Raw genomic sequence first — 72,089 nt, forward strand, 5'->3', positions numbered from 1 at the left:
ATTTGATACTACTGGAAACATTTGTCTGTGTGTAAGCAGTGCAGTTCTCCAGCCTGTAGTTGGGATCAGACTGCAGGACAGAGAAATTTCTGTGCAGATGGATCTGCTAGTTAGAGAGGCAGAATCCTAAACTCAGGACTCGTAACTATTCTGCCAGTTCCAGAAGCAGACCCTTGAGGGTTCTCCACTCACATTCCACCATCCACAACAGGAAACCTTGTACTGTAGTAATATTAATACTTCATATAAGTGTTCATATGTTTTAAAGCATTTCTGTTCACCTATATATTCCCCTGGCAACTTTAAAGCGAGTATACCATAGGCATTTATGTAACATATCATACCCACATTGTTGTCCTTGAACAAGGATCATAGCTTTGAAATGGTGTGCTTCTGTTCCATTTTACACAGTCTGACTGGAATTTCCTTTCTAAGCAAACACTCCAAAGCATGTTTTATTACACTTCTTTTAAAACATTTCAAATTTAAATGACAACAAAAAGAAAACATTTATTGCTCTAATACATAATAGCAAGTGGATATTATTATTTTTGTAAAGTATTTTAAAAACCTTGAGAACTAAAATATTGTTTGATGATTACAGAGACTTTAGTATGTGATTATACAGTGTTTTAATCTATATTCATTTTATACACAAAGTTCATGAAACACTAAGCAGCAAACTCTGCTATGTATATGTGTATTAGGTGCAATTATCAGCCTTATCCAGAAGATGCTGAGTACCCTCAACACATTGACTCCAGTCAGTGTTAGAAGACGGTCAGCAGCTTCTAGGATGGGGCCCAAATGATGCACTATGTATGTGATAGCAATGACAATATTTTAATGGATATTTTCGTATGGAATCACTAACAAAATATATTTTAATGGTCATTGATAAGCACCAGCTCACAACACTGCATGTGGCTGCATCACTTACACATTACATTTCCTGACACACTGCATGTACAATACATCTAGAATTCTCAGCACAGAGAGAACTGAGAGAGTTTTTACGTAACACTTACAAATTACCACAGGGAAAATGTAGGTTTTAGTAGCATTTTCAACAGTGAAGTTGCAACATTATTTTAGTGACTATGTTCCTTATGCAAAGGAAAAATAAAAAGTAGTCAGTGACATACTTCCTGAAAATTTAATACTGGCTTTCAGGTGTTAACAATCTAAAGTGCTTTCACGTTTCATACATTTTTAAAAATTTTCATTTTATACAAAAAATCAAAATATTTATAAATTTATTCTATACACTCGTGAATGTACAATTTAGTCTATTCCTGTTTCCTCACCCAAAAAATTGGCATTGCCATCTCCCAAATCTCTCTTTTGAAACCAAGTCTGTGAGTTTGTTCCTTGAATATAAGTATCCAGAAAATAGCAAATTCCAGGGATATCACTGGGAAAATTTGGTGGAAGCTCTTCTCTTGAGCGAGGTGTGAACACAAAACCTGGATATTCCTTTAACAACCTGGAACAAAAATGAATCATCTTGATTAATAATGAATCAGTCACTAATTGTTACTACAAGTGCAGACATTTAATAATTCTTCATGTGTGGCAGGGCAGAATGTAGCAGGGCAGAATCTAATCTAATATTTGTATGTTACTTAATGAAAATTAAAAAAAAGTACTGTTTATTTGGTAACCTTGATAACCTATCAATTTCTGCACCAGCACAAATAGGAGTATTGCCTCTCTTTTTTTGTCTTGTCAATGTTTTGCCTGTAGGTGCTATGTTTGTTGTAAATATTTTCAAAAATTATTTAGTACTGAAAGCTAGCTCAGATTTGCACATGAAACTGACACCATAATTAATGTTTCAGCTAATGAAATACTGAAAAGCTTATTAACTAAACTATTGAGATCCTCTTACCAATTCTAATAATTTTGCTTTTTCACATGTGTCCACTTAACCCAGTGGTCTTCTATATCTGAAACACAGATTGCTGAGCTGTAGGGATAAATACTGATGACTGGTATCTAAGCTTCCAAATAATTATTGCAATGTACAGGAGTTGTGCAAGGTGCCATAATGTTATCAATTTGAGTTTAGAATTGGTGTACAAACCAAAAAGAAAAAAAACACTAAACAAAAAGGAGGTTAACACGTCATTCACTCAGGGAGAAAACCAAACATACCACATACCACAATAGTTTACCCTTGAACCAAATTGCCTATTTTCTAGGCACTCAGAGAATTAATTCTCTTTTTTTTTCAACAGTATACTAATTTCAGATATTCTCTTGAGATGAATGCCCAGCCATGCAGAAACCTACTTATGCCACAAGTTATAGGCAAGTCTTGTGTGGATGAAGTGTCTAATGGTTTTATGAAAAGACTGTAGTCAGTACCATTCAAAATTATTTTCAATATGAATATGGAAAAAAAAATCACAGTTGGCCAGCACTGTTCTTTTGACATACATAAGCACTGGCGATGCTAATGCTATCTCTGTATTTGTTTAGAGTGAATAATCAAAAAGGTTACTTACTGTGTGCCCTGATACCTGTGATACCTGTGCTACTTTTATCTAAATCACCTATATGAGATAATCTAAAGCTTGGCACCCTCTAAGTCACATAGCACATGCTGCAGGGGATGTCAGGATCTGTCTGACATTGGACACAGAACCTTGCCACAAGGCATTATCAGATACATGGCAGTGGGTACAAGCTGAGTAGGAACAACTGACTGTCCAGGCTACAGTGAGGGGAGCAGAGCTTCCTTAAAAGGAAAAAAATAATTTATATCCATATTTCTGGTTATTCTACTCAGCCAGCCATATAACTTTCTACTAGTAGATTCACTCTCTACAGTTCATCCTTATAAAACTTTTGGCCACTCTGGAAGAAGCAATAGTGTCTATCAGCTCAGTGGCATAAAATTCAGACCTGGACCTGGAGTTCAGATGTAGACTGTTGTTACCATCATATTCAAAACAGTTTCCTCTTATTTTGTCTGGCACCTATAAGACACTACTACTTGTCCATGAACATGTTGCAATGTGATTTTTAAGTACAGTTAAACAGATAATACAAAGAGGGTATTAGGTTTGGAGGACAAAGGAAAGATGCTGTATTTCATCATGGGAGAGCCTGCTAGCTGTCTGCATAATCATGTAGTACACATTACTAAAAATGTCTGATCTGAGTGGATAAATAGTACAGCCCAAGTTTCATACTAAAAGGTTTAAACTGAGTTGGGAACAAGACCTGTATAAACTAAACAGTGGTGTGGTTGATTCATTGCAACCTATTCATTCATCTTCTCTAACCAAAAGAGAATGAAGATGTGTAGGGTGGTGTTTAAGAATTCTTCAGTTAGTTTGTTATTTTCAAGGGCACCTGCAGCCAGTTTGGCATCCAGTTCACCTTGAAAGCCACATAGCTTAAAGAGGAGCCAACTATATGAGAGAAGAAAAAAAGCTGCAGGGTAAGAAGCAAAATTGGGCCAGACAGTCCATTTATTTTGAATGTAACAGCTGAAAAATAAATACCAGGTGTTCTGTTTCACCCTTTTTCTTGTTGCTGCTGATTGTATTCTGACTAAAAATAACCATGGTGCATTCACGAGCAGTCAGATAAAAAGAGAAAAAGGAAGATAACCAGCAGTACTTCAGAGGGGGGAAAAAAAAAAGAACAGGTAGATAATGAACTATTACAGTAACTACTTCAGGTGGACATTTTACAGATATGAAGCACTGTACCTGTAAGTTGTTGGGCTGACATTTATTTTTCTAGGTATACTGCAAGATTCAAACTTATTGGCAAGAGTTACATTATTTCCAAAAAGGCAATAACGAGGCATTTTAACCCCAACAACTCCAGCAAAGACAGATCCAGAATGAAGGCCAATACGCATCTTTAAATAAAAGACAGACAACAGCATTATTAGGTAAAATAAAATGGTTAAAATCAGTTTTATAAATTCATCCTCTATTTAAAAAAAAACCAACAATGAGCTACGAATACAAATTGAGTTAGTACAGTCTCCTTAAAATGTCTGTATTTTCATCATCACTGCTCGTGGAGAGGAACCTAGCTGAAGTTTACCTTGCTTTGCATTTATAGTAAGTAATCCTTCATCTGATATGACTGTGATAATGCTGGTCTCTGTGGCAGTAAAAAAATTGAAAAACGTCAGCAGGAGTTACTGTGACACTTGGATACTTTCCTGGGAGGAATTACATGACACAATGTTGTTAGACTGGTGACAGTTAATGAATAGTACTTGCTTTGCTGTTAAGGTCAGAAGACAAGTCTTAGGGAATAGCAAAGACAACATGTATATGCTATAGTTCCAACTGAACTCTGTTGACAAGGTCACACATAAAGTAAATCCCAATCCTAGAGTAAGAATTTTGATAATTAATCAAATTATACAACAGTTGAAACATTTTGATATCTCTTCTTTGTAACTCATACTCAGATTTTTGAGTTTTGCTTAGCTGGTGATGCTTTCTGTGTTCCTTTTTTTTTTCTTTTTCTTATGTGCATTATACATATATAGGCATGTTTTCTTCAGAATAGCATTCTGACACAATAATGGCATGATGTTGGGAAGCTTGTGTATCTACTATGTGTGCTACTCTTTACATATCAAGAGAATATCATATCATTATGAAGAAGTCACAATTTCTAATTTTGAGTGGAAAAGCACAAAAGCCTGCAACAAAAGCAAAATCCACCCACGCAGCCAAGATAGCTGAAATACGTGTATCGATATACAAGTCTGATTTAAAGTAAGCGGTTTGCTGTCACGCCTTTTGCTTTGGCAGTTAATATATAAAATGACAGTACCCTGTGTGACATTTTTGTTGCTTTGCAAAACAGCCAATGATTTCATGAAGCATTTTGTTAAAATAGATGCATGGTTTCATTAAAAATAGAAAGATACACTTTTCTTCTGAGAAGTTTCTAGTAGGTACTTCTACAATTTTTTTCTCCCTATTTTAAAATTACTTTTAAAAATGTAATAGCATTCCTCATTCAAAATTATAGAGGTAGCATTTGCGTGGAAATTATAAACATGTTATAACATTGTCAAGATGTTTCCAGATTTTTTAAGCATAATTTAATTTGATATTGTGAAATACAAAAAGAACAACATTTATTTATAATATAATGCTGCTGTTCTCAGTGATAAATGTGGAGCATGCAATTCTGTTAATAACCATTTTCTTTAAATATTCCTTAACCTAAAATCAAAGAAGCCTGAAGTTTTCTAAAGGCACAAATGAAGAGATAAATGTTAAAAATGAGCAAATGAAAGACATAATGAACTGAGACACCTGTATTAAAAATAACAGGACCCCATCCCAGAACATTTGAACTTAGTACAAAGTCCACATTTGTCATGCACACAGGCCTTTCTTTTTTTCTCAGTGAGAGGTAAACCTACATTAAAAGTTCAGTACGTGTGTAAGTCCTCATTGAAAGGAAGCCATAAATATAACTACCACTGAATCTAACATTTGCTTTGACAGCATTAACACCATTATCTTATGGTAGTGGTTCAGTATCTGACTGTAAAACAAGAACAGCAACAGAATCCTTTAAATATGCGTGGATTACTGCAATCAGAACATGTCTTTGATGATTCATACTTATACCTGTTACCTCGAAAGACTTAGATGTTCTCATTGGGTCTAATTTTGAGAAAGGATTAGTCTCCTCATTGGGAAACAGTAACAGAATACTCCATGCCACTGAGAAATGTATTGCTACTGAGACAAAAACTGCAGCATGTCAGTGTGCACCTATTGATTTCATTGCATTTAAGTCTTTTGGGTTGATTTTCAGATCTCTGTTTCATCTTTACCTCTCCACAAAACTCTCATTCACAGAACTAAAAACACCAGCTTCTCCAGCCATACACACTCGATTCCCCAACGTGTCTGAGTTAAAGCAATGATGTGAAATTTCCTTGAGACAAAAACCCCAAAAGCAACTAAACAAACAAAAATGCCCACTTTAACCATATAAAATACAATAAAATATATGACCTTGATAGGCTCTCCATGGGGAGACACCACCTCATCTGACAGCTCCATCATCTTCAGGGCCATCAATGCTATTTGAACAGCATGTGTTTCACTTTCTTTGTGTAAACCTCCAGCGACACAGTAGGCATCTCCAATAGTCTCAACCTAAAACAGGCATATTCGTTCCTTACTGTTAGACTGTTTGACACATAAAAGAATAGTCTGTGGCTTCAGTAAGAATTGTAGCTACATATTGACTGAGTCTTATTTGTCCTGCTAAATTATTTACGTCCTGGGCAAATCCTGCAGTGTCATTCAAAAGGAAAAATTGCACAACTTGTATTTACTGCTGGGCGTGATGCTAAAATACTTTTCCTTGCTCACCTGCTGTCAGGCACCCATAGCTACATTAAACACTGATTTACTCCAGATTCACAGCACTGTCATTGAAATTGGTTTTTAAAATTAACTCTTAAGTTTTGATGGGTTTCTCTCTTGGCTGCATGAATGGCTGAGTCTGTTGATTTTTTTTTGTTTGTTTTGTGATTTATCTTAGTATGTGTTTCTTATAATGAAGGTTTAGGGCAAAATAATTTTTGGACTTCTATTATCCTCTGTCCCGTTTAGTCTTCATTTCCTTTCCTGCCCCAGAACCCCACAGAAATGCAATAAATTGTGTACCTTGTATACATCTAGCTCTCCACATTGGTAATCAAAGCGAGTATAAAGCTCATTAAGCATGGTGATAACCTGCATAGGTGAGCATTGGGAACAGATGGCAGTGAATCCAACAATGTCAGAGAAAAGCATTGTGACATTATTAAATTTCTTGGCTTGCACAACTTGTCCCTGCCACAGCTGCTGAGCAACTTCTCCAGGAAAAATTGAAAACAGAAGATCTACGGTCTTCTTCTTTTCTTCTTCAAGTGCTTGATGGGCCTGCTCAAGGGTTGCTTTTAGCTTTCCTAACCTCTTCTTCAGTCCATCCTGAGCTCTGGCCTGCTCTCCTATCAGAACAACATCTCTCAATGCATTGTGAATGGGAATATCTGAGAGGTACAATCCACGTCCTGTAAAATCTTCTAGTCTATCCACACAAGGAGATCCCAAGAATAGGATGGCACTGGATTCAAAAATATAGATCATTTGGCCTTTAAGATCCATTACCTGAAACAGTTAAAGAAATAAGAATTCATACAAAACATGCATGGCAAAGGTTTAGAAGCAAGAAGTTTTAGGGGGAATACATTTTGCTGAAACGTGGGAAAATCAGACTGGTCCATAGTCCTTACCTTTTCATTTAGTTGCTTAAGAGAAAACAGGGGGTGCTAAATCATAGAGCCACCAAATAAGTTCATTTTGCTTCAGCCTTCTGGTACAAAAGTTAGACCACAACTTAAAAGGTAAACACCTAATTATGTTTGAGTATCAGTATCAGTTTTAGCTTAGGAAGGAAAGAAAAACAAAAACAATTTTGTGCATTTTCATCTATTGATAAAATGTTACTGACTATAGTGGCCTATGAATTTCTGCTAATAACTAGTGTTTAGTTCATGCACCACTTTCTTTGTAAGATAAAACAAGAAAATCTGCTTCAATTTTATCGTAGGATGTTCAGTACTCACTGCAATTTAAAATTAAAGGCATAAATGGCAGAACTATCCCATTTTAATGATCTAAAAAAGCAAAAAATTTTGTGTGAAGTGTTTTTATGTCCATTCTGTATTCAGTTGTGTAATGTGCAATGTGCTGCAGAGCTCCATTTAACATTGCTTTGAAAGACCATTTTTTGAAAAACCTGTTACTTGCTAATAGACATTTGCATATGTAAGTACATGCAAAAGCAAAGCAGAGTCTACTACCCCTTGTAATCATTAAACTGTTGCCTAGTGCAGAAACGGATCTGAGATGAAGTAGCTAATCAGTGCTACATTTTTTCCCACTTTATTAATAACAGGGTGAAACCTTTATTACCGTTCTTCATTTAAGTTCTTGGAGTGTTGAGCCTGAACTGGTAATTCATCCTGGAGTGCCTCAGGTGTATATAAACTGGAATTCAGCTGGGGCTAGTGATGAATAAAGCAGTCATTGAATATTCAATGTTTTTTATTGTCCCAGGTCATTTGCCACAGACCCAGCTTCAGCAAAGATAGTAAGTAATCCCATAGGCTGAAACTAAGTGGGAGCTTTGGCGACTGCATCTGATGAAAACATCAGAATATCAATGATACCAAAATACCAAAGATACCAAAGGCTGAATGAGCACAGGAAATGTCTACTTCTTTCCCCAAATCCTCCAGCTGTTGTTTCCAGATGACTGAGGGGCACTTTCGTAAAGCTTTCCCTGCCACTGTCTTTGTGTTGGAGATGCCCTTATTCCCAGCAGCATGGCATGCCATTGGCTTTATCTCAATTTACTGAGTTTATCTCAATATTTCAAACTTTTTTTTTTAATAAAATCAAGTTAACAGACAGATTTTACTTGTGTAAAAGTCCTAAAGCAGACTTTTGACTGAATACTGGCTTCAGAATCTGAATTACATCAGAGTGCTGTCAATAAATCATTATTATTCAGTTGTATTAGATGTTGCAAGGTAGACAATGCAAAGTGCACCATGTTTTGTGGCTGTTTTAACTCTATCTGAAGTAAACAAATTCCTCACAGAAGTAATGGTTATAAAAAGTCTCTTACCATGGATGATTTCATATCAGTATTATCCCATCTTCTGACTCGTACAGTAAACTGCATATTTAGCATTGTCATTATTCCACTAAAAGTGCAGCTTACTTTGGGGGTAAGAATTTCAAAATACTCTTCAAAATTGGACTTAGCTTGAAATTCTCTCCTGGTCAAAAGTCTTCTTATCCCATTTCCAATTTGAAGAACTGACATATCCTTGTCAAACATAAAATGAAATGGGAAAGTCTTACAGAACACAGAGGCAGGAATCACAAGTGAAGACTGTGGTTTACATGGAGATAAGGAAGGTTTTGCACTTTTGACTTTTATAGAGTACAGCAAATAAGGCTGATTAGCAAACTCAGTGCAGTCATTATGGAAACAAGGAGGCATGAGCATCACTTCCACCTCAGTTTCATACAAAATGTGAGCTGCTGCTTTAATAATACCAGACAGAATAAGACTTGTGATTTTCTTAGGAAAGAAATAATACACATTTAAGAAGTCCTGATCTTTCTCCAGGCATAATATGGAGGCATCTTCAAGTCTGTCCTTTTTTCCTCCTTCTTGGCTGTGGCCACTTTGCTTCAGCAGAGTAGTGAAACTGTTCAAGAAGTCCTTAAGGGTTCCTCCAATAACCCCTAATATGTGCTCATCCTCTTCATAGCATATTTTGAATAGCTCTTCACCAAGAGACTCCTGTAGAGACTCCACGGGAACACCTGCATGGAACCACGTTTTAGTTAGAACTGCACTCATCACGCTGAATCTCAGGCTAACCTCCACTTTTTTTCATGCTAGACCAAATCAAATTAGCAATATTCTTCCCTGATGCAGCACTGACACCTGAGGGCCCTCTCATTTAGTAGTCCTACTGTAACCAAAGACATACTTGTGTTGCCTGGAAAACATAGAGACAACAGGTTGTAGTTTGGAAAGATCCAAGACTCGGTGTTCTTTGTAGAGATGTAGACAGAATGAATGCACATTTTGGCACAGGATTTAACCCAATCCCCTTAGCCTGATATAAAGAAATAAAATAAGAATTAAAAAACTTAAAATAAGAATAAAAAGTAAGAATAAAATAGGATCTGTGCACACATGCAGATACAGGTAATATGCATGATCCAATAAACTAAATGATCCTAGGAGTATTCCAGGACATGAAGGCCAACTGGCACAAAACAGCTCACATCTTTGCTAGTAAATTTGTTTTAACAGGATAGCTGCATGCAGACTGACTGTTGGGAATGTTCCAACTCCCCAACTGTTACTGGGAATAATTTGGAAAAGTGTTATCTGTCACAGGCCAACTGTGTGCCAGGACCAGCTTAACAGTTTAAGTGTATAGAAGACCACGTTTCAGTTCCTGAAAATGTTAATTTACTAGTACAGATGTAGCCAGAGAGTTCTGTATTACAAATTACAGCAGTTCTCTTCCGACAGACTACAGTCCTTCAGAAGATTAAAAGGATCAGTTTTTCATGAGTATAAAACTGTAACTTAATGTATGTTACAACTCCCTCTACATGTTGGATTTTAGCGGTGGATGATTCTATGACAGCTCAGGCTTGAGAAACTCATCTCTTTATCTCAAATTTTGACACTCGGAACTGTTAGTTGCAGAGATCACAGTTTAGGCTCTGTGTTGTCAGCATCACTGCAGCCCTTACATGGAGGAAATTATTTCTTAGTCACAAGACTAAATTATATATACATATATTATTTTAGATATATAACTTACATATAACCTATATATTTTTATATATATTTATCTATTATTAAACAAGATTACATTACCTGCTGCATTAGCGTGATCACTGATTACTTTTTCAAAATCTTCTCTATCCCCAGTTTTTCTGTAAAGATCATAAAAATATAAATAAACCCCCTGAAAAATCAAGATAAACATGGTAAAAATAGTAAGTAACAGAAGCTACGTGCCCTGTCTTTAATGTGTACAGACCAAGTTTTGCTGATCAAAGAGGCAGGTTTTCGTTAATTCAAAATAGGGTCATGGTAGGATCTTAGATTATCCTGTGCATCTGTGATAAATTAAAGTTTTAGTGGTCTGAGCTCAGATTACGGATTGAGGCCAAATGCTATAGACTGCATTGATTAAAAACTCTTAGGCTGCACCCGTCCAGGTTTTTGTTTGGTTCAGGTTTTTTGCTTGAAGCCATAACTATATTTCATGACGTATTGTAAAATATTATTGGAATTTATATTCAAGCATTTATTGGAATTACATTACATTAAATTCAAAAGAGGTGAGAAGGTATTTCTGTTTTGAGAGGAAATACCAATAAACAACTATTAACTTCAAAATTACTTGTTCATTGGTAGTAATCCAGATTCTGACACAAGACTGCAGCCCTCTCAGTTCTCTGAGGTCAATAAACGTCAACCTGAATGTCAAACCCAAAATGATGAGAAGGACATGTATCTTAGATTAACCTCCATATAAGCAATAAGCTTTTGATACATGCTTTCTGAATTTTTCCACTTGAAATATCTTAGATATATTTATATGCAAAAGTAATACAGACATCTAGATCTGTTTAACATTTGCATTATTAAATCATTCAGAATAGTGTAACAATTTTTTGTTTCAAACTAATTCTCCAGGAAGCAACACATAATTAAAGATAGGGAAAATATTCCTATCAATAAGCGAGTCAGCAATTGCAGTGCACATCTGACCAGCTGTCTTTGGTTCAGTCAATGCATGTAAAGTGCTTTGAAAATATCAAGTATAATTTAAAAGATACATTGTAATTATCTATTCTTATCAAGGTGAGCAACAGTGTAGTTTCCAACATTATTTTTCTCTTACTTTCGAAAGGAGATTTAAACTGAGGGGCTTATTTTTTTCAGATGTATTCAATACATTGAACCCTCAATGTATAATAAGACACTAAAAAATTCTCACTCCCTACAAGGTTCAAATGAGTAACATTGGATTAGTACTAAGGAGTGCTGAAAATCAGGCTGAGTTCCTCAGAAACAGAAACCAGAAGCCAAGTGAGTCCAGTGAAGGCATGTATGTATCTGTAGCATATGATTGTTCACTGTATCAGAAGCCACATTTTTTTTGTGTAATACTAATTGTTTGCATTTAAAATTCTTTAGAAACAGTGGGCTAGATCCATATACAACCATATCTACCTTTCCATCTATGCCTGAGTACTCTCTGAGTTCCTACAAAACACTTGCTCATTTTAAACAAAGTCCTTGCCTGCCTGTTTCCCTGCACAAATTGCTAAATTTGTCCATTAAGTCAACTTTGTGAGTGATTTAAATATTTGTGAATATTTTAAAATAAACTAAATCATTATTAACTTACATTACATGAAATGTTACACACCAGTTTGACAAGATAATTGAAAACAGATTCCAGAAGTCCGATTCCCAGTCACCACCCCAGTCCGTATGAACTGTCTGCAAAACATTTTTGCTGTGAAGTTAGTTGCAAACCCATTACACATACATACCTGGTTTCTTTTATTCTGTGTTTTGCAAGTGTTCTCTGAAGTGCAAGATTTAGCCTTTCAAACTGGGGAAGAAAAAAAGGTATGATGTTGATTAAAATGTCATTGCTGAAAATTTAATCGTAAGAATAACATTTTTATACAGAGAAGAATTATTCTCTGTCCTTGGGACTAATATCTTTTTTCAAGATGGTATAGTTGTTAGAAACAGCATCTAATTTCTGTGTTTGGGGCTTAGTTTATGTTGATGTCTTCAGCTCCGGTACCACTATAAGTAAGCCCTTTAGCTGATATGTGCCAGTGGTTGTGCATTTTAAATATAGTGATGTGCTTTACCTCCAAGTTGTCAGATGGCAATAAAGACAGTGCTGCTAAGACATGAGTATAACTAACCCAACTTTCTATTACTACACATCCCCCCCCAAAAAAAAAAAACCACCCTACCACGGATGCAAAATGTAGAAAGAAGTCTTTTCAGCTTAAAACACATTCTCCTAACAGAAAAAGAAAGACAGTTATATTCTGCATCATGCCCACAGCAAAACATTAAACTAGTAACTTTTCTTGGAATATTAACAGTTAAAATTTTCTTCAGGGCAATTTTCAGAAGTGTCAAGATTGAAACTGCAGAAGGTAACAGAATTTCAAATGCAGCTATAAAAGATCAAGATAGCATTCTGTGCTTCAGATTACCTCCTTTTCTGTTTTCAAGACTATAGCATTTCAAGACCAAGTTAGAACCATTTATTTTATAATTGTAGAAAAACAAGAATTTTGGCTATGTATGCTGCAAACCCAAATATCCTCCAGATGAAAATCTAGTCACTGTAGATAACCTTTGTAGAAGGATTCCATAATAAAAGACCCTTTAGAGTATCATGAAGATTTACCTTAATTTACCTCGATCTCATGGTTCCATATCGTTTCTGTAGTTCCTAATTGGAGCAGCTACAACACTTTCCAAACATGCATATTTCAAATTGTTGGGGCCAGTAAAGCTGTTTTATGTATCTGATCATTCAAAACCCAAACTTCCCATAAAGACAGGGTCATAGAATAGTATAACACCGCCATGATAGAATTTGGCTGTGAGGCTTGCTGTGGTCTGGCTTTTCTTTGGTTCTCATTTCCTGAAGAAACTAGCGTTTTCTACTGCATTTTTTACTTTTTGTATTTTCAAAAGGAAAGTTTGCACATGCAAAGAAAATAGCATGTGAAAGAAAGGCAATATATTCTGGAGAATTTTTCCAAGCAAAAATCTAAATTGAACGACTGTTCTACCATGTATATGAACCCAATGTAAATTACATCTGTGTATAAACTGATACAGTAAGTGGAATGCCATCCAATTCATTACTTATCTCTGAGCAATGTTCTCTATATTTCTGTAAATATTGAAAGAAACAAATAAAACAATCGCACGCACTACATTATATATCAAATTTAATCAACAGTTATTGTGGATTCACTATGTCCTGGGCTTCCATGCACAACTCACTGTTTTCATGAAAAGTTAATGATTCAATTGGGGTCATGATGTGGCCCCCTGTTTTGGAGTTTCCAATTGGAAAGAAGATGATGTTAGTTGCTGATAGTTAAGTAAGGCACTATAAAGTCTCCAAGCAATGAAAAATATATTTTTAAATGAGCAAAACCCTTCTACGGAGAACCAGGATTGGGAGGATGCTTAGGTCTTGACCCCAAATCAGCATGAGAACAGACGAGTATACTTGGACAAAGTTCCAGTGAATATGACTTGAATAACTGTAAATAGCAGTGACAATAACCTTGAACGTCAGTAGCTCCTGGGATACATGGTCATAATATCCTTGACTTTACCAGGCTTTTGTCCCATATGATGAACTAGCCTATCGTGATTATATAATAGGCAGCTGCATACATTTATACCACTCTTTAAAGAAAAAAAATACCAATTATTTCATTAAAAATCCCACCAACAACTATGTACTAGAAAAGCAATACTGCAAACATGACTCCATAGAAAGGGTGCTTTGCCAGTTCATTCTTGAGTTAAAAGTCCTTTCCTTTATATGTTTACAGATCAGTTTAAAGGAATTAATTTCTTCTGTGTAAGCGCAGCAGAGGTAAAAAGGGGTCTATCAAAAATAGATAATGCAGAGTTTTAACAAAAGGGTAATAGATGAAGAGTTGCAAAAAAAGATCTGCAAATAGATTTAACAAAACTCCAGCTCATTTAGTAAGGTTCACTGAATGTCAAGTAATAGAATTGTAATCAATTGCATATACAGAGTTGGCCATTTGCCATTTGTAGTCCCAATATATAGCAGTCAGTTTCTTCACACTTTCCACAGAATTTGAGGCAAGCCCAAGTGTTGAATGTTATGGAGCTGCATTTTTCATGTTTTTACAGAGACAAACCATGGTATTCATCTTCACTCAAGCAAACCACTGTGTACGCACTGTACCTGTTTTCAGTCGAGTTGAGCAGAGACATAAGAATACCCTTGTGGTAAACACAGACAGTAATGTTTTTAAAAATAGTATGGCAGGAGGTTAGCATCATAACAGGTGAAAACAGCTATTTTAATTTTTTTGTGATAATGACTAATGTATGTAGCAGTATGGATTCAGTTAGGTGAATTGATGAGGTGACCACATAATTTACATAATTAGGTAACAAGGCAAAGTTTCTGTAACAGTATCTCTATGTTAAAAAATTGCTACAGAAATACATGGATTTAAAGGGAACAATTAAAATGGTCAGTGGAAGGCTGCAAATACAAGGCAAAAATACAGGGAAATACAGTGGAAGGGATGGTGTGAAACTGTACAAAATTGATTGTGGCAAAATTGCATCCAGAAGGAATGGAAGAGGATGAAATGAGGATTTAAACTATGCAGAACTGCATAAGAACACAAACTTTGAAGTCAAAACAACTTTTAAAAGGCTTACATCTAAAGGCTTGCATAAAATGCTTTGTTAATATTTATAATTAAATGCTATTAAATTATTATTATTATGCAGTATCTATTTACCTCAGGAAATATTAGTTTGCAGATGCTTTCAGTTAATGTATGCAGGTACACTCTACTTCTGCTCGTTTTCCTTTGTGGAAGGTTTCCTTGAGCATCTTTTTCATGGACTTCTTTGCAGATGGGTAAAGCTGCTCTAGAGCTGTTTTCCGTGCAGTCCTTGTCATGTTCCTCAGTAATGTGACTTTGAGTCAGTAAGGAGAAAGGACATTCCCCTGTGATCTTCAAGTCTTTCAGTTTTGTACAGAACATACTGTACAAAGTCTCTCTCTTGAGATTAAGAGTATTTGTCTTTGTGTTTAATAGTTCTCTTCTGCTTACTAACAAGAGCAGAAGATGCCAGAATAGTAGATAAGGCAACCACTGTGGAAGATTATTGGTAGCTATAGGTCACCACAGGAACAAATGTGTGCCCCTACAAAACAAGAAGAAAAAAAATTAAACACATTTATTTTCTCTTTTAAATTCCTGTGATGTGACAGTTTTATCATATGTGCATTAAAAGAATGGCTTTTCTAGGACCTTGCTCAGGAAACCACTTAAACTCGTGTGCCATTTTAAGCATGTAATCCCTACTGATTTCAGTGCTTCAGGTAATTAAAGTTGCATGCATGGTTAAGTTCTTGGCTGAATTGGAGCTCTAGTGATTAAGGCAGAGGAGTTGTTTTATCTGATATATCTTTGGCCACATTGATAGATAAGATTTCTGAAAGAGTAGAGAGCAGAATTCTGATGAGAAAACCTTTTTAATTCTTCATAAGCAGCTATTAAAAACTATCTGATACGGCACAATGAAACTGTTTTGTTAGGGATACTTAGATCTCAATTTACTTGATGCCCAGGATATCCTTTTTGTAATAGAGAAATGTATGACTAAACTTAGTACTTGTACTTCTGGAACAGCAAACCATCCGAGACCAAAGGTTAGTGCCTTGTGTAAAAGCCGCTGACTGGTGACAACTAACATCATGGGAATTTGACCACATAATTGATGTAGTTGCTTGGAAACAAGTGATTTTTATGCTTTTGAAGGTGATACGTTTCACACAACACATTAAAAAAAGGGCTGAACTTTTTACTTTAATAATTGTTCTCTGCTTGTTACATTTGTTTCGGTAAGGCTTAATCTGAAAAAGGCTCTTCCCTTAAGGGCTTCATTTTCTATTGACTGTATCTCATTGAATCATATCCTCTCATCCTCATATAATACTCTAACAAGGTAATCCTTGAGAGTTTTGTCAACTCTGGAAGCAGCTGAAGTATTACATTTGTCTCTCTGGAGATAGAGTACAATAACTATTTCTTTAGAGGCACTATGGCTTTAATAAGTCTGTGCATCACACTGCTTATTTCTGCCCCTGAGACACCCAAAGGGCTTTTAGTGTCACACAGCAACTGTACCAGGGTTAAAAATAATTAATTCCCTGATACAGGTTATCAGCTGCTTCTTTTGAAACAGCTGGAATGAATGGCACAGCAGAGGAGTGCTGCAGACCCAGCACAAGTGGCATGGGTAAGAGGAGAAACAGGCAGAAGCTACTTTGGCTGGACCTGCTGCTGAAAAAAAATATTTGGCAGAAAAGGCCCTTTTAAAGTATGCTGTAATACTGATGGTGTCAGGCCAGCTTCTAGGCGACATCTATCAAAATTATTAAAGTATTCTTTTAAGACTCAATAAACACAATGCTAGGAACAAGAGGCTGAAGAATGTTTGCATAACATTCTATATTTCTGATTTCAGTTTTTACATAGAAACTAATTTGTTTCTACTGCATGGATATCAGTAAAGCTTTATTTTTAATTGCTGAATACTGTTGTGTAGCAAATGAGGCAGCGAAAAATTTCAAGCAAGAACCACACTCTCAATACAGAAATATACATATACTTTTCTTTATAATGTAAGCTTTGTTACATATATGTAAAAGCGTTTATTCAGGAGCCATTATATAGCTTTGTATTACTTTACTTGAAAAGAAAAGCAGAAAGGAACCAACTTTTCTGTAGTTACACTGATCTGTGTACTGAAATAAACTTAAGAAAAACAGTAACATAAATATATAGGTGCACCATTGTCAAAGGATAAAAAAATTTATGGCTTTGATGGATCATAAATACACACTCACATGCTTTGCTGAATTTGGGCCTTAAATTTCCAGACAAATCTTGAATTTATAAAATAACAATACTATAACTTTTTAAATCAAGTGTACCAGCATTTTGGAAGAAAAAATTTTCTGAAATATATTTTTGTGAAAAAATGTATAATAAAATATTTAAAACATCTCCCAGTGAATGTAGTAACAGCATTTATATATGCTGCTATTTAAAAAAAAAAAAAGTTTCTCTCTCTGTGACGAATGTGAGACTGAATTAATGGTTAAATTAGATACCAACAAATATTAACTGCATTTGCACTAAACTAAGAACAAATGAAGTGAATGACCTTCAGCAATTACCAATAGTTTTGATAGGGGTGTTTTTTTTTCCTGCTGGTGAAACTGTTTCTCTGTTTCTAGAAGACAATAATCTGGAATTATTTGGGGGTTCACTTCCATGCTAGCATATTGTATTTTAATTAAATTACATTTGATGTGGTAGGAAAAATATCCAGGCAGCTCAGCATCAGCTCTGGGAAGGAAGTGGTGCCATTATTTTACACCTGGAAAACCTGAAGTCTCCAGAAGCTGCCAAGTGGGAAGGAGAGGTCCCAGAAGATGGTCATGGTCGCAAGGACTTATTCAGGGGCAAAACAGGCACTGATGTGAAGGTCCCTGAGTCGACAAAGCTGCTGGGCATGCAGCTACTATGTCTGCAGCTTCTTTTTGCGATGCAGCCTGCCATCCTTTGTGCTGCAGGACACCCACATTCAGCCTCTTCCTGCCCTGGTGGGGACTGGAATCTGTGCCCTTGCTCTGAACATGACCTTGGGCCCCTAGCAATTGCTATTTATGACAAAATCATTATTGATTTGCAAGAAAGTGGAGATCCATCATGTTTCTAGTAATGATACTGTTGTACAAAACCAGTATCATTAATGAACAGATCTTTAAATTCCAAATAATGATGACACAGTTCCTAAAGAAAGCTTCCTGCAGAACTATTTTCTGAGTATCCTGAAGTTCTTGTTTTCCCAGAAACAAATGGGATGGTCCTTTGATAACATATATACCAGTTCAAAACCAGTATCAACTTAATAGGCGTAACAATTTTCAAGCAGTGACCAATTCAAGACTGACCTCTGCAATGACAAGACCCCTTAAATCACATCTTTAAAGAAACAAAGTGGAAAACCTCATTCCATGACACTTCAGAGGATTCAAATACTGAAAAAAACATGCATATTCTAGGTCATCCTTTATTAAAACATCAAGTTTGCATCTGGTATCCTAAGTGCATCTTGCACTTAATATAACTAAAATTCAGAAAACAAGCCTATTGTGTTATAGGAAAACCTGTCTCACTCAAACAGTAATTAGACAGTGGTTTTAAAGGTCTGACAGGAGAAAGATAATGAATCACCAGTGTAGAGTTTACAGAAGGAATTTCAGCAGTATAATGGACCTTAAAAAGGTGTGAGAAAGATGATGGCACACATCACTGGTTAAGTCAAACATTTGAAGATGTGTTTCAAGAATGAGGAACACCAGCCCTCCTGTTGTTCACAATGTTTAAAGACATATTCTGACCATAACAAAAAAAATAAGAAACATGAGGAAACATGGGAAAAGTTTCTGGTTTTAATTCCTCTCCAAACATGCTTTGAGAGAGCTCATCCCAGGGGAGCAGCAGTGTTTAATGTGAATTCTCCATCTCTGCCATATTAATTGCTGTCATATTTACCCTGGGAAGCAAATTGAAAATTAAAATGAAATAATCTGCTGTGAGATCAAACTACAAGCAACCAATTTATTCAGTGTCTGGCTGAATGCAATATGGCACTGTGCCACTTAGAAAAATGAAGATGACTTTACATAGTATAGTCATAACAGCAGAATAACTTAACAGTGCTCAGAATGCTTGTGCAAACATTTCATTGTATATTTACATCTATACTTGTCTTACAGCCAAAATGCCCTCCTGTATGCTTATTTGTACTAGTTGCTTCTGATTTTCCTCTGCTAAAACATTTCCTTGACAGTGCCATGAAATACAGGGCAATGAATCAATCATACAGTAAAAACCCCCAATATTAACACAGCCATTTATAAGAATTAAGCAGTACCACTTGTTAACAGTAGCTAAAGGTGGTTTATAATCTTAGCTTATGGACATGGCACAAAAATTAGAAGCAACATTAAATACTTTTGTCTTATTACAAGCAGACCCTTGCTCAGAGTAGGACAGAATATGGTATTTTGCTATAATGTCACTTTTTTATTTTTAATCATACATATCACTTTGTTAGGTGAACTGCTGCATGTTGAGCAAGAATTAAAAAAAAATCAGTTTGTTTTGCAGCAGTCAGAAGATAGCACTGACTGGATCTAACTTTCTCCAGCACCAGAGGGATTGCAGCACTTGCAGGAGCTCCATGTGGTCTGGGAGCCCTTGTCTCAACAGAAGCAGCTGTTAACTTCTGTCTTGCCTTTATGTAAGACAGAGGCTTGCAGTTCCCACTCAGCTTTAATCTCTGTGAGATTCAGAAATCACTGCCTTTTGGCCCTTGCCAGTCAGTAAGGCTTGCCCTTACTTGCAAGTCAGCCCCTTGCACAGAGCAAGGCAGGAACTCTTACTTTTACACACAAGCAAAACACAATCAGCTTCTAGCAAGACAGGTTAGTACCCATCACCCGATCAGTAGCAGCTCATTGTGGATTCAGCTGTTGTGCCTGTCAGCAGACAAACACGGGGAAAATAACTAAATCCTATAATTTTGTTTTATTAATCTGAAGTGCAATATCTGCACTTTAGTTTTTCTACTTCAAGTGCTGTATGTAGCAATGGAATCAAAGCCCTGGTGATTTGTCCATTTCCAAGGATTTTAAGGAGGCTTCTAAAATACTCAGAGAAAATTGCTCAAGTCCGCATCTTTTCCAACCTTAATGATTCTGTGATTCTGTAATATATAAGGTAATATTTTAAGAAGTCAAAGTAAGTATTTATTAGTCTTATTAAATCCTGTACAAATCAGTAAGCTTTCTTTGGCTGCTTCATTGTTAACTTAAACATGTTCAGCGCACACACCTTCAAAACATTGATTTGTTTGGGTATTGCTGCTTTGGAGAGCACAAGATGTCAGTAACTGGAGGAGACAGGCAAATCTGTTTACAAATTTCTAAGTGGTAGTGAGTCATACCTAATAGAAAACTGCCAATTGTTGACTTAGGTAGAAGACATCTTGGAAAAGATGCGTCCTTGAGAAGAGGAGTGAGATGTTTTCCTGCATCTCCCCCGTCAGAGACTAACCTATCAAGTGAAATTTGAAGATGCCTCATTTACCCCTTTGCAGTGATTTGGTTCTGTTGTTAACACAGTAAATACATTTGCTAACCTACCTGGGGATAACTGTGTCATTATGCAAGAATAATTTAAAAACCATATTGTGTGTAACTTGCGTATTAGGCAAAGCAGGGATAGGATTTCTAAATCTGCAGCAGCAACACAAATGTAATTAAAATATTAATCAGACCAAACTGCATAGATAATATAACTCTATAAAAAGAGAATTGTAAAGCCAAGGAGTTGAGCTCTAGGAAATCCCAAATATAGGTGACCATTCAATCCTAAATCATTACCACCCCTGTGCAGATATGGGGTACTACAAAGTAGTACCTTTATTTTCAGCAAGATTCTAGGCTCTTTCACGGCACAGATTTTTGCTACTTGAGCAAGGCAATAACTGATGAAAAGGTTGTTATCCTCTCTGTAGATCAGGATGAGACATGATATTGGACAGTGGACTTCACAATAATTTATTGGTACCCAAGAAGTTACTAGATTCAGCAATCTCAGGTTCCACTCTAGTTTTCAGAAGGAACATGCTTTGTCAGGCATTAACTTTTCTGCTTGTTCCCCCAAACTTCCACCCTTCTTTCTGACAAGTCATCTCTAGTTCTGATCTGTCTGTACCCCAGAGCCCTTTAGGATAGTCTTACCACTTTTTCTCCAAAGCACTAATTGCTATTGTGTGCTGTGCAAGCCCAGTTCCAGTGTCTTTACTGCCAGATGTAGCTCTGTTTGGGGCTAAAAGAAGTATACTCAAAACTTTTCTGTAAGTCACAGCATACTTTTGATAGTAAGGAAATACCTCAGCACACCACAGCACTTACTAAACTATCTAGTGGAATTGCAGTGATTACCAAGCTAACTACAAGGTAGTAAAGCAGCTATGATAAAATAATACAAGTCATAGCAATCAATTATTATTTTAATAGTCCAAACATTTTAGTAAATCCAAATTCAGTGTTGTAACTTATCCCAGTGACTGTCCTATATGACTGCTTAGGGCAAGCTAAAAATCTAGACCTTGCTTACAAAAAAGAATTTCTCCCCACATAATGTGGAATTTCCTCACCTTTCTACCTTTCTTTTTTTTTATGATGTGTTTTAAGAAACAGAGAAACACAATGAAGTGTTTCCTCAGTGCTCCAAGTCGAATGGATTGTGATCTGTGTTGCTGCAACATTAGACAGCTACGAAGCCACGAGATGAAGAAAATAATTACCTTAGTTTTCTGAGAAGAAAATACGTTATCTCCTTTTCCATCCTGTCCCTATTCTAATCAGCAGAAAATAAGTTTCATGGAATAGATAAGTAAACTTCAAAACTGCTAATATGTCTCATTTTAAGGTCATCATGAGACAGACATTTCTGCTGCTTTAAAATATTAGCATTTGTGTAATAACACCAAGCTCTATACCTTGATATAGAAACCCGTGTTCTTGAAGACAGGGAAAAACCCTAGTTTTAAAGTATCACTGAATTTCCGATACTGATTTTGTGACTGACTCATTTCCCTCTAATGGTCTGAAGCAAATCCCTGGATCCAAATATAGCCCTGGGAGAAGCCCAGACTCCAGATGTGAAGGTTATATTGCAGCCACATCTCTGGTTTCAATTAAAGGCACAGGGGGAACCCTAATTACTGCATCCATGTTTTGGCATGTAGCTAAAGAGAGGACTGATTCCCAAATGTTGCTTAAGAAATATATATTTGTCATTTTAAGTATCACATGTACTTTCATAGGGTAAATATTTTTCCTATGCTAGGACCAAATAACAGGGAGGCATGCTGAGAAGATAGCGTGGGAAAAATATTCTCTTCCTGTGAGTCAAAACCTATCTGTGAAAACACTCCATAGCAAGCCCAGCAGGCAGCCTCATAGCACCCGATTCTCTGCTTCCTCCCTCACGCACTCAGGCGGAAACAGCAGCCCTTGGTTATGCCACATCCTTGCACCCTCACCCCTGGTCCAAAGCATGGCTTGTACCGCCAGCTAAGCAACTTATGATGGAGATACTACCTCTGAAAACCCCAGCCTCCTTACACTGTGGCAGCCCTTGAGGTTGACTGCTCATGGGCATTCTTCCTGAGGCAGAGCTAAAGATACCTCAGAAACACTAGAAAAAACCTGCTGTATGTAACCACAACACATTATTTAAGTTGATTTTTTTTTTTGAGAAATCGTGATATTGAACTGACAGAACTGATGATACCTCAAGTGATCCCGGTACCCAGATGAGTAAGCAACTAAAACAGAGGAGGTGCTGCAGTGAGGACAAGCAAAACCAAAACCAAGCCAAAGTCTCTGGAAACTATTCTCACACTTTAAAGGAATTTATTTTAAATATAGCATTTAATCTGCATTTGGAGTCTGTGAAAGTACAATACTTTCATGAAATTCGTAAGAGGAAAGCTAAGAAATAAATTTATGTCTTCAGAACTCTTCCTCTTTTCAAGAATTAAAACTTGTCCTGAGGACATGTGGTGTTCATGACAGTTAGCCGGAGTTAAATGTAAGGATCGAAGTCTTGCTAGAAGCCAATGGAATGTAAATTAGAATCCACAAATGAAGAAGGGCTGTGATTCTAGAGTATGAATTGTCAATTGTTGTTCTTACTGATTCTTTCCAAATACCTACTTACAGTTGAATCTCTCAAACCTACTAAAACATATAACTTTACTCATTTAAGTAGACCTCTAACTTCGAATGTCTGCAAAATCTGATTTTTATTCAGTTTAGATCAAAAACATTTTTAAAACCAAAGAGAGTAAAAAAAAATTGTAATTATTCTGTAATAAGAATGAAAACTAGTAACTTTTTATCTCATAGTATTTTTCACTGAACTCTTTAGCTAGTATACATGACTTAGCCAGGATTGCTGCATCTTCTATAATCAATGAAACAATAAACTATTTAAAAATTCCAAATTTCTAATGCATGAAGTAACTTCTCATTTGAGAACCATGGTCTGGATTAACTGTGAAGCATCTTCAGAGATGATAAAATTATTGTCCTACTTCTTCAGAGACACTTATCTGGCTGAGATTTGTACATGCATGTATTCCTCTAATTGAAGTTGAAGTTGGGTAACTTTATGCAACTGACACACAGGTTTGCATAAATACCATTATTGTTACTGTTTTTCTAAATATACTGGAGCATTGTAGAGCAATATAAAACATTGATTGTAGTGTCTTGTGACAGTGCACATGGTTAAATATTCCCTTTGTGTTCACAGCTTTAAATTATAATGAACAGCAAGTTTTATAAATAATGGAGTACTAAAAGTTTCTCTGAACTCTATAGATCTCAGAGAACAGTTTGAAAACTAGGTCTGTAGAAAGCAAAGTGTTTCGTTAGTAGATTTCAATTGCAGAGTTTTCTGACTGAATATTTGCCAGCTGCCACTTCTGTTTACAATGTCTACAGAATCATTTTCACACTGAAAATCACTGACAACTGCCTTTCGTATTTATTCATAGTTAAGCACTCATGCCAACTCCCATTGAAGTCAATAGCAGGTTTCTGGATATAGCAGGAATAGGATTAAACCTAACAGTTCTGTGACTGTTGTCACAGAAATACCGATTTGCACGTTTTCTTATTTTTGAAGTAAAATACAGCCTTGGCTTTTTTTCATTTTGGGTTTTTGCAGGTAGGTGTGCAGATGTGATGGTAAACACAGAACTGAGGTCATTTGAGATTCTGGAAAAGTTAAATACTATGCATGGGAAGCTAATAACAGGAACTTGTAATTAGTGAAAATGGTTTATCCTCCAGCAGCGAGGTCATGTCCTTGTAATCTTTCTGATAGGGAAAAAATACATTGATTGAAGAGGTGTATTCAACCAGAATAGACAGTTTAAGAGGTATTTTCACAGCCATCATGCAACTACTGATTCTGCTTTATCTAGAGCCCATGGCAAAGAAAGCAGCTCTGAAGAAGGGGAGAAATCAGCTGTTTTCCCAATTGTTCTTTTCCATGGTATCTGCAGGGCAGGACCAGCAGTCACCTTCCTATTTGATTAAATGCTTACAGATAGTTTCTGCTACAAAATATGTTTAAAATAAATGAAATCACTGATTTGGCCATGCGCACTGTAAATTAATACCTTAATTTTTTATTTCACTGATTGGCCTATCCACAGCCCACCCCTTTCAAAATCTGCTATTTTAAAAAAGATTTGAGTACACAAAAGCGGTGGATCTTATCTTTGTAAAGCACAGGTCCAAAGGCTATCAGCACATCTTGTAAGACTGAATGCTCTAGGAATACATTACAATACCAATTTCCCTGTTGAGTATATCACTTAGTTGCTTTCTAATACTCTTCTGGAAAATACAGCAGATATGCATTTAAAGTAGAGAAAGCTAGGCAAATATGGTAAATATGTGAATTTATATTGTCTTTAAAAACACAGGCTTCTTTTTTTCACTAAAATGATGAAGCAAAGTAAAGGTGAGATGTTTTGTGAAATACTGAGCTTGCACATGTGGTATTAAGAGAAATTAATGCTGTTAATTAATCACAGTAAATATGCACTTAATGACTAATACTAGCCTGCTGTTAGTGTATACCACCTCTGTAACAAAACTAAAAATTAAATAAATCAAGAGGCAGATTTTGGCTTCCTGTAGAACGTTCAGTCTGTGATGGTTGTTACTGTCTCCAGTGCAATTGCTGGAGTTATCACAGCTACTTTTCTTTTAAATCCTTCTGTTCTATTTATTCTACTTTTCTTTTAAGCATGTGAAAAAAATGAAATTGCACAGAATGTTTCTCAGATGACTTTTGCACAGGAAAAGTCAGCACGTGCAAATGACAGCAGCAGGGAGAAGAAAGCATGCAAAACTAGCTCAGAGGTAACTGCTGTATTCACCACATATTCTGCATGTGGAACTTCCCCTTGGCCTTGGTGGTAGTTTGATGTAAAGACTGAGGTGAAAATGTGGCCCTGTGGAAAAATAAGCTGAAAATATTTATGGGTGGCTATTCAGCTTTGACACTTCTAGTTAAAAACAAAAGGAATGTGTGGGACAGACTACAGCAGAAATCTAGGTTGTTTCGATAATATTTTCAGTGAAAATCAGAGGATCATTGAGGCATTGATCATGAGGCAAAGGAAAATATGTGACATATATGCTACTTTTCCAAACCTTCAGTAGTGCTAAACAACAGAGAAAAGATCCATCCTTATATCTAAAAAATATTATCAAATAGTAGAAGCCTTAGTCAGTACTGCTCCCCTGGTTATAACAGATGCATTTAGAAAGATTTAGCATGTTCCAAGCCATGCATTATACAGATTCAAGTGCATTAGCTGATGAATTGCAGCTTCTTGTAGCAATATCAAACGTGAATATTAAATCCCACAAAAATAAAAATAATGTCATCCAGCTTTTTTGAAGCTCTAGTGTCTGTTTCTGTTCTGGATATTTTAGTGCCAGAGTGCCCGGCACAGACTGGCACAGAAACATATACTTGGCTCAAAATGTTTGCAAATTCCATTGAAATTCACTGAGTTCTGTGGCAGGTGTTTCAGAGTAACAGAGAGTAAACAGATTAAGAGATTTGGAGGAATGGAAATCCAAGAAAGGGTTAACAAAGAACACAGTGCAGAATCTCTGGTCAGATGTACCAATCACCGGCCTCTAAACTGAGGTACAAATTCAGGGTTTAAATATGGAGGTAAATTAAATGCATTTCAACCATAAGGATTCTTCTGCTACTTTTCCCACAAACTTTTGTGACTCTCTGGGCAAGTCCCTCAGGTCTTTCTCTCATTGGGAAAATGCAGACAATTTTTCCATAAAAAAAAGGAGATGATTTCACCAGAGGACCTGGATTTTGCAACAGACTAGAATCATACGAAAAACTCTTACCAAAAAATATGTTTGTCATCCAAACTAATATGCTTCTATATACAGAACCTGAACTTTGTGCATTGTATGAACCATGCGGTAACCTTCCTAGAGTAATCTTCCTCATAGCTTAGACAGGTGCACTCTTCACTGGGTGAAAAACTGGCTGGATGGCCGAGCTCAGAGAGTTGTGGTGAATGGAGTTAAATCCAGTTGGCGGCCAGTCACAAGCAGAGTCCCTCAGGTCTCAGTTTTGGGGCCAGTCTTGCTTAATATATTTATCGATGACCTGGATGAGGGGATTGAGTGCACCCTCACTAAGTTTGCAGATGACACCAAGTTGGGCGGGAGTGTTGATCTGCTCGAGGGTAGGAAGGCTCTGCAGAGGGATCTGGACAGGCTGGATCGATGGGCCGAGGCCAATTGTACGAGGTTCACCAAGGCCAAGTGCCGGGTCCTGCACTTGGGTCACAACAACCCCATGCAACGCTACAGGCTTGGGGACGAGTGGCTGGAAAGCTGCCCTGCAGAAAAGGACCTGGGGGTGTTGATTGACAGCCGGATGAATATGAGCCAGCAGTGTGCCCAGGTGGCCAAGAAGGCCAACGGCATCCTGGCCTGTATCAGAAATAGTGTGGCCAGCAGGAGTAGGGAGGTGATCGTGCCCCTGTACTCGGCTCTGGTGAGGCCGCACCTCGAATACTGTGTTCAGTTTTGGGCCCCTCACTACAAGGAGGACATTGAGGTCCTGGAGCGTGTCCAGAGGAGGGTGATGAAGCTGGTGAGGGGTCTGGAGCACAAGTCTGATGAGGAGCGGCTGAGGGAACTGGGGTTGTTTAGCCTGAAGAAGAGGAGGCTGAGGGGAGACCTTATCGCTCTCTACAACAACCTGAAAGGGGGTTGCAGAGAGGTGGATGTTGGTCTCTTCTCCCAAGTGACTAGCGACATGACAAGAGGAAATGGCCTCAAGTTGCACCAGGGGAGGTTTAGGCTGGATATCAGGAAAAATTTCTTTACTGAGAGTAGTGAAGCATTGGAACAGGCTGCCCAGGGAGGTGGTGGAGTCACGATCACTGGAGGTGTTCAAGGAACGTGTGGACGTGGCATTGCGGGACATGGTTTAGTGGGCATGGTGGTGGGTTGATGGTTGGACTTGATGATCTTACAGGTCTTTTCCAGCTGTGATTCTGTGATTCTGTGATTCTAGGTACAGTACCTAGAACTGTCCACGGTTCTTCATCTCACAGTCTGTATAACTGCATTGACTGCTACGATGTTAACATCGCAATATTCTTATCGAAGTCTGAAAGATCAAAGCTTTGCTCCATTTCTCAGATAGCATAGTATATCTCATTCATTGTAGCATTACTTTGCAGTATCTGCTGTTCTTCATTATGTGAGAGATAAAAAGGAGAGAAGGGAGATACAGACATAATAAAGGAGCAAGGAGGAAAAAACAGAAGTAGAGAAGGAAGCCTATAGAAGGACAGGAAAGAAAGAAGGACAACATGGGCAATAGAACAAAACAATTTGCAAAGGCACAGACAGTTCTTTTACTGATATATTGCTTTTTCTCTACTACAAATCCATTGAAGTATGGTGGGTACTTATGCAAATAATTTTTCTGTCAGTATAGCCTATAGAAAGTGTTGAAATTATAATTTCAAGGAGCTTTTCAGCAGTATTTTAGATTTTAGGGGAAATTTTTTGTGGTAGTTACAGCTTGTGTTTCAACGAACTCTGTTGGTTATATATTACTCTCTGTTGCACAATTAAAGAAGAATATGTGTTTATCGCCCTGATTTGGCTGCCAAGATCCAATTTCTAGTTTCAGTGTTTTGCCTCACTAGCATCTAATGGGACGCAGGGAGTGACGTACCTTGTTTTGTCGCATTGTTTAATGAGGTTACACTGTGTTAATAAAAAAGTAAAAACTTTCTAGACTTGGACATTTCATATGTTATTTTCTAGTATTCTGTTTTAAACAGCACTGATTTGTAAGTTAAAGGCCAGATACACATTGTTACTGATTTAAGATTTCGTAATTTTACATTTTATTTTTTAAAGATATTTCACTTGTCTTTTATAATATGTCTGTAAGGAATCTCTTTTCTCTCTCCATCAGGCCTTCTAAAATACCAGTTAGTGCTGCACATGCATCTGAGATCCCAGGATGGAAGCACTACTTACCTTGCTTCCTTGAAGGCCGTGACCTGCATTCCAGTGAGGCAGCATGAAACTGCACTGGTGTCAGCAATCACCAATAACCACAAGACAGACCTTCCTCCCACTGTGCCACCATAGAAGGTAAGGAACTGTAACAGCACTCAGTTCTTAGTTCAAGGAGTGGTAATTTATGCTTCAGTGCTGGGAGTCCTTAGGTTTCAGTCCTCAGGCAAAATGAGCATGGAACACAGCATGAGAGTCTTGCTCTAGAGGCTAGGGCTCCAAATGAGAGCGTCAGCTAAAGAGAAATAGCAGCAGATAGGCATGTGGAAATGACAGCTCACCAATGGACGTTACAGAATCACAGAATGATAGGGATTGGAAGGGATATCTGGAGATCATCTAGTCCAACCCCCCCGCCCTGGCAGAGCAGGTTCACCTAGAGCAGATTGCACAGGAACACATCCAGGCAAGTTTTTAGTATCTCCAGAGAAGGAGACTCCACAACTTCTCTGGGCAGCCTGTTCCAGTGCTCTGCCACCCTCAAAGTAAAGAAGTTCCTCCTCATGTTTAGATGGAACTTTCTATGAGCAAGTTTGTGCCCATTACCTCTTGTCCTGTCACCGGGCACCACTGAAAAAAGACTGGCCCCATCGTCCTGGCACACGCCCCTTCAGTATTTACAAGCACCCCTCAGTCTTCTCTTCTCCAGACTAAAAAGACCCAAGTCCCTCAGCCTGTCCTCATAAGAAAGATGTTGCAGTCCCCTAATCAATGGCAGTCATCCTTGAAGGCTGAAATCTGAACCCTGAAGTGGCAGGCCATGACTGTAGAGGATCTGGGCTGCATTGCCTTTACCAAGGTAATGGGGTCACCTCAGATTTACTTCGTTGAGAACCAAAACTAATATCAAATGCAACTGATAAACATCTTTGTCTCAACACTTCAGCTTGTGCAATGATAGGTAGACGACCCAGATATTGTTAACACCCACTTTTAGCATAGGAGCTGTCCCACACCAAAGGCCCTTCAAGTACTATTTCCCACCAAAATGTTAAAGAACAACCACTCTGTATGTGCTGTTTTCTAAATCTGTAAAATGGGGATCCACCACTGAACACCTGGTTTTTTTCATTATATGAAGAAACCACGTTCATTTTAACAATGGGGCCAGATAATAAGATGTCTCCAACTTGCTATGTTCCATACTGGTGCTATGAATAGTAGCTCCAAGCCAGCACAAAAAATAGTTCAGCTGTTTCAGAGGTGAAAGGGCAGACAGACTGGACAGTGAACTGTGGGAGAAAAACTAAAAATGAACGAAAATCAATCTCTGGCCCTAGCAAGTCCATATGTACTCAGAGGAGTACTTCAAATAGGTTTTGAAAGTAATTTGAATATTATCCTGAAAAGAAATGCTCCTCTGACTGGAAAGTTAAATTTATTGTTAACTGGGTTCTTGATAAAAGAAATCCCATACAAATAATAGGTTCCACCTCTGTGTTTGTGTATGTGCACAGAAAGAGGATGCTACCTAGGAAGCTCTCCCTTTTTCTAGAAATGTATGAAATTCCATGATGAAAAGGCTGAGAGACCATGTTTATAGTTGGGCAGAGGGAGGGAATGAGAGGCATGAGTTCCTAGAGGATATAACCAGAGACCAAGTTTAAGGATAAAGAAAGGTAGTATCTCTTTCATTAAGAATTTCCTACCAAGATGAAGACAATATTTTTTAAGCCTTTTGGTATTCTGGAGCATCTGGAAGCACCACGAATCTTGCGGAGCATGCACTCTCGGCAGGTAAAAAAAAAAAAACAAACAGAGAGGAAAGGAAGTTTGCTACACTGTGTATAGTCTTCCTTTACATGGGGGCAGAAACCTGTGACATTTCTGCTTACAGTTTAGGTGACGTTGAAAATTCAAAACATTTGTTTTAAATATTTGTACCTGGCAAGTTCCAACGAGACAAAAGCACTAACTTTACAAGTATCCTGTGACAATGGAGAAATGAAGTTCTCACAATATCACAAGTATCTTTGCAGAATATTCATGTTATAAACCTTTGCTCTGGGCTTTCAACTCTGTTTATAACAGGCATCTAAATCCCACACTGCCCATAATATATTAAACTGACAACAGGATTGCATTCCTAAGTAATGCAGCTTTGCTGAAAGACAGAGTACCAAACCTAAGTTTAGCATTAAAGATCTGAATGCATTTATTAATATTTTACTAAAGATTATGAGTGTTTTCCATGGTTGTAGAGTAACAGTTGGGGAAAAAAACAGTGAGGATGTGTTATATAAATACTTGCATAAACTGCCTTTTTTTGCATATGTATTCCAGCATTAGATAGATCACCCATTTACAATACAGTACAGTACAGCAACTGCAATAAAATCTAACTGTATTATTTTTAAATACATCAACTCCATTAGATGCTCTTCGGACACTACTACTCTCATGTCAGTTTCTCATCTTATTTTTTTCCTGTTCCAATTTATTGCTAACAAAAATTTGCCCACAACATGGGCAGGGATGGATGTTCTTTTTTAGCTTTTGCTACATGTAAGTCATAATCCTGTATTCCATCAGTACTCCTTGCTCTTCACTGCTTCAAAGCCTATTTGAAAAGATACTTTTACCTTTTAATACCCCTCTATCTATTGTTTAAACCTATTTTTGCTTAGAACTTAGTGTTGCTTAGAACTGCAAATTATTTTCAAAGAGAAACTGGAAGGAAGATATCATGAAACCACATTTCATATATTAATCAACAGTTAAAACCATTTTTACTGGTATTTGCTAGTGCCAGTCTCTAATCTTCTAAGAGAATAATTACTCTGTCATGATGTACACCACTATCTCATGCATGGTATAGTTGCACACTTCAAATTTTGACTAAGCCATGATTCTGTTGGTTCTAAAATTTACCATTGTTGGTCAATGACATATTCCACATGTAGTTGACTATCATGGTGCATCTACAGATCTGGAGCATGTGACATGCAGAGTGAGTGCAGAGCTGATCTAAGTTGATACTAATTTTCAGATCAGCTGTAGATTTTCAGTGTCATACTACAAATGTAGTCTCTGCCTCATGAGTCTACCAAAATGTTTTGCAAGCCAGTTTTTTGTGACTGAAAAACTGGTCTCCTCTATGCTATTTCATTGCCACCACACAACCAAATGTTTTTGTCTGGGAAGGGAACTATTTCATTGTCTTTTAGCATTCATGTAGTCCGCCATTCAGTCAGTGAGATTGATACTTGTTCAACATGTGAAATATCATACGGAGCCTTTGCTTAAACTCAAACACTAGTATTTAACCTTCTGTCTGGTGAGTTCATCCTTGGGCAGGTTGCTCAGCAGAGAAATTGTGCCAATGTTATCTTGCATTCTGCTTTTTCTCTATCGCTGTTGCTAGGTGTATTATTTGTTTATTTTAACCTCCCAGAAGGCCCAAATTAAGATCAGGGCCATACGCAAATATACAGTAAGAGGTGATGTTTGACCTGAAGGGTTTGCCCTCTGAATAGCTAAGACAAAAAAATGGGATATGAAAGGAAGCATTACAATTCTTCTTTTAGAAGTGGGGAAATAAGGCATGCCGGAGATCACTAAAGAAAGACTGCAGCTGAGCTAAGAAGTGAATCCAGATCTCTTGAACAAAGTTGCACAAGTTTTTTTGGCCAGGAGTTCAGTAGATCTGAGTGATTTACAAAAATCAGGTCAAACCTTATAAAAATTTGCAGCCAGATTTTAAAAATAAATATGGGATCAAAACACTTGCACATTTCTACCAGTGAAATTCAAATAGATTTTGCAGGTAGGATTCATGAAAGGGTATAGGTGCTATACGTAAAAGCAGAGCAAGGAAGGTGTCCTCACCCTCTAGCTTCATGCCTAACACACACCAGGTTTAACTTCATTCTCTCATTTCTGAAGGCTCTGTAATTGCTTATAGGAAAGGCATTTCCTCTTGGCTGGTTTTATTAATAACATGCAACCTGTTTGGGAAGCTTTAACTGCATCAAAATATGCATTTAATTAAATCTAAAATTAATTGTAGTTATTCCTGTCATGATTTCCTGAAGTTTTTGAGAAAAAAAAAAAAACAGTTCCACATTGACCAAAAGCCTTGCTAAGTTTCTTAAGCCACAAGACTATCCTTCCCTTCATACCATTCTTCCCATGTGGAAATTCTAAAATCCTACCTCTAAATACGCTTTGTGAGTTCTATGGACTAATGGCTAAATTTTCACCAAAATTTGAACAGGTTATTAATCCACCAAATATTTTTCTCAACATGAAGCAAGTGGTTTTGCACTGTCAGCTTGCCAGTGCCAATAGATAAGTATGAAGACAATTTTGGCAAAAAGAATAAAAAAGGAAATTTAAAGTTAGATTGATGCATGCTTTCTCCAAATACATGGAAATTTTGCCATTTTTAGCAGTGCTATTTAAAACAGGAACTGCAATGAGTATTTTAGGCTCCAGGGTGCCTGCAGTCAGGACCAGGGAGCCACACAGCTATTTATATAAGCAGACACCCCTCCCTATTAACCAGAAGACAGCAACTGGGTATACTGTCTTGTGTTTTCAAAACATAGAAATAATTATGAGCAAAAGCAAAATCCCAATTTTTTCCAAGCAACAAACTGAAAATCTTACTGAGGTGTTCCTCCATTGTAGTCAGCCTTTTACTAATGCTCTTCTGTGTGTGAAGATTTTCTCTGTTTGCCAAGGAAGGAAATCATCTTTCCCTGAGCAACTTTTGTCAGTCTCCATCCGTATCAAGTGCCAAGTAAAATAGAAGCTTAAAATGAAATTAAACACACATTTACCTTGGTCAGCATTAGAAAGGCAGTCATGACACTCGCATCTAATATACCATAGAGAAACCTGCTTCCGGGATCTCAAAAATAACTGTGCTATTATTCATTAAAAGTGGGTAGTTTAGCAGCAACTACTGTATGTGGCATCATAGAAACCGTAAGTTTTACTGCACCCTCTGGAATTGATGACATTCCAGAATTACACGAGCAGAATTCCCACAAGATATATTTTCCCCAAAAGAGTGATATATTTTTGTTCTGAATAACTTAGAATGGGGCTGAGGAAGCGATTCACTTCATAAATGTATGTTTCTTTCAATTTCCATTTGTGGAGGAGAAAATAATCAAAGGATTTTAGCACATTGCCTTATAGTAAGAAATTTTTACTCACACTGAAACAATTGGATGATTTGCATGGGATATTCTCTGCAACTTTCTAATACAAATAGCTGTCTAAGGGCTAGATTCCACAATGCTTGATAACATCTTTGGAACTGGTTCCAGCCTCCCCCATAATGATGCACACACCCTGCTTTCTGGATTACAACCCACACAATTAAAGCTCTCTTCCTGAGCCACTGCATGGCTGACCTACTTTCTATATGGACTTCGCTGAAACAATCAATGGGCATAGCCATGTGTAAAGTGCAAGGCATAGCCAAACAGTCCCAAGAGAGGGTTTCAGACAGCTCTGTGCCCTATAGCCCCAAGCTGGGATGCAAGTCTTCAGGCATTTTTCCCCTTGCCTTAGGGCAGAGAAAAAGTGGCCTTAGCGCTCAAGTAGGGACAGTATAGCATTCAGTTCACATTCAGGCAGATACATATGCATAGGAGGTACAGACAGGGGGTCTTGTGAAAGAAGTACCCTCTCAGAAATAATACGTAAGGTCACAACGTGGTTATCATCTAGGCTTAGCGTGCTGCCTGTGAGAAATTAGCCTACTGGTGCTGACTTGCGTGAGGAGGTGGCTCGTTTGAATACTTCTACTAGCAGGGCACCATTCTCTTGGAACAGCTGCTTCTAGTATGAATATGCAAGAAGAAAATCAATTCACAAGTTAGCTTTAAGTAACACAAAGGAACTAATTTAAGGAATCAGACCAGTAAAATCAAGAATAATAGCTACTACAATACTGTTGAGTTCAAAGAGCAAGGAGGGTGCTTGAAAGTAGCAATGAGGGTCTGAACTACAGAAGGGGGCATTTCAATCAAATGAGAATGTTAGTTAAAATACTCCACAGTTAAATGTGAAAGCAGTAATATTCTTAGCAACGGCATTGATTCCACTTAACAAAACTATCATGTAATAGGAAATATGAATGGAAAATAAGTGAAAGTGGGTATCACAAAAGACTATGCTCTGATAGGGTGAAATTCTCCCAAAGGTTAAAGGCCTGTGGAAGCCTTAAATCTCAAATTTACTTGGAGTCTGAAGCAATGAACAGGATTTGGTGAGGTCTCTCTATGGTGAAGTAAAATTAATCCCTAGAGAACGTATTTGCTCTGACTTAGGCTATGAAGCAGCAGAACAACTGACAGCAGTAAAACCTGCACTCCTACAAAAATGGAGTAGATGTCAGCTTGCTCCAGACTCCGCATCTACAAAATAAATAAGCATCCTGTATGAGCTACAGGCTATAAATGAGAAGCCAAAATGACAAGAAAACACTAGCGCTGACCTAAGAGTGGTATCACCTGAGCAGGACAACAAAAAAACTGGAAGAACAGTATGTTACCAAATGAATAGCAATCAATACCTGTGTTACAAGTAAAAGCCTTCATTAGAGATACTAACATGGTCTTTTAAATTGTTTCATAGCAGGTGGATCTATAAGCAAAAACCTTACAAAAAAACCTGCTGTCTCTAGCAAATTTTGCTGCCTTTATTACAAAAAAAAAAATTTGTTGTTTACGCCCTAGCTAGAAGCCCTAGCCAGAAGCCCTAGCCCATTTATGCACATGTTTAAATCCTATTGGAATCTTAAAATTATATAGATACTAATATTCTGTCCTGAACAGTGTTCCTTTCTTGAACAAAGACTTATGCCCTGAACACTGACTTAAAAATACAATATCTTTTCAATGATAAACTTGAATCTCTACTCCTGGTACAACTAATCGTGCAAGACTTGCTGAATGTATGTCATATATATTAGAGACATATCTCAGATGCTCAAAACATGCTGAAAAGAATATTCAAAGTAATGTCAAATGTGAGATTCGGCTTAATTTAAATTTCAAGTGCTAAAAATCTTAATTGTAATGCTAAACATCTAAATAAATGCAGTGAATTTTAATAAACACTTAATAACACTTTAATAAATAGACAATAAAGATATTTAAAAAGGAAATAGTACAAAATGTGCAAGGAATTCTAGCAAAGAAACTCTAATGGCAGCTCTCCAGGGCTCAATTTTCATTTGCTAATAAAATGTGCAAGCTGAAACGTAATGATTTGTAAATATAATTACAAAAAAATTCCTTAAAACATGTCCTGTAGTTTGCAATGACTATTTTAAAAGACTTCTTTTTACCTATATTGAACTTTTCTTAAATGCATAAGTTTGCATAAAAAAAGGAAACTTGCTGCTTGTCTACAGAATAGATACAAAATATGGGCAATACCTTCTAATAAATATTTCCTTGTTGATAATTTAGAATCTGGTGTCTGTTTCCTTAGATTACTGAGGTGCTTGATTTTTATTTTTTTTAAACTAAGATATAATTTACAACATCTTTTGGTTTAACAACTCATTTCAGTTAAACGCAAAATAGCTGTATTTGCTACAAACTCTACCTTGATTTCTTGGATTGCTTATTTTGAGTCTCGGTATTTTTTTTTTAGAATTTCAAACAGATGGCATTTATCTTTGTAATGGCTGTGATATTTTACCTTTTATTACATGACATAACGAGGTTTTGACTGCTACTGATGTTTTGAGTATTATATTTTATTATAAACTCTTACCTATGTTTTGATTTCACTAGGGGATCTGTTTTGAAACAGACTGTCATAGAATGGTTAAAGACAGATTTTTTTAAAGAAAGGATTAATCAGAATAAGACAAATATACAAGACCTTAGTACTTACTTTTATGGACACGACATTAAAGACTACATTGACTTCTCACTTTTAACAGTTCATGAAAAACTTAATTGAATAATTTAAGTGAATATTCAGCAAATGAACCAGTGGGAGGGGGGATGGTGAGCTATTTTATTGATAATGTCAAAAAAAGGTATAAAACCCACATACAACTAAATTCCTTACTTTCTCCTCCAATGTTTGCCTCATGATCTTGCACTGTCATGACTCATAATAGCTGCAAGCTACATAATTCCACAGAAAAAAATACAACCAAGAGATCTCAGGATGCGATTCCCTTCTTTCTCCTACCTTACTTTTGCTGCCTGCTTTAGATCAGCATGATTTCAGCAATTGCTTTTCTCTTCTGAGAATGCGGAGCGTAAAGCTTTTTGTATCACCATTACAGTATTCCTCATGCTTCCTTACAATCACCTAGTTCATTTAAGGTTCTTGCTATTGTCAAAGCAAAGAGAACAGTCATCAGAGCTGCAGAATGTATGGCCATATGCAGCGCCCCAGAGCAACACAATCCAAGCAAGAAACTTAGCTACAATAAAGAGAACTTGCCATGCTTGCATTTGTAACATATTTGCACGCATTCTCTGGTTGCTTAAATTGCTAAAATTCTCTGATTAATTATGTAAAATAGCCTGTTACTGGAATCTCTTTCCAGCATGGGCTGTCACCACCTTTTGTTCCTAACCCTAGAAAAGCAGCAGACCCATTTATGTGATTTAAAGTGTGTGCTTCCTTGAGCTTACTTTCTGTAGTTTGGAAACAAATCATCTTGATCATAACTACAAGAAAAGGGAGTGGCTACATTGGGAGTTTTGTCTTAGGAAAAGCTATAAGATTAGACCATTTCCAAATAAGTAAAACACTTTGTTCTATTCATAGAAAGATAATTAAGCTCTTACACTTGTTATGAAAAATTGCCCTGTTACGTTTTTATGTAACTCTGTACTCTGAGACTTCACAATGGAAAATCTGAGTGAACAGAAATTTCTTTTTTCCTACTAGTATTTCAACTATCAAAAGTCTTACCACTTCTCTTTAGACCAACCCATATGCAGCAGAGTGTAACCTGTAGTCCAGTGAAACTGCGTAGCCCAAATACAGCATTACAAACAGTTCATTTCACTGTAATACTCATTTTTAGTAATACTGCATCCTTGCTTAGGACTTTTTTGCTGTTAATTCATCCTTCAAACTTAGAAAGCCATCTCAATGCATACGCAGAATAAGCGACCAGCTCTGCAAATAGAGCCATTTTAGCAGCAGCGTTAGATCAAGCTTGAGAGAGTACATAAGATGTATAAAAGCACTCCTTTACATCCGAGAGAAAAACTTTTGAAGTGTACCAAGTTTATGCATAGGCATGATTTTATAAAGGGACTACTAGGCCTAGGCTAGTAATGGTTGCTGAACTTTAGCCACAGAAATAACTCTATCCACCCAGAAAAGGAACTACAAGCCTAAAGTCTTGAACAAATAGAAAGAATAGTGGAGCTAAGAAAATCGACTGAAATAGTGAACTGCCAATCATAATGAATACATTTTTTCTTCCTGGAAAAAAAAATTGGAATAACAAATGCAAAAATGAAGTTATTGTTAGAGCATCGAGTATGTGATTAAATATCAGGTTTGTGTCTAATTCATGAAGTGCAATGACACGAATTACTCCGTAAACCAGATAAGGAACGTTACCTAAGTATAATGCAGTAAAACTAGTCTGAATGGGTTTAATTAGCCCGACGGGCACTAGCAGTTAGCAAATTCTTAGAAAGCCTCACAATGCACAAAGGCCGCCGAAGTACCCCTCGTGGCTGAAGACCTCAGCGAGCTCCCAGATCGCTTCCAGCCCCAGATCGCTACGTATTTCGCTCAAGACCGTATCTGGCTCGGGGCACGGTGCAAAGGGGGCTCGGGGCGTCGAGGGGAGGGGGCTTCCCGCGCCGCCCTGCCCCCGATCCCGGGGCTCAGCCCCACACCGCACGGCCGGGCGAGAGACCCGGCCCCAGCCCCAGCCCCAGCCCCGGCCCTGAGCGCCCCGCTCCCCGCGGGCACGGCCGGGCGCCCCGTCCCAGCGCTGTCCAGGGTCCCCGCCGCGCCACGCCGCTCCGCGCCCCTCTCCGCGTCCCGCTCCGCGCCCCGGGCGCCGCTCACTCACCATGGCGCGGGGGCTGCCCGCGGCCGCGCAGCCCCGGCGAGGGGGCTCTGGGCAGGGCGCCGCTGCCGATCCCCGGCGCCGCAAAGGTGTATTTGGGGAGCGGGCGCGGCGCGGCGGCGGGGCCGCCCGGGCGGCGGGCGGGGGCCCAGCGGGAGGGGCCTGCCCGCGGGCCCAATCAGGGCCGGGGCGGGCGGCTCCGGGCCGCGGCGGGGGCGGTGGCGGCGGCGGCGGCGGCGGCCCGGGGGAGGCGCGCTGCCCCCGGACGCCCCGCGCCGCTCCCCCGTGGCCAGCCGCAGGGGCAGGCCGCCGCCAGCCGCGCCCCGCCGAGCGCCGCCGGCACGGCGCGCCCCTTGCGCGGCGTTCGCTGGTGGTGCGGGGCTTCAGCTGGGCTCCGAGAAGGACGTGTGCTGCCCCGCTGCCGCACGCTCTCGCGTCGGGGGTGCGTATTTCCCGTCGTCGTGCGGCACCGCACGAATTTAGATTTCGAGAAATGTCAGTTTGCGCAGAGTCCGGAGTTTCTGTTCGCAGCTTCCGCGCGAGTAGGAGCCAGAGTCATCAGGGGTTGCAAGGCGTTGTGGTTACTGATGTCTTTTCCACACGAGTATCCTTCCAAATACTCTTCCATCTGAAAATCGTGTGCTACCATATTTGCTTTCTTTGCACTTTTTCTACCACGGCTTTGATTTACTTGTTAGTCGTGTTCGGTGCAAGCTATAATATATACTTTTTTACTGTAGCTTTGGAGTGCGACCATTCTAACTAATGTTATAACTAATAGCTAAGCAATGACAGAAGGGAAACAATACCTTTCCAAATAAGCACAGAAAACAAGAATCGTTCGAACAACTTTAGAACGTTGGATAGCCAAGTTCAATTTAGAACACAAATTCATAAAACACTTTTTATAGAGTTGCCCTGGTCTGAAATCATACTCTGATTTCTTGTATGTCACCATCGAAACGGAACAACTCCACAATTTTTAAATTTTCACAAATGCCGTAGCATATTCATAGTATGCTCTCTGTGAAAACATTGGATGGTTTTTGGAAGCCCAGGATCAGAAATCTTGATGGACTTGGACAATTAACAGTGACTGACCTCACAGTAGGATTAGTTGCCTTATCAAGTCACATGGAAGCAAACAGAAGATTTCACCGTGAAAAGCACCTGTTGTAAGCTGGAGGATGAGTTTGGAGGAGCACCATACCTACATGGCAGGAGAAGAAAGGGTATAATTTCTTGTAGCTCACTGTTGTAGCTTAACAAGCTAGTGCAGAAGAGAGAGTTGAAATCTACCAAAACAAAAGCAGCATATTTCCAAGTGGTTTTGAACAAACCAGCTTTACACAAGAGAGGGTATCAAAGCTCAAGGTGTGAATGTTTTGTTGCCTCCTTGACTGTCAGAACTGAAAAACAGTTTAATAAATGTATCTGCTTCACAGCATGCTTCCCTCCCTGCAGTGTTAAAAGAAGAGAAACCCGTCAGCTAGAGTAAAGAACTGATGAATTCCTTCAACCACCAGTTAGTCAGGTGACTATAATCTGCCAAAGCCCATTTTGTTGACGGTTCTGAGGATATTGACAAGCAACGTGAAGCTTAATTGAGTGCTAAATAGTCTAGGACATTGTGCACCTCATAAAATTACTGGATTAATAGATAATGTATTGACGCAGTCTCTTGCCTCCAGAAACAAAGATTAGTCTCAAGGCAAGGCACTACCTTGCTAATGTTTGCCCTCACCTGCAAACTACCCTAACTCATGCTGTTCAGTCTCACTTTTCTTGCCTCAGGGAACCAGCTTTTTCTATTAAAAAAAAGTAGAACCAGCTTCTAAGCAACTGATATAAAATAATTCTATGATCAAGTTTCTGTACCAAAAAGGCGTAAGAGCTTCTGTTGCACAGAGAATGCCTATTCCAGGATGTGCTCTGCAAATTTAGATATGGTGATCACTGCAGTGTAAACCTGCTGTGCCCAGTGCAACAAATTAATGCTAGGCAAGAAAGGTGAATTTGGGCATTTGGTGAGTAACTGGATCATCAGCACTCAAAGGTGTCCCAGAGTTCGTGAAAAGCCACTGTTTGTCCCTATCACATCAATCGCTATGTACATGCTAGTAATGACTTGCAAACTTGCACCAAATAAAAAACAAAGAAAATGTTTATGAGTAAGACCTTTGCGGTGAGTATTTGGAAGAAGAAAAGAATACTTCAAATTAAATTAATTGAAATATTAATATAAGGCAGTATTTGTTTTACTTTAGCCATCGAAAAGTTAGTTCTCTAAACAAAATTAGATTAGATAAATTTCTTCCATAAGATCCTACAAATACCAAAAAGATACCATGTTTCCATCAAGAAACACTCATGTCACACTTAAAAATGGCTCTGTTTTCTTCAGTTTCTTCTTTAAATTAAAGGTCTCATTTTGACCAATAAAATAGAAAGGTTATATTATATGTAATGATGCTAAGATATATGTATAATCAAATATAAGTGCATCATAATTCAGAGCATAATTAGCACTTCTAAACTGCCATTTACTGGCATCTGCTGCATTTAAATCAAGTTCTCAAAATCAGATGTCTTCAAAGAAGCACCTCTCAAATTTATCAACTCCCCCGTGGCAACTGACATTTCTGAAAATACAGAAAGCTGCAGCCCAAAGCTGTGGTGCTGAGCAGCTGATAGCTCAGCCTTGATGGCTTCAGGCACCAACACCGTGGGACTAGAGATGCTGGCAGATCACAGAACTGCAGAAAGACCGAGGCTGGAAGGCACCTCTGGACTTCAGCTAGTCCAGTCCTGTTGCTCAAAGCAGGTTCAGCTAGACCATGTTGAGGGCATGCCCATGTTCAGGGCAGTGTCCAGTCAGGTTTTTAGTATCGCCAAGGATGAAGACTCCACAACCTCTGTAGGCAACGTGTTGCAGTGTTTGACAACCCTCACAGCAAAAAAGTTTTTTCCTGTGTTTAAATGGAATTTGCTGTATTTCAGTTCATGTCCATAGCCTCCTGTCTTTTCACAGGATGCCGCTGAGAAGAGTCCAGCTCCCTATTCTTTTCTCTTCCATCAGATGTTTATACACGTGGATAAGATCTCCCCGAGCCTTCTCTTCTCTAGGCTGAACAGTCACAGCTGTCTCCACCTCTCCTCATATGTCAGGTGCTGCTGTCCCTTAATCATCTTAGCAGTCCTTTGCTGGACTTGCTGCAGTAAGTCCCTGTGTCTCTTATACTGGGGAGCCCAGACCTAGACCCAGCACTTCAGATGTGTTTCACCAGTGCCGAGTAGAAGGGGAGCGTTACCTCCCTCCACCTGCTGGCTGTGCTCTTCCTAATGCGGGCCATATAATGTTTATTGCAGCCCAAATGATTGCATTTATCACTGACACTAGAAATAGCATTGTTGCAACTGTGCAGTGCTCCACTTCAGTTAGTAGTCCATTTGGCTGTATTACTATGCTCATTTAGGTTTTCAGCTCTTGAATTCAATCTGATCAACCAGAGTGCTCATGGACTTTCTGCCTCAGTTCACCTCTAGTTGGTGTATTATTGAACCCAGGAGTGATGTGGCTATGCTGTGCATCTTTTTTCAAGGCATGGGCAAACTTAGTTTTTGCCTTAACTATAGTGCTTGACTTTGTACCTTTGATTTATTTTTTTCTGCATCGTGTTTCTTGTTTGTAATTGTAATTTCTACTCCACTCCATAATGATACATTTTCAGTACTGTCATTCAATGACTTTTATTGGAGACTCACATGAGGAACACATTAGCTTTTCATTCCAGTGCAGAGGAGGTGCACGTGACACAGAAAGGTGACAGTCACCTGATCCATGGCACTAGTAATCAAATTAGGTTTTACAGATCAAGAAATGACATTTATTCCTGAAGGCAAATGAGAATTTGAAAACCTAAAAAAAATTGTATCATACGCTGTATCTTTTTAAGCGCCTTCTAAAATCTGTCTAAGTGCCAAAAGGTGTGCTGCCAACTGAAGAGTTACTTTAATTTTGCACTATCTAAAATACATCTGAACTGAGATTAACTGTGGGTTTTGGATACCTCTGCCACCTGGTTAGTATGCTTTTATTGCTTCACTTGTTCTTACTATAGGGAGTTGAAAACACTGTGGAAAACATTACCACTGATGTGCCTGAAGACATCTACTGGACTTCTTATTAAAATTATATCAAATTCAGAGGAGGTTTTAGTGATTTATCCACACCTACTTCAATTTGTCCCTTTCTGGACAACGTTAAATCATCTCAGTTAGAAATTACTTATCCTTAAGGGTCATAAATACCTTCCTAGGAACATGTGTCTTGCTGTTTGGAAATACCGCATTTCAAAAGGGTACCAGTATTAAAATGTTTTCCCTTCATCATTTTCCCCCGAAAAACTCCTTTTCAAATAGTACATGTCATATTCTTACTGTTACTCAGCTTTGGTCAGTCAGATCTGAGTATTTATCAGGAGTAATGTCTACATTTTCACCAAAGAAAGTTTTGTGCAGAGTTTCAAGTCTGCCTTGAAGAAGTGTTTTGTTTCAACGAATGAATAAAAACACAGGTTCCCCATTCTTTCATAGACTTCATACACATGCAAGCAAGCTGTCCAGGAACTCAAGTTTTCTGAGGATCAAAAGGATTTTTGTTGCTTTTGCAAATTTTCTTGGTAAACTGTTGTTTCCTGAAGAGCAGGCTAGATTTACTGTGTGTCCTCTGACAATATGACTGTATCTTGTATAGAAGGACAATTTTGTGAAGTTCTTATGCTGATTTACCATGGAGAGTCGCAGAAATATTACAAAGGTTCTAACAGCAGAGACAGATAAATAGGATTCTCAACCTGCATCTTCACTGGAAATTACAGATAGTCAGACTTCCCGTGGAAACATCTTCCTGCCAGTTGGATTTGCTTTCTTGCCCAACATTCTTATTTTCAGTTGGAAGGTGGGTGTAATGCTTGTTTGTACTGATCAAGTATTAACACCTCTTTTTAGGCAAGGAAGTAGTGATACTTGGCCAGAGGATAAATTTATTTCCTTTCTGAAGTCATATTTAGGAAGCTCTCAACTTTAAATACAAGTCCAGCTTGGGTAATTGCAAACTCTTTGTATCCTCCTCTAATTTAAATTGTTATGGCATCCTTCCTGTCCCAAGAGAGTTGTTATGAAATCTTTGTCATGCATTCTACTAAACATTGGCCATGTCTATGCTGTGTGATCTGGAATCATTTTTCAGCTCCCTGCTCCAGGTGCATGCCCTGACAACACCCTGACTTTGTCTTGGATGAGCTTTGCAAATGTGTTCTTTCCCATTGTGCCTTGATTTCCATTCAAAGGAAGCCTAGGCAGGCAGGCAGGCAGCTGGAAAGCAGCTGCAGAGTGCTCCCAAAGGGAGCACAGAGCTCAGGGAATTAGGAGTGCAGGGAACAAACACCATGAAGTGCATTTATGCTGCAACAAGTTTTAGCCTTTTTCACATTTTATCTTCAGATTAGTGAATTGATTCCTGTAGGTACAGGAATTCAAGTCCAGCAAAAGTTTTAGCATTTCTTGATATATAAGAAACTTCATATATAAAGATTAGCTTATTCATCTATTCAATGCATTTCTTACAGCTGGGAAAGACACAGCTCTGTTAGACAGTGGTGGAAAACTTGTGCTGACACAATGTAGCCATTCTAAACTGATTTCCCTACTATTTAACAGCCTTTCACTGATACTGCAAGTCAGTTATTATACAGAAAATTTATTTCTAAACTGCTCTGTTTTGAGAAATGTTTGATTTATGTACTGTAGTCCACTGCTGTAATGCCACCCTTTCTCCACAGTCTCTGAATATCAGTCTAAATCAGCTGTTAAAATGATGTGAGAGGAAAAAAACCTGTGCACAAGTTGGCAATCACATCTGAGGCATTTATTTTATCTGCTGTCTTAGCACTACTGAAAATAAGATCAAGTATTATTCTTGTGCATAATGGTAGTTCTCATTCAATATTTCAATCTCTGATCTTCTAAATTAGATAAAGTTGCATAATTACATCATTATAAAAATTACTCCTTTGCTTTTTGTTGAGGAGATTCTGTTTGCAATGTGTCAAGTACAATGGGTTCCAGTCATTTTTACATGTTTGGATGCTATGAAAGAACACATATATGCTAAGATCCAACTTCCTGTACACATAATCTCTCAATTTTCTATAGATATAATCACTCATGAAAACATTCTTGAGCGAATTCATGAAGCTTCTCTTTTGGATACTGTTTTGCAAACATCTGGATCCACTCTTGATTTTGTTGGAAAATATCATGAGTAGTTAAAGGGACTTTATTCCAGAAATCCTTTTGCATCAAAAGAAAATGGAACACAGTACTGGATCATCATCACTGAGAAAGCAAGAGCATTGTTTGCAAATAAAATGAGGTTGACCTCAGTTTTGCAAATGCTTGTTTGTATAGATAAAGGTTTCTCTTTTATTCTAATTGCCTACCATGGCAAATGCCTACTGACCATACTGTAAATAAGGTAGGGTTTCTTGTTTTCAGTGTTTGTTCTAGGATCATTTTAGTTTGAAACCTCTTACCTTGGTTCACATGGAGTTAAAAGGAATGGACTACTTACAGAGCAAAGGTATTATCATCTACAGAATCTATCTCTCAGCAGTTGTTACTGAAATCTGGATATTTTGAGTAGGCTCATCATGCTGCAAAGAACTGATTGGAGCTGGCTCTCTAACTCATCAGAAAAAACTTGCAAACCCCCTTTCCCACCCCATTAAAACTGTGTTGTTTAATTTTAGTAAATGCAAATAAATACTGAGCTACAGTGACTTCATTAACCTCAGTTCATCTAGTCAGAGAAAGCATGGCTAGATAATGGAAACCTAGCTCAAAATTCATATGGAGAAAAAAAAAAATTGAGTCTTTTTTCAGAAAAATGGAAAAATACCAGAGAAGGAACCTCTTTCTCACACGACTCTCATGTAGACTACACACATGCAGGCAGACCTATTTTCTTCTCTGGGAGCACTCAAGCAAACAGGAACTGCACTCTCAAGGAGCTTCCTGTAGTTTTCCTCCTCCTGCCTGTCAGATCTTTCCTTTTTTCCCTTTTACTTCCATCTCCCTGCCCTCCTCCAATTTGTCCATCCCTTTTTTAACTCTTTTACTTCCCAGCAATAGTGCAGGCTACTGTCACGTAACTTTCCTCTTCTTCCATTGCTTCTTTCATTGCATCTTCATTTTCATTTTCCTTTTCTGGTAAGGAATAACACATTTATTGTAGGGAGATAGAAATGGAGTGGTTTACAGAGAACTGACAAAGGAACTGCCTCCTGCCTCTCTCTGTGGCAGCAGCAGAACAATTCCTATGAAATAACATCAGGAAAAAGTTATTCCAATAATCTTTTTGAAGCCCAATGCATTGTGTCAGCTGAACACTGATGGTGTAAGAACAACCACATATTAATTAGTTCAAGACTGACTACAGATGAAAGCGTATTATCACCTGAATTTGACACATTAAGCACATTAAGCTTTGATTTTCTACAAAGTAAAATGTTGATTTCTCCCACCCCCCACCCCCCCCACCCCCCCAAATATATGTGTATTTTTTCCTCATTCTAAAACTTCCTAAAGTCATTTTTAATATGTCCCACATCTCGGCAGAAACCTTCTGTTTTATATTAGGCATGACCACTTGTCATTTTCCCTTCACCTTACATTTGTATTCATCACAAAGAATGAGTTCCTTGCAGTGCACATTGTCCTACAATGAGCCTGACACTCCTTTTGTTCTGTAGACCTTTGCATGGAGTAAGTCTATGAGTAGATTCTTTGTGTAAAATCAGTACAAAGTAACACGCCCTCAGTTCTGAATAATTAAATGTGTCGATAAGACAACAAAAGAAGGAAATCTGAAATTGGCTGAATATAATGACTAGAACCAGAATAAGGAAAAGAGAAAAGAAGCCAAGTTCTGAAAAGCTGGAAGAAGAGCTACCTGGCAAAAGATAAAAATGTAGGTAAGAAGAATAAAAAAATGTGAATAGTAATAAGAGAGCAGCATCGCTTGAGTGATTTTATTCTTTTGCCTCTGAATTTCAAATTCCATACATATTAGCTGTTCTATGAAAATTTCCACTGCTAGGTTACACCAGACGTCACTGCACTTGCTGCAAGATAGTCAATAGTAAAAATATGTCCCTGCACTGCCTAGGCTTGTACTATCCAAACTGCTGCTCACAAAGTTAATGGGGAGAAATTAAAAAACTTCAAAAGTGTGTTTTGATATTGCCAGTCCTATAATAACCAGTTTGATATGAAAAGGGCCCTAAAAGTTAGAGCTCTTTATTAAAGGAGATTTGCACAGCTGGATCATGCATTCTTAAAACTGAAGTAAAAAAATCCTTCAGCCAGCAGACTAAAAGGCATTCTTCCTTAAATAGTAAAGATCATATGCACCTGTTGTTAGCTTCATCACTTCCCCTAGTACTTATTTAGTATCATTAGGTTTAACGTGATTTTTTTTGAGGTAGCTCCTTAGGTGAAAAATATTAAGAAAGTGAGCTGAAAAGTACATTTTATTATGTTTGTAATATTTTCAAATTAGGTACTCTACACTAGCAACCAGGAAAATACAAAGCACATACATGGTCTTAACAGACTCATGCACCAATGTTCCCTTTCCTCCTGCACACCCAGCTACTGCCACCAGCATCACCCTGTGACATTTCTTGTAACAGAACCACAGCTCCTTTATCTTGAGTCTGAATTTAAAACATCTTCACTTTAAAACTTGTTTTTAAAGTGAAAATGTGGAGGATGAAAAGATCTTCTATTGGGTATTCTGTAAGGGTTTGTTCTGTTTACAGTGGGTTTAGGTGTCTGGGTAGGTAAACGAGGCTGGGAAGTTGGCTGATCTTCCCCCTTAGGAAATGAGCCCACTGTATCGCTATCATAGGGAGCATGACCATGGACTAAGTTTTTTACAAAGCTGTGGATTTTTCAGTTAGCAAGACACTACATAAATACCATTGTAGCTTAATTAGTATCATTTGTAGGTGGTCTGTGAAAGTTTGTCACTTTATAAATGCTTTCCTAACCTCAGAAGTGTAGTTAGTTATCTTTCCTGATTAGGAAAAACACAAACAGACACCACAAAACAAACAATCAAAAGCCAAGGCAAAAGAAAAGTGTTGATGAAATTAAAGATAGTTTTATGATCCTGGTCTGTCCTGGTCTCCTTCAGTTTGATTTTTCAGTCAAAAGACTTACTAATAGACCTTTCCAGCACATATACAAATATAGAAAAATGTTTCTGGACCAGGGAGAAAAGCTTCAAAAAGATTGTTTAGCTGCCATCCTTTCTAAGAAAAATGCTTAATTTAGTAAGCTTTAGAATGAAGAATCACTGCAGAGGTTCTGGAGGTGGTGGTTCATCTATAGCTGCAGATAGGAACAGCAACGTGACCTTGGCAGTGATTTAATTTTTAATTTTTCAGGTGATAATATGTAATTTAACTTCAAAAGTAGTTAAACCATAAAAGTTTCATGTTACTCAAATCTGCAAATGTATAATGTCTTGAATGCCATTTGCCTAAAAAAGAAAATTCTGCATTTTCTAAAAAAGTTATAATTCTGATAAGGAGTGGGCTGCTGAAAGCATTTGAGAAGAGATATGGGCGGGCAGCATACAATGAACCAGATACTAACCTTTCCAAATGGGAAGCCACCTTCTTTACAAATCTACTACTTTTCACTCCTCCTGATATCTCCTCAGCCACAAGCAAGGAATTCCTTGATGAGTATAAATTTTTGTATCACAGAGCAACAGTAATTTACAAAGTACAAAGCACTGTAACTTCCTGCAAGTCAACATGTAGAGCCTAAAGGCTGCTTTAAATTATACTCAGTATTAACCACCCTATTACAAAATTATAGGAATCAGGGATCAGTGGAAGTGTCAGAACTGCCATACTGGAATTTTTTTTTTACAGTTGGTCTATGCTGATTTTGAGCACAAAATTTGCTTGTGTTGGTAAGCAGAATGGCCACACCTTACGCTCAGATCTGAACTGTTTGGAGCTGGTACTGTTGGAAAAGACATTTTTGTGTTGATGGGGTTTGATTGCATACTAAAATAACTAAACCCAAAGATGTTCTAGAATAGGTTGAAAATTTTCATTCACTTCTTTTTTCCCCAGATATTCTATGCTTAATTTGTACCATTTGCTTGCATTTTTAAGTTCTTTGTAGCTACTGTGTGAGTTTTCCTAGTTAACATAAGATTGAAGTAGGCAACCTTACAAGCCAGCCTACTTGTGTGTGGTGGAAACATGTCTAGAATCACATTATCATTTAAATAGTACATTCCCAATCCTTTCCTACACTCAGGAAAGAGCCTGACAAAATCTGCTCTTCCTGTTCATATAGTGTACACTTCCCGTAGCCAGTTTTTTGTTCCTTTACTCACCTGCACAGATAGTCAATCCAGTTTCTGACCAAGTTCATAGTGAATGGTTTGTTTATAACTGCTTATAAATGTTCATGGGTTAAAAAAATTATCTGCTTGCTGCCTTCAGGAATGAGCTGAAAAATTGAAAATCTACTGTAATAATTTTTTTTCCTAGCAGCCACAGTTTTAGAATTGTAAAAACTGAGATGTTACTGCATTGCTTCCTTTCTTTTAATCTTAATGTTATCCCAGAGCTCACAATAACAAAGAGATCTCAAGATGAGACAATTCCTTTGCATAAGACATTCTAAGCAGGGGTCAAGTTTCCTCCGTCTGCTTTAATTCTATTTCAGTTATATGTATCACCTCAATGTATAAACTGTTGCTGTCCCGCAGGTGGTTTTGTCATTTGTGATGCAAAACAGTCTCTTTTTAATATCTCTCTAACAGTGCTAGAATAACAGGTGATGGTGTCCTGCTGTAGAAATCCATATGTCGGAAACTTCTGAAAGAGATTACTAAACTAGGCTGTGGTGTGCAGTTTTGTATCTACCTGTCTGTGAGGGTGTGGGTCTGTAAAGCAACAGCTGAAACGACTGACTGACTTCATCAGGAATCTCAAAGCATCCAAATGGACTTCCTGCCTTGGTTCCAAGCATGACACTGACTGATTCACGCACAGACTAATAATAGCAGGTGGTATTCACATTTGAGCATATTTGAAATAAAACATTCACAGGTGGGTGAATTTGAGATAGAGGTGCAAAAGATGTTTGGTGACTGGAAAGAATAGTGGAAAAATATATGTAGCTAGCTACATTCTAGCTTTAGATCTTAATGTGTATGGGGAGAAAAAAACCCACAACTATGTTCTTAAGTATCTTATGACTTCTGGACTTAATTATTCTATGACTCCTGGAAGGAGTGAGCACTTGAGACATTCCAGTGAAAAAGTCAATATTCCTTGGTAATGAACCAAAGTGGATCGAACGTGTTGTCTTCCAATCAAAATATAAAAGATCTATTTTTTTTAAAACAGCATTATTCGCTGATTGGAAAAAAAAAAAAGATATCCAGTCTCCTATGTTTCCGTTAAACTGTTGGTTCCCATTAAACTTTCAGTTGTATTTTTAACATGCAAGTTACTTTATTATCCAGGGCATTTTGTCAACATTAAAAGTGATAGCTCAGTGTAGGATCCCATATTCGGAATAAAGACACAGCAGAAGCATGCTAGGGGATGCTTATTCATCACTATGGAGTGCCTGTGGCTACAGAGAGTAGGATATGTGTGTGGAAGGATTACTGTTACTAATAGCTTCCTAAGTGATGTACAGAAATGCAGCAAGATACAACAGTGTACTGTGTTTTGTATTGTACCTCTTGCTATACCTGTGGAATACCAGTCAGAGAAGGACACTGAGTAACAGGTTCATATTGTGGAATTCCTTGCTACTTGCTTGGTTACTTTTTATGATAAATTCAGGAAGAACTAAGGAATTTTAAGGTACAACAACAAAACCACTAAAAATCCTAGTCCGAAGAACACTTTAATTTTTTTCTCTAGTCTTCTTGTTCCTAATTTTGGAAAATATCAGGAAATACTTTTTAAATAATCAACCTGTATTATAGGGGAGACTTCATAAACAAATAATAAATGAGGAAACCAACCAGTTCTCAAAAGTAAAAAGTAAGAAATTGTTCATCCCTGTCTGTGGAGATTGACTCCATAGCTACACTTTTCTATATTATCCTGTGCTATTTTAAATATTAAATAAGATTGCCATCACTGTTTTTGCAGTGATTGCTACTGGATGCGTCAGAAATTGATATTCAGCTTAAATGGTTGGACTCGATGATCTTAAGGGTCTTTTCCAATCTAAATGATTCTGTGAATCTATGGTTCTATAAATGCCATATTTGTATCTATGCTCTATTTTTTGGTGTAAAATGTGCCTTCTAAATCAACTGGTCTGTTTTATCCATGCCCTGAATCAAACCCAGCAGAAACTTAAAAGGATACTATTTTGCTGTCTTCATATCTTCATAGGATCAAGGTAAGGGCAGAGCTTGAACCAGTTCACTGTAGCCAGTGGAAGAAGGACTAAAATAAATGCAAATAAACCTATCAAAAAATATATGTAATGGAAATATATGAAATGTGATGTATGTTATTATATGAATAGTATGCTTTCAACAGGTTTCCAAGCAAAAAGGGGACAACATGAAATGAGATTTTCAAGGAGATATAGCATCTTTTACTAGGAATGTATCAATTTCTATAGATAAATGGAAAACTACACAAAAATGTGTTTCAGGACACAAGGCAGATGAGGTCAGCATCTGTAATGTAATTACCCTCTTCTATGGGAAATATATTACTTTGTGAGATAGACAATTTAATATACTAATTGAATTGAAGCATTGATGGGGCCTATTTGAAAGCTTATTATGCAATTTCAAAAGGACTCTATTGAAAGAGAGATAAAGGCTTTTAGTCATGAGCAAAAAAAATATTTTTTTATTCAGCATCTAGGGTGGCAGTACTCTTTTGTACCTGTCATATTCACATCTGTGTTTAGGAGAGCATAGCACAAAATATTCAGCTTAGCAGAGTGAGGCAAGCTCTTTTATGAATATTAACAAAAAACACATCGAGATGAATACAGCACATACTTGGGAGGAGCCCTCTGTAACTTTTTAAAATTATATCTCTTGAGTGTCAACCTATTTTGTGACTTTTGGCCCCAAACATCTAGCTACTGACATTACTAGGTCTCTTCACAAACGTGGAGTTTAATGTAATGTTTGAAGAGTTTGTCAGTGAAGGAGATCAACACAAGTCTCTTTCACCTAACAAGACTACTGTAAAGTTCAAATTTTGGCTCTTCATTGAAGCTCCTAGAGATTTAAAAGACCTAATTGTTATAACCATCAAAGATGTTATGTCTTAGTATCCCATGCATTAATAGAAGAGCTTTGAATTTCTAATCATTATTATATTAGCTTAACAAGAAAAATATTTTAAATAGCATGTTAAATTTTCTCAAATTATTCATATTGCCTTCTGGTTTCCAAATAAAAAGTGGGATTTAGATGTAACCTATTACTTCAGAATTGCAGGCTAAAAGAAAAATAATCAAATAAAACACCATGAAAGTTTAAAAATAACTGTTTTTAGAGGGCATGTGCCTGCTAATCTCTGAAATTTAAGAAACTTTGTGTGTCTTATAAAAAAATACTAGGTTTTATGGAAATTACTGATTATCTAATGTGTGAGTCATGGCTTATGTTTCTGTAAGTAACAGAAATTTTTGACCCATAGAATCTTCATTATCAATGATATACCAGAAAAAAAAATAATATCAAATTTAAATTTAAATTTAAAAGGACACAGATTTACTAGAAGCAGAAAAAGTAGAAATTAAACAGAACTGACTGAAAATGGGAAGTGTGAAAGGGAGGGAGGAGAAGAAATAATTCTGGATATTTTTAGTTCTGCTCTTTGATCTCCTCTATTGACTCTGTAAAATATCACCAGCAGAAAAGTCATGTATAAAATTTCACAGAAAGAAGGAAGGAAATATAGGTTAAATATAGGTACAATGCATAGAGGGGATTTATCATATTTTTTACTTCCTGGTGTAGTTAAACACATAGATAGTCATATTTTGAAATGGTTTTGAAAAATGGCTGCTTATTACAGTTTTGTGGCCACTGAATTTCTTGTTCATTAGAAAAGCTCTCTCTCTAACCTCCTGAGGGAATAGCACATAGGCAAACTACTCTTTAAACATGATTAGGGGAATACACTCAATAGTGTCATAGAAATTTAGGAAATGCAGTTGTGTATCTGGGGCATATCCTGTCTTTTTACAACGCAGCAGATTGGTTTGATCGCCTGACTGCGACTGCCTCATTCCTGGCTGGTCTCTTCCCCTCCTGCCCTCCCTTGCCTTGGACCTCTTAAGGCTTCTACCCACCAGATATACTTCTTTAGTGGCCTTTCACGTGGATAAGTTGTTTAAACCAGACCTTGCTTGGTAAATTGCATGTGCTGCTCCTCCAACCTACATCTGTACAGACATCTTTCTTCTCACCTGCAGCTGCTTCAGGTTCTTGTGACAATAACAGCAGTTGTTTCCATAGCAGATCAGCTTTAGGAAAGCATTCTTTGTACTTCCAGACATCTTGTAATACAACTCAGCCACTAGAATACAGGAGTGGGCAACATCATTAAGTCAGCTGAATTTTTGCAAACTGCCAACAAGCACTCTGTGGAGCCCCAGTGGTTTCTAGGCTATAGTTTGTGAAATTCTGGTCTGCGAAAAATCTTGTGGTCTGCCTACATGTTTTGGCAATAGTCTAGCTTTGGTTTGGAAGAAGGTATTCCTTACTGTGATGATTAGAGAATCCTTGCTGAAGATTGTGCAAAAAAGTAAACTGTAAGTCTGTGAGACACTGACTAGTTCCTGCCAAGTCATTTCATGCTGTGATCACGTCATTGTTTTATTTGGGTGAAAGACTATTTCTCTACTCCATTGTTTCCTCTAAAGAAGTAGGATACAACATGACAGCACTATATTGTATTGCACCACCATACAGCATATTGTATCTCAGGTTCCAAGTGAAACAATTATTTCCATATGATTTCTGTGTTCCAAAAGGTGATTCACTGTGTCCTACTCTTATATGCATAGACTTGGAACAATATTTACCCTTCTTTTATGGATGAGAATGAATATGCACGTTGTAATGTTCATAATGAATGAGCTTTTTTCTATGTAAAGGAATATTTCACAGGATTGAATGTAGCTTGCTTTATACAAGGGGTTGACAGGCACTGACTAAAGCTATTTAACTTTCCTGTCCCTGGATGATACCAGAACAATAAATTTATGTGTTATCACAGAGGAAATATTTTTACTTCTGAAGTCCTTAATGAAGATAAACCCTTGAGTTTATCATATGAAGTGGTAATTACTTGAACCATATTTGAAGTACTTGTGCTCATATTGCTCAGTATTTTGTTAAATGGATTGTATACATGAAGTGCTTTGACATTCTCAATGTGATGTGTGGGTGTGGCTATTTACAGCTATAGCACAGGCTGAGTCATGTCACAACTAAATTCTAACCTTGGCTGATCAGTCTTAGATCATGGAAGACTATAAAGCTCCAGTTCACAAATGTTCACCTGCTTTCCCACCACTTACTTCTCTTAACAGGGAGGACATCTGAGCACTATTCATCAGTCAGCATGTACTGTATTGCCATAATCATCTCATAAAACCTCATCTGTAATCCCTGCATCATACTCTGAGAGGCAGATACTCTTAAGAAAGACAGACACATATTTAGCTTGTCTCATGATATACTGTTTTGGTCTGGATTAAACATTTTCCAATGTTTTTCTCATAGGATTTTGTTAAGAAAAAGACCCAACACAACAAAAACAGTTGTTCCATTTCTACAGTTTCAGGTCTTTACTTGTGAAGTCTGCATCCATTTTTCTGGCCTCAGTTCAGGTAATTACATTACATGCTTAAAGCAACAAAGACTGTTTGACACCATTAAATTGTGTTGTCTTCTCTCAGGCAGCTGTTCCAGGCATTGCAGGTACATGAAATACAGTGTATATAACATATCACTTCTTACTTCCATCTGACTTTTTGGAAAAAATGAAATTTCTGGTAGATAAAAAGGGCTACTGCTTATGGACTAGCTCCACTCTCACCTATCGTTATCGTTATATCCAAAAGAGACTAGCCTAAGAAATTGAAGTGCAAAACTCTCTTCACAGTACTGAAATGCTAGGTTCAAGGCCAGTCATGACATATACAGATAAGGCAAAGATGTAAGGCAACATGTAAATCCAATATCTGCTCTCACTATTAAATTTCTACTGAAGGCCATTCTTCATTGACTTCAGTAGTACTACTTCTGGGATAGGTGGATGGTACACAAGAAAGATTCATTCATTATTTTTCTGTTTTAGAAATTTTAACTACTGAAATGAGAAGCATAGACTGTCAGAGACCCATGATATCTGTGCCTGTTCCTGTAGACAAGAGTAACTTGTAGACCTGTTTTGTAAAAGGAGGGGACATCCTGCCAGAACCAGGTGCTAATATAGCTCCATCAGTGTGAATGACTGTTGGCTCCACTCGATGACACTGTTTGAGATTGCTGGTTTCAGTTCTGTACAAAGTTGCAGTCAGCAGGAGCTTATTAATTTGCGATGTTTTGAATAGGTTTAAGGTTGTAACCCCAGCCCTGCTGAAACTGATGTTAGTGAGACCAGGATCAAACCACTGTAAACTAGCTAGACTTAGACAACACAGATAAAAGATGAAGAAAAAGGAAACAGGAAACTCAAGAAGTTGAGGTAACTGTAGTTATTGGGGATTCAGGAATATGTATTTCCCCTTTATTTGATAGCTCAGTCAAATCTGATTAGTTTAATGATCATTTAGCCTAATCTCACCAACTTTAATGAGCTGATTTGGCATTTGTACAGGTGCCACATGTGTTTCCAAGATCTATCAATTCTAATTGCTCTTGCATAGTGGACCCAATATAAACTGTTCCCAGCTTCAAATCAGACTTGGCAGCTGTGACACACACACCAGATTTCTATCCCTTCTGGGGGCGAGGCGAGCTGCTCTGAGAGATATCCCAGCCCTGCCAACAGGGAAAGCCAAAAGCTTGCTTCAGCCAAAATCTTGTCATTATCAGCTAGCTGTCTTCATATAGTTTATCTTCATATATTGTTGTGCTAGCTAAAATAAGTAACAGTAAGTTACATAAGATTCCACTTTACTTAACCTGTGAAACCTGAAGATAAAAGATTGGATCATCACTTTTTAAGATCCCTGTCTAGAAGGTGATAAATTCTCCTTGTTTCCAAAATAGGCTTTTAAGGCTTCCCAAAACTGGCAGATGAACCCAGTGTACAGCAAACAGAAGGAGATTGTCAGTCTGAACTGTTGGGTCCTAAGGACTGTGCTGGCTTGACAGGCTTTATTACCCTCCGCTTCCTCATTACACTTGTGCTTCTCTCCCTTTCCCCAGTAGAGGAAATAAATTAGAGGGAGGAATGAATGTTTTGTGGGGGAACAAAATGTAAAATGAGAAAAGAGTATCACATAAAAACTCCGAAGACTAAGTTGCCACCAGTGTTATATTCTCCCTTTCTGAGCATTTGAAAGTATTAGCCAGAAAACATTTACAAAAGGTATCTCAATTATTTCTAAGGAAGTAGGAAAAGGACAAAAGATATGAAATACTATATTAGTGTCTGTGTCTGTTTTGCATTCTGTAAGGCTTCAAGGAGGTTGTGTTAAAAATGGAGGCTTTTATTTCCTTCCCTCAGAACAATGGAAACATCTTTTGCCATTCTGGTAAACCTGGATGAGATAAAAGCAGAAAATAAAGAAAAAAATTCCACTTCCTTGAGTACTCTGGTCCATTTGGGGAGTCTGGTTTATATTAAATGAGAGAGGAAAAAAAAATATATTACATAAGAGAAATATTTTAGTTCACATTGTTCCCCCTTTTTTTTTGCTATGAATAACATGCATGTTGCAAGGCAAAAAAGAGTGAAAGGCAGTAGTTCAGATTTCCTTATATGGTCCTGTGATAAACTGAAATAAAGCTTACAGTTTATTCTTCTTACATCCTCCTCAAACAAATCTTTATTAATTCTCTGTTTAAAATAGAACACATTGTGTGTCCTCATAATGGGCCATATCCTGCTATCAATATTTTAACAGATCCCCCATGGACTGTAATGTGGAGTCTGCTAAAAAATTGATGGCACCATTATGTTCAACTGCAAGTATATTTATAATTAAATTATTTTTCTTTGTATTCATTCAAATTTCTGTTCATGAGAAACAAAAGTGCTCTGGTTAAACTAATTAATTGTGAACACATTGTGTTTTGTTTATTTTGGTAATGTTTGCTTCAGTCTGAAAATCTGTCAAGAATGTTCATGCTTTCCTGCTATGGATTAACGCACAAAAGTTCAGCAGCTTAGAGCAGATTCAGAAGATGTTGCAAAAGCCATTTGCCATAATTATAGGAGGCAATTGTTGTAACAAAGTATAATATATCTACAAGTAGAGCCTTGTTGAATAAAGCTGCATAATAGAGAAGAAGGAAGACTAGAAATTGCAGAACAGTAAACCTATGATAAAAACTGAAGTACAAGAATTTATGAAAAAAACTTAATTTTGGCCTTCTGACTTCGATCAGGGTTCACAGAGCTAGGGAAAACAGTCCATGAAATTTCAGCAAATTACTATGAAATCTCCACTCCAGAGCTATCTGCTTTAGAAAAAATTCTCCATGCCATTTAAAATCAAGTACGCGGATTTATTGTGAAAAATACACTGAGCAGTTTATTTAATGGGGAAGACTTTTCAGTGTAAGAAAAAGGTTAGGGTAAATTTCTGGGTTGTATTACATTGGAATAAGCCTTTAACTACTGTTTTCCTTTATTGACCAACTTAAATTCTTACTTCTGATTATTTCCTACCACTGACAGATGTTATTAATGTATTGCTAGCTGGAGTTGATCCTGTTCTTTCTCTTTTGGTCTCTCTGTTTCTCTTGGTAGCTTTTTGAATTTTGCTTTCCTTCCCCCTTTTCGGCGCTCTGCAGTTTTTTTACTATGTTTGAGCACTTCAAAATCTTTTAATGTACTAATTTTCAAAAACCATCAGGAAGATAAAGTATGACTGGGTTACTATCAATGCATAAGATGATTAAAAGCTTTGTGAATATGATCTTGGGAAATTTTTTTTGCATGATGTATGCTAAATATAATTAAGGTTTCTAGCCTTTCACACTTCAGAAGTATATATGTAAGTACATTTCCAAATGTGTGGGTTTTTTTCAGGTGTTCAGAAACAGTATTATAGTACATGTATATACCTACATATAGGCTTTATAGATACGGTTTTTTAAAAGTACCTAATTTTGAACAGCTACATTATTATGTATCTCTCAGACAGTTTTTTTCAGTCCATAACAGAAAACAAGATAAGCCAACTGAGCAAAACTGAAGAACAGAATGAACATGTTGCTTCACCCTTCTGGAGTCTGTTAGAGAATATGGGAAGCATTGGGCTAGGGTCTCTGAAATGCAAACATTAGAGAGATTGGGGGCTTCTGGGCATCTTGATTTTAAACAGAAGAACTCTTGTTTCTGGCAGAGTTTCTGACAGGAATGGAAAATGGCAGGTTATGAATGACAATTATTGTAATGAGAATGGAAAACAGTACCATCATAACTTCCTGTCTTCCCCATATTAAAGCTGAGCTTTTGTATCCTTTCTTGGATGCAACAGGAGGACACATATAGTATTCCTTTTTATGCTGCAGTGCATTCAAATCATTATTCAGTAAATATTACTGGAAGGATCTGTTGCAGTGACAACATACAATTTCAGTGCTGATCATCCATAGTGTGATTCAGTCTATGTACATAGATCCATTTGGCAAGTGATTTGCAGAGGTACTTACTCCCAAAATCAGATCTTACCTTTGTATGGCAACTAACTTCTTAATTTATGAGAGAACAGGAGCAAAGCAAAATTTTCTCATCTTTACTTCTCAGCAGTAAGTCAAAATAATCATGAAAGTCTAGGAACTGTTTCCCTTGCTGTGTACAGTGCTACAGAATCAATACAGTCAAAGTCAGTTGCTTCATGAATTCTTTGGTCTTGCAAACCAGAGAAGACACCCAGGAGTTTAAACAGTTTTCTTATTTATGTATAGAAGTAAATTTATAAATACGTGTAGATGTGTTTACGTATAGAAAATCATCTAATCCGTTAATCCTAGGTTATAAATGAACCCTGTTTCATCAAATTAAAGAATCCAATATCCCATAGTAGAAGAAAGCTCTTGCTCTTTATAACTGCACAAACAAGATGTCAGTTTCTCAAAATGGGTAGAATGAAGAAAGGATAATCCTTCTCTGTTCCACACCCTGGTGCATGAGAAGTGCTGCAGTGTGTGTGGTGTACTCTTGCCATGTATTTTTGGGCCACCAGCATGAGACATGCATCTCGGAAGGTTACAAGAATATTTGCAGCAAGGTCTTTTTCTGGATTCTCTATCTTTACATAGATCTTTCAGTCAGCTAGTTGCTATAAACCTGTGATATGAGAAAATATCTTGAAAAATCTAAAAAAAAACTATACACAAACCTAAATTTATACAACACAGTGCAAGTGGACATGCTCAGTCTGGTTTGCTTATAGTTGCTTTCAGCAGATCTGCTTAAAAGTGCTGTATGCTGATATGCGTTACTGATAAGAGACAAAACAGTAATAACCAGAATATGCAGCATTTTTTGTGATTATCAGAGGCTTGAACTTAGCATTGCCCCTTTTGTATTTACATCTTAAAGATGATCCTACTTGGTGTTTACGCTGTGACATAATATTAAGTAAATAGATGAAAAAGCTTCATTACAGGTTCAAGGCAGATGCACCAGTGTCTGTTATTGTTGAGACGCAGGTTTTGTACATGTGCAAATTTTGCACTAAAATGTAAAATATATGGAGGATGATCTTTAATACTGTTTAGGAACATTATACATTTCACACAAGCTATTAGAGTTCCTAACTTTAATAAAGGCACTAAGTTTCTGTTATAAAGCTGATCCTATTAGCTACATGATGATAAGCCTTACTTCAGTATCATTTAAATGAACCATAATTATAGTTAAAGCTGGATCTCAACACCTACCTTAGCTAATTACCATACAAAATCAACAAATAAGCATGGTTTCAAAGGAATGAAATTAAATCTCTATCAGCTACCAAACCCCTATGAGTACTCCAGCAAAGCTGTGGGAAAAGGATTATAAAATAATTTAGTGAGGTATGTTGTGAGACAGACAATATAATATTCCTTTTGTATTACATGGCAGAGCACAGAAGCTTTAAAGCTCATAAATTGACAGTTCAGCTAGTGTTGAATTGCTCTTGGCTGCAGTAATAGCCAAGGGAACAGGTTCTGCATCTTACTTGGTTCTCTATCCCAAACAAGTACAAGTAGCCATATCCTACACTCTTCTGATGCCGTCATGTCGAGGGCATGCAGAAGAGGGCACAAATAAAGCCTCCAAGTTTCAGGTATTTACTGCCTCACTTGTGGTAAAGGTCCTGAGATCGATTTTTGCCAGTTTGAAACAAAATTGCGTGCTCCAGATATGGGTAAAGTAGAAAAAATTCTAATAACCAGTCTTGTTCTGGTTATGAGAGCTAACACTAGTGTTGTCTAGCATATAATGTTAACTTATCAATAGCAGTATGTACTTATCCTTTTAATGCACTACTCCAAGAAATACTGCGGATTTTAACAGGACAGGACTTTTTTTTGTAGGAATCTGATGCAGATTTTATATATCAATCATGTCTTAAAAATGGATCCACCTAATCAAAGGCTTACATTCACCTTGTCATCTCTTACTCTAAGCTTAGCATTCAAGCAACGCAGCAAAACCACCTTTGTTCTGAACTCGGTGGGATGTGAAATGCCAGTATAGCAAGAAAACACCATTTTTTCCATGTAGAAACAGACCATCAAAGATGTCAAGATTAATTATAAAGTGGGCTGTCAGAAGTACTATGTGCACTGAAAAAACAGATAGCAAACAGATTTCAAAATGGAAGTAAAATGCATTTTTTTAATGCATTAAAGACTAGCTATGAGTTCATTTCTGTCATGAGCCAAAACTATGCCATCTGGTAGGAGAAGGAAGCTCTTCAGGTTCTAGTCACAGTGAATACAGTTAGCTCAGCTGAAGACTATGTCTATACTGCACATTGCAGTGCAATGTAGAATTGCCAGAGTTATGTATAAATGGAGGAGCTTGAATACTGGGAGTAATAAAACCAAATTAGTGAAGATTTCTGCTTGGATTAATGTATACTGCTTTTCATCATAGGATTTATGCGTTAAAATGACAATTAGATTAGCTTCATTGGAAATGTTGCTGTATTGCTGCCAGCATGACTCCATGTAAAACTGCTGGGACATCCTGAACCAGATTTTGTAGGAGCAATTAATATAGATCATTATTTTGAATATGTGCTACTCCAGTTATATAAGTCAATTTACCGTTACACTAGTAATCTCTAGAAGTCTGTTGCTTGTCACAGACCCAGACTGAGGATGTTGCAGAGGAATTTTCAAGGCAATATCTCATGGGAACCATTAATCTTTGCTGCTCACACAAAATCGTGGAAAGCATGCTCAGGAAATTAACAAATGGCACTAAGCTGGGGGAGCAATTTTTATGCTGGAGTATACCTGTCCACTTTTGTGCTTCCAAAGACATTGACAAACTGGAGTGAGTCCAGTGGAAAACCACCAGAATGTTTGGCAGGCTGGGGCCGATAATGCGTGAGGAGAAGCTGAAAGACCTAGATTTGTTCAGTCTGGAGAAGAGGAGGCTCAGGAGGGTCTTACTCGTGTCTTCACTATTTCATGGAAGGATATAGAGAAGATGGAGCCAGAATCTTCACAGTGTGTGCATCAAAAGGAGGCAAAATAACAGACACAAACTGCATCAAGGGAAATTCTGACTAATGAAAGGAAAAAAATCTTCACAGTGAAGGTGGTCAAACACTGCAACAGGTGGTCCAGAGATGTTGCAGATTCTTCATCTTTGGAGATACTGAAAACTCAAGTGAACAGGGGCTTGAGCAATGAGCTAACTGAAGTTAGCCCTACTATGAGCAGGGGGCTGGACCAGGTAACCACCAGGAGTCCCTTCAAACTGAAATTATTCTGTGTTTCTGTGATTTTTAATGGACTATGGAGTTTTCTCTGGCCCTGAGACATACCTACTCATGTCCATACATCTGAACTCTCTTACCCTCCAAAGGTGAACACATGCAGACTGATCACTGGGAACAGTCCCTGGCCCATGCTGTCAACTGAACTGTGTGGGAAAAGGTTAGCTGCAGCAGGTCCAAATCACATCAGGGAGTTTGGTAACATTTAAAACTATGGATGTTGATCAGCCATTGGTCAACCCTGTGGTCTGACTGCCCTCTTTAGTTATTAGTTTGTGTATAATCATGCTAATGAGGGTAAATAATGTAGTTTATAATCAGATGTCATCATCCAAGTGAGTTCACTCCATCTGTATGTGTTTTATATATAAAAAATTTAAACAGTTGCTATAGTGTCTCAATTCCATTAACAGTCTTTCTGCTACCAGAATGTAAAGATGAATTAGTGAAGTGCCCTGTAAATATAATTAATTCCTATCTAGATGAAGATAGCTGTGTAGGTCATGGATGTTTAGAATCATTCTCATTTGAAAAAAAAAAAAAAAGTATTTTAATACAAATGTGTGATTTTGTGGTTTTCCTAAGGCTGACTTGATTTGCAAAAGTATTGTCTAAACAGAAAGTGTGGTGATTCATTTTGGTTGAAATACAAAGGCCTTTGGTACAAAGTATTTATCCACCAAGTGGCTTGAAAGGCTTCTTTCTGTTTTTAAGTTGTCATAGAGCCAAATTCTGCTTTCAGACAGAAGCATGTGGCTACCCTGCAGTCAGCAGATATGAAGTCATTGGAAGCTGTATGTAAACTTATAATGGTACAATTTGGCTCAAACTTTTTAGTACTTCTGCCTAGTCTTTTTCAACAAAATATTAAATAATCTCAATGCAAAGCTTTATTCTAAATGCTTTTTGATATATTTTGTGCAGCTGACTGATACTGAGCATGTAACAGTAATGCATGGCTGACCTTGCAGTATGATCAGCAATCATTGTTTTTTGAGATGAAAGGCCCTTTGGGCTCAGCCTTGCAAAGTGCATAGCATTACGGTTTCAGTTCTGCCAACTTGTTCAACATATACTTGATATTAAACATCTGAGTCAGCTCACAGAAATAATGAGGTTGCTTTTGTATTCAAAGATAAACACACACTAAAATGCTTCTCTGGGTACAGCACATATCTTCCCACAGGACTGGCTTTCTATCTTACATGCTTATGCATAAGCATCAACTTGGCTGCTAGTCTAGTAAACTACAGTGTTACTCTTATCAGAATAAGAGCTTGGGAAGTATGGATTATAGCACTTGTCAAGAGTTTATATTACTGTTTGCTAAGTAAATTAAAAAGGTCATAACCACAATTGATACTGATGCACAGGCATAATCAATTGTCTGCATTGTAGATTCATACAGCAATGATCAAGTCAGAGGGCATTTCCTGTAGGTTAATAGCTAGCTGATAGTCCAAGCCCATTTACAGTTATAATGAGAAAGATAAAGTGAGTTTGATTTTCATAGTGCTGGAAGTATGTGATATCCAGAGCAATGCTAGAAAATAGAAATTCTGTGCTTGAATTCTCTCTCACAGTTGAAGAGTGAAGACTGCTATTCAGTGAAGATGCAGTCAGATCCTTCTTTCCTGGGATATATATATGAGCCATGATTTTTGGAGATTTTCCAGAGCTGCAAGTTGTCTTTCCCTGGTTTTGCCTTTTATTTAGGAGATGCACAACTTTGCATCAGATCCAAACAGACTACTTAGGCTAAAGTAGCATGAGGTCTTTCACTGTCTTATTACTTGCTGCTCTTATAGCAAGCTTTAAACATGAACCACATCATTACTTTTCATCAGAGTTGTTTATTTTATAAACCAACCACAGCTTCACATACAATGACATTCAAATAACCACGCAAAGCCTGCTTTTTTGTTAGGTGTTTTCAGCTGGCAGTGTGAAGATCTAGAACATTTTACTGAATTGTTTTGAAATCCATGTAGCTGATGATAAATAGGTTTTCTCAGTTGCTGCAGTGCAGTGTGCCTCTCTGTCCTCTTCTGCCGGGGCTGGCTGGATGTCCTACAGTAAAGGTTAGGTTATTGTGCTTACTCCTCCTTTAACGCGTGGCTAGCAGATTGGCCAAGGCAGACTTCCTGAGGGTACATTATAAATGCATTTTCAAATTTGAAGAGCATAATGATGAATTAGCATATTCACTACTGAAGAGGTTGCTGACTGAAAATTAGCAAGTCACAGACCTTTACTGCTAAACTCTGTCATCCATTAAGAAAACGTGTGATCTCTCTCTCTCTCTCTCTCTCTCTGTCATTTCAGAGTACACTGTGGGAAAGAGAAGTTCCAATTGAAATTCAAGCCAAGTAAAACAGAGAAGAAAAATGTTGTTTTCTGTGAACCGAAAAACTGGGTTACAAGTTTGCGTAGATGAAGGGGGCTCCAAAGGGTCAAACTTTTGAAATCCTTTGTACTGTTTGACAAATATCTAAAAATACCAGTGAATGGCAGACTTCCTTTTTTTTTAACTTTGGCAGTTCTGCTGCAGTTTAGGGTATTTGCCACTGATTACAATAAGGAACTTGTCCATATTATGATTTTTTTAAAAAACAACAAACAGCTTAAGTTACTTGGTTAAGAAACCAGTGTACTTACTCATTTCCATGTAATATGTATATAGATTTTGAACATTTTAATATCCCCAAGTGCATTCCTGTGCCCACAACCACTGTTAGTGGATGCTGAGGACAGAGCTTGAGAACAATTATGGAGTGTCACCCAGTTTAGCTGGAATGCACACACAAAAGGGGCTGAGACAAGCTACCGTACTTAATAGATCTGTAGGAAATTTGATGGAGATTACTAAAAATCTGTGAGAGAAACACTATAGCACATTAGTGGTAATGTGACATATCAAATGATGTACACTCAGAACATTTTTCCTGTGATTTGCAGCCTTTAATTACATTCACTAATTGCGTAGCAGGCTTCAGGGATGGAAAAATGAAAAAAAAAATTATTGGCAGATCCTCTGGTAATATTGCTAATTGACAACATGCATAGACATTAAGAAATAGGACTTCTATGATTAATGTAATTTGCTTATATACTAAATGTAAACAAGAAAATACGGCTGGGCAAGGAATTCAGGATTTGCTAGTATCCATTTAGGGTTGCAGGGGCAGTACTTGGGGGTTATTCTTAATTTTCTATCAATATATGGCTTGTGTCAGAAGACCCCTGGCCTAGTAACTCATTGATCTTTATTTACACTGACAGCTATGGCTGACCTTAAGATCCTCCTCAGATCCATACTTGGTGATCATTAATGTTGTAATGACTCCTCCCCAGTGCCCCTGGAAAACCAGCTTTATTTCTGGTATCAGGTCAACAATGTTCCTTTTTGCCAAGTTTTTAGAATTTACGTATAAGTGTTTACTTGAGCACAGGAAGTTTTTCAGCATTAACATAAAAGTTCAGTCCTCTTGACTTGCAGCACTTCTCTTCCCTACCTCTTCTCTTGACTGTTGTAAGCAGACACAACTCAGAAAGAGAGAGGAGTCACCCACAGACTAGTTACTGAAGGAGTCTTACCATAGGGGACAAATGGAAAAAAAGTCTTTGCGTAAGGGACAAATGCAAAAAACGGTTGCCTAAGCATGTTTGCATACATTCCTGTTCAATCAGGTACATAAACAATGTCACTTAAAATCATTTAAAATACTGTTGAGCAGTTAAAAGTAATACTTAAAAAACCCCAGAGAGCACAACATTGAAATTGTGCTCAGAAAGACTGCTTTTTCTGTCTTTTTTCATTTTTCATTAGGAATATCAAAACAACGCATTTTTTTTCAGGTTTTTTGACTTGAATTTGTATACTGTATTTCATTTGACTGTCTCCAAATGTTTAACTTTGCATCATTTCAATACTTTTTGGGGGGAGGGGGGAGGTCTGCAATGGTGCCCACAGATTTTGTATTTTGGACAGCAATGTCTTTTTTTTTTCCTCTACACTGACATTCCTGGTTGAATTATGTCTGTCTTCAATAAATCTAAGGCCGATTACTTTCTGCCTGAGCATCAGAGTGCACAAGAGAGTCAGCACAGCTGACTGTGAACCCTGGAAGGAGACAATGCTTTGACTCTAGTACACCTTGGCTGCTCATGGGGCTGTTGAGTACTAACCTAAGCATCTTAGGTACTGACAAAATGTGGCTGTGGCAGCAAGTAACTCAGTGCATGTTGACTTCACCTGACAAATTCAGTAAATACCTGGGAGGCTAGTACACAGCGAGTTCTCTGTTGCCATGACTACATGCACTGCCATCTTCTAAACCCAGCATCATTATTTTGGTCCTTTGTTAACATCTGCAATGGAACAAACCTGAAAATAATAACAAAAAGTAAATTTCATTTCACATGCTGCTGTAGTCTGGATTATGAGAAGTTATGAAAATATAATTTGTCTTGAAAAACAAAAAACACCATGCAAGGCACTAAAATGCCAGAGTTGATTTCCACTTTTGCTTAAATTGTATAAATGATTTATTCAAGATTTGCAAACATTGTATCTTGAGTAAAACTGGCCTTTTCCCTTGCAGCTATTCAAACATGACATGATTATATATAATAGAAGTAGCATTTAACCCACATAAAAATAATCATAATCTGACAAAGTGCTAAGTAAACTTTATTAGTCCTTTTGACAGACCAAGTGAGACTATTCAGAAGCTTTCTTAAGATACTGTTTAGTACAGCATTTTAAAGAAAGAATATACTGAAGCTTATCAAGTAATATGTAGCCATAGAGTGACATAAGGCCTTGCAGATGACATAAGATGAGAAAATAAAAAAATATGCAACTGATTGTAAAAACGTGGTAGAGGAACTGCCTTTTAGGTTGTTTCTGAAGTGTCAGGCTTAAACAGTTCTTACAGACACGGCTGGAAAGCAACTACGGGAATATAAAATCTTATTACTTCCACTGCACAGCTGTCATCATTGGTCTGCATATTTTGTAGCTAATTAATTATTATATCCCAAAACTTGAGGACTAGCTGAGAGAGCAAGAATCTATGACCAGGACACAGAGACAAGGGGCCCAGTGCAACAGTGTTTTGCTTTTCTGGAAGCACTGTGGAGGTGGGACACTCCTTCTCCTACAGCAACAGTGCACTGCAACATAAAGAATACATTATTACTTCCTTTTATCTTTTTAGTATTAGCAATAGTCTGAGAAATTTAATTGCAGTCATTCAGAAGAAAAAATAGGAACTTTTCAAATTAAAAAAGCACAAAGCTGTTTCTGGAGCTGATCTGTAACATGCCTCATTTGCTGCTTTTGTGATTATCCATCTCTTAATGGTATCAAGACTCAATTATATTAAGACCTATTTAATTCCATAAACTCCTGGGAAACTGTGTTTTTAGGGGATGATCAGTATATGTACAAGAGCTGAGGATAAAACAAAGTACCAGCCATGTTATTGACTTGCTGAGCTATTTAGGCAAATCCGGAGATACCATATCACCAGAGAAGCTCAAGCCTGGTGGTCACACTGGAGGAGATCAGATATTTATATAACTCTCTTCAATCTGTATGGAAAATCCAATGGAAAGTTTTCTGAAGTTTCCTCTTGATTCTTGCTGGCACTTGGATTTTTTCAAGCCAAGCTCCTGGTTCCTAGGGCTATTGTCTTTCAGTAGACGTTAACTTAGATCAGCCAAAACTAACTAGTAACCAGCTGAGTAGTTCCACAAGCCTGCTGGTATATGAAGCAAGAGAACAAAATACATTTCTTTTACCAAAATAGGAATAGGTGAATAATATTGTTAACAGAAAGCAGGTTCTTTTTTTAGCTATGTTTGGCTCAGGAATTAAATCCAATTTGTTTAACTGATTTGAACCCTTGAAGCCTTCATGTGACATCTACTTACCCTCAATCAAAACTTAACTACATATGTGCTGTTGACCTGCTACAAGCATTGTCTATTCAGATGACCAATTCTAAAGAGTCTACATTATATCAAAACAATAATGTAAATGAAACATCTTACCAAGACTCAGATTTAAATAGCTAACATCTATGCAAATCTCGGTGTCTAATGTTTCCTATTGTTTGACACTAGGACTTCATGATGACTTTTAACCATATTTGTGTAAATTCACATAGCTTTTTATTAGGAGGTGAACATATCGAATGAATTATTAATAGAACAGAAAAAAAGAACTAATTTGTTATACATGGAGTGAAATTTGTACTTATATAAAAAAAGAAGTTTAATCCTACGATTCATTGGGGCATACAAGGAAAATATTTATAATCTGTTTGAAGGGTACTGCCTCATTAACAGAATTCAACAGGTAAAAGAAAAAATTCTTTATTCAAAACAGCACAGAGCACCCATAATTTCTACCTACATTTTCTCTGGTACACTTGTCCATTTCATAACTTTAGCTTTATCATACAAGGAACTTGAAAAGTCAGGGTAATATACAATAAAGAAAATACACTAATAGCAATTAAATAATTACATGTTAAGAGAAATGCATTTCCTCTGCTGATTTCACATCTAAGTCTAGCACTCATACTTGAATTTCCTACCTTATCCATAGCATAAAGCATTTCAATACAATCAGTTTCAGCAAAAAATTTGACTCAAGGAGTTGGGTTTTGCTCTGATTTTGACAGAGTTGTGCAGTGGATATGTCACTGTAAAACTTGTCTCAAGAAAGTTCCAAGTGTCACTTAGGGAATTTAAAATAGCTATAGTTGAATCAAAGAAGAGCTTTGATGGCAGCTATTATGACAATTTATTTAAGTGAAAAAATTACTGGTGAGAACTGAGGAAAAGTTCTCACGATAATTAGATGTAATAATAGAAGTAGATGGCAGAGCAACATAGCGTTTTAATTTCCCTACAGTTATTTTTGGAATTAACTGCCCCCTCAATGCAGCAGATAATAGATCCAAAAGCAAACAATATGTGTCTTCAGAGGCAAGGCTATAAAATTGGTTGGTTTATATCCACAGTTTGTGAGACTGCTCCATTCCTGGAGCATTGTTTAAAGTACCATGCAAGGCACTGGGTCAAAGATAGTTAGGACTAAATCCAGCCCCCTAGCAATGGCTGTCAACTGTTTCATGTAAGACTGACATTGTCTGCTCCTATGTAAATAAGCTTCCTGTGAACAAGGATCAAATATGAGACTTACTTTATGCTTCTGTTTTTTAATCAAATATAGCTGGAAATATAAATCCCACTTGCTGGTTAAAATGTAATGTTTTCAGTCTAGCAAAACTGTTAGTCAGAGACAGCAAATTCACTTTTAATGTATAAATTAACGGTATTGGCTGGAGCTCCATTCAAAAAACCCAAATCTTTGATGACTCCACCAGATAGCAAAGGTTGCATATACACAGTGAGGCATATAAGCAACAAGTAACAGCTCCCAGTGAGAAAGGAGAGAGGTACATAATAAGTTGGAATAGCTAAGAACATAAAATATTACCAGCCTGTGTGGAAACAAATTAAGCAGATTTAACCCATACTACCATTTGTTTTGCTTTCGTTCAGGCAAGATATATGATTTTTATTTACAGAGAATGAAGTTGAGGTTAGATCTACAAAGAAACTTAGTGAAATACATTTGGCAGTTTTGGGGAGATGGGGCTGATCAGTGACTGTTTGGTACAGGGTAGGAACAGTTTGTCCTCCTTCTGCCTGGGGTTGTTGGGCACTGCCAGTATTACAGTGATCATATTTCCAGAAGACAAGCCTTGTAAATTGGGTAATGGGAATATACCTAGTACTGCTTCCAATGACTGTGCTAATGTCCCTACTGAAGCTCATAGCAGAAGGCATGTACAATAACTTTGATGATCAGGCTATATATCTATCCATGACATTTCTCTGTCAGAGGATCAAAGGATTATACTCAACAAAATTGTGAGTGATATCTATTTTCATATCTATATTTAAGAATATGTAACAATGCATGCCAGGATTTCTCAGTTTTCATTTATTGTTTTGACATCATCAAGAAAAAGTGGGTGTCTTACACCACCATGTGATAAACAACAGATGATTTGCATGGTCACTGTGGAAACTGCATTGCTGAAAAATAGGTTCATATTTTTAATTTTGTAATGAAGATAAACCATAACATTTTCTAAGTGTCCCTGTTGTTACTTTGATGCCAGGTTGCCAGAGTTACAAGTAAAAACAAGGTGCAAGAAATATCTGGGATTCTTTTCATTACTATAATTCAAAGTTTAAAATATGTAATATCCTACATGGAAGAAGCAGATTTTCTAGCAAGAAGGTGGCAGTTCACAGATCTTTTAAAAGTCCATTGAAGACAACAGAAAGCACTCACCGCTTTTGATGGGAAGTGGTCATCTGATCTAGGAAGCAGATTCAAAAACATATGTGCTTTCCTTTATTCTGAATTTACTAGGTATTGATTCAGTGAGGGTGTACAGAGAGGGCTAGAACTGTAAAAAGACTGATGGTGTAGTTATAGACTAGGTTGTCCACAGTACAGCAAAGTTTAGTAGCATTATAATAAAGGTGTGAAACTCAAGTGGAAAACATTCTCTGATGAGGAGTACAAACTCCACACTGGCCAAGAAGGTGTTAACAGGCTGCTGTAGACTAAATTATCTCTGACCTAATTTACTTGTGAAAGTTATTGCAGAGGAGGAGTGTCAACTCACCTGATAGAGGCTGGAAGGAGGTCTGGCTCTCCTTAGCTGATGCCTTTGTGGAAGTCTGGGGTTTGATGGGCATGGCCAGGTTTTCTTATCAGCCAGCTACTGCCAGTTATACTTGCATAGGTATATAGTGTTTCTGTCGCTGTGTGGGACTGGTCTTTTTGACACACCACAGTTGTGGTGATTGAATTATGCGGGTCCACCTCAAAGAACTGAAAAAGCAAATGTAAATAATACACTTGGAAGAGGTTGTCTGTGGAGCATGCTGCAATGATTTTTTTACAAAGTAATGTGACCACCTCCACTATTGCCTGGTGTTTTGTTTTTCCCCCTTTTGGTGAGTCTTTGTTATCACATTCAGTCACATAAGGCCAAAGCCGTGTTGTATGGAAGCTGCATCTCTGCTGTTGAATGTGACGCTGAGCTGGTGATCCTGGAAGGAAGAAAGTGGTGTCAGTAGGGTGTGCCACTTACAGAATCAGAATAGTTTGGGTTGGAAGGGACCTTTAAAGGTCATCTAGTCCAACCCCCCTGCAATAAGCAGGGACATCTTCAACTAGATCAGGTTGCTCAGAGCCCCGTCCAACCTGACCTTGAATTTTTCCAGAGATGGGGCATCTACCACCTCTCCGGGCAACCTGTTTCAGTGTTTCGCCACCCTCATCATAAAAAATGTCTTCCTTATATCTAGTCTGAATCTACCCTCTGTTAATTTAAAACCATTACCCCTTGTCCTATCGCAACAGGCCCTACTAAAAGTCTGTCCTCATCTTTCTCATAAGCCCCCTTTAAGTATTGAAAGACCACAGTAAGGACTCCTCGGAGCCTTCTCTTCTCCAGGCTGAACAACCCCAACTCTCTCAGCCTTTCCTCATAGGAGAGGTGTTCCACTTATGCTGGGCAGTCCTCTGAGAAGCAGGATTAATTGGTCTGGGCACAGTGGTGTGCTAATGCAGCCCTCTAGTATCTCAAATATCAGCTCCTTGCAGTGATGCAGTGTCACATATGTATGCATTGAGGAATTTTTAGAGTCAAAGCATGGAACTCTGTAATTCATTTTGGTGCTTGTCCACTGCAGGAGGAAAAATGTCCTTATTTAAATGCCAAGACTTCTTTCAGGATGCACAGAGATTGCTGGGGGCTCTTCAAATAAAAAAAAAAAAACAAACTGAAAGACCCCTAACATGCCCAGCTGGGATTGATGACTGGATTGTGGCTTAAGTACCTAAAATATTTTTCTTGCTTGTATCATTCAGTGCTCAGCTGCTGCCAAGCCTGTGAGAAATCTGTGCTTTATAAGACCTGAATGCTTTGGTACTAAATTTCT

At 37.6% G+C, this 72,089-nt stretch overlaps 1 protein-coding gene across 1 annotated transcript; it reads right to left on the bottom strand.

The window, feature by feature from the left end:
* Positions 1–391: 391 nt before the first annotated feature.
* Positions 392–38,794, bottom strand: GUCY1A1 (guanylate cyclase 1 soluble subunit alpha 1). The gene is made up of 9 exons (XM_059817449.1): positions 38,757–38,794; positions 15,192–15,603; positions 12,177–12,238; positions 10,483–10,541; positions 8,695–9,404; positions 6,684–7,169; positions 6,024–6,167; positions 3,726–3,880; positions 392–1,486 (listed from the first exon to the last, which is right to left on the bottom strand). The coding sequence occupies exons 2-9, from the start codon at positions 15,438–15,440 to the stop codon at positions 1,285–1,287; spliced, it is 2,067 nt and encodes a 688-aa protein (XP_059673432.1). The 5' UTR covers positions 15,441–15,603; positions 38,757–38,794; the 3' UTR covers positions 392–1,284.
* Between the last annotated feature and the right edge of the window lie 33,295 nt (positions 38,795–72,089).

This window comes from Gavia stellata, chromosome 5 (genome assembly GCF_030936135.1).
Source record: "Gavia stellata isolate bGavSte3 chromosome 5, bGavSte3.hap2, whole genome shotgun sequence".
Taxonomy (NCBI): Eukaryota; Metazoa; Chordata; class Aves; order Gaviiformes; family Gaviidae; genus Gavia; species Gavia stellata.

Bases quoted from the DNA above. Each gene is read 5' to 3' on its own strand.
- GUCY1A1 (XM_059817449.1), bottom strand. From the start codon at position 15,440: ATGTTCTGTACAAAACTGAAAGACTTGAAGATCACAGGGGAATGTCCT. The intron at 12,239-15,191 runs GTAAATAGATAC...TTTCTTCCCCAG, and splicing joins GCAAACTAATATTTCCTGAG to TTTGAAAGGCTAAATCTTGC. The intron at 1,487-3,725 runs GTACAGTGCTTC...TTTTTGTTCCAG, and splicing joins GTCAGCCCAACAACTTACAG to GTTGTTAAAGGAATATCCAG.